This window comes from Lactuca saligna, chromosome 5, assembly GCF_052625555.1.
Source record: "Lactuca saligna cultivar CGN05327 chromosome 5, ASM5262555v1, whole genome shotgun sequence".
Taxonomy (NCBI): Eukaryota; Viridiplantae; Streptophyta; class Magnoliopsida; order Asterales; family Asteraceae; genus Lactuca; species Lactuca saligna.
The window spans coordinates 104942240-105014328 of NC_136421.1; the positions used below are offsets into that span (position 1 = coordinate 104942240).

The 72089-nt window shown below is 37.1% G+C and overlaps 1 protein-coding gene and 1 non-coding gene across 2 annotated transcripts; one reads left to right on the forward strand and one right to left on the reverse strand.

Moving 5' to 3' along the window:
• Nucleotides 1–28046: 28046 nt before the first annotated feature.
• LOC144998972 (small nucleolar RNA R71) lies at nt 28047–28153 on the reverse strand. The gene has a single exon (XR_013660503.1). It is a non-coding gene; the product is annotated as a small nucleolar RNA R71 (small nucleolar RNA).
• A 1077-nt stretch (nt 28154–29230) lies between these two features.
• LOC145045565 (uncharacterized) lies at nt 29231–32967 on the forward strand. Its single transcript, XM_078993885.1, has 6 exons — nt 29231–29959; nt 30111–31160; nt 31480–31673; nt 31777–31843; nt 31958–32055; nt 32499–32967. Exons 1-6 carry the CDS (start codon nt 29231–29233, stop codon nt 32965–32967), a joined length of 2607 nt encoding a protein of 868 aa, XP_078850011.1.
• The last annotated feature ends 39122 nt before the right edge of the window (nt 32968–72089 follow it).

Here is a 72089-nt window from a genome sequence, read left to right on the forward strand (position 1 = left end):
CTATGCTCCTAGCATGCTGGAGATGCTTAACCCTACCCAGTCCCTTTGTGAGGGGATCTGCCAGGTTCTCATCCGATGATACCCTCTTTGCCACAAGAAGTCCTTCTTCTATGCGATGTCTGATAAAATGATATTTTCTGTCGGTGTGTCTGGATCTCCCATGATCCCTTTGTTCCTTTGCTAAGGAAACTTCACTTTCACTATCACAGAAAATCTCTATAGGCTTCGATATAGCTAGTACAACTCCAAGGTCTCCAATGAAGTTCTTTAGCCACATAGCTTCTTTTGCCGCCTCGCTTGCCGCTATATACTCTGATTCGCAAGTTGAATTAGCCACTATCTCCTGCTTGGAACTTTTCCAAGAGATTGCTCCTCCATTTAAGGTAAAGACCTAGCCCGACTGAGAGCGGAAATTATCCCTATCAGTCTGGAAGCCAGCATCACTATACCCTACAACTCTCAAGTCATCACTCCCACCAAGGGTAAGGACCCAATCCTTAGTCCTCCGTAGGTACTTGAGAATGTTCTTTACCTCTGTCCAGTGAGCCTTACCAGGATTCCCCTGATACCTGCTAACCATGCTTAAAGAAAAGGCTACACTAGGACGAGTACAGGTCATAGCATACATGATCGAGCCTACTGCCAAAGCATAAGGTATCCGACTCATTTCTGCTATCTCATCCTCAGTACTCGGGCTCTAAGTCTTACTCACTCTAGTGTTACTCTGGATGGGTAAATCTCCTTTCTTGGAATCTTGCATGCTGAATCTCTTCAACACCTTGTCCAAGTAGGTACTTTGACTAAGTCTAATTAGTCTTTTACTCCGGTTTCTCACAATCCTTATTCCTAGAATATAGGCAGCTTCTCCTAGGTCCTTCATAGCAAAACACTTCCCAAGCCAGGACTTAACTTCCTGCGGAGTTGGGATATCATTTCCTATGAGTAGTATGCCATCCACATACAGTAACAAAAAGCTAACTATACTCCCACTAGCCTTGACATATACACAAGATTCATCTTCACTCCTAGAGAAGCCAAACTCTTTGACCTTCTCATCAAAGCAAAGATTCCATCTGCGAGGTGCTTGCTTTAATCCATAGATGGATTTCTCAAGCTTACACACTCTATTAGGATAATATGTGCTGAAAAAACCCTCTGGCTAATTCATGTAAACATCCTCAACCAACTTTCCATTAAGGAAAGCGGTTTTGACATCCATTTGCCATATTTCATAGTCATGAAATGCAGTTATGGCTAAAAATACCCTAATAGACTTAATCTTGGCTACTGGTGAAAAAGTCTCATCATAATCAACTCCTGGAGTTAGAGAAAAGCCCCTTGCAACCAGTCGTGCCTTATAAGTGTGTACATTACCATCCATGTTGGTCTTCTTCTTGAAGATCCATTTACACCCAACTATCTTACAACCTGGAAAATTGTCAACCAAGTCCCAGACCTGATTGTCATACATGGATTGTATCTCGCTATCCATTGCCTCTTTCCATTAATCAGACTCAGGGCCTGCCATGGCTTCCACGTAGCTATTAGGTTCATCCAGACCTACTAGTGTCTCATCACTAATAAGTGTCTCACCTTCCGCAGTAATTTGGAAACCATAGTAATGCTTAGGTACATTCCTAACCCTTGTGGTACATCTTAGAGGTACAACTGGAGGTATAATTGGATCAACAGTAGGTTCCTCCTCAAGTTGACTGCTAGGGTTTGAGGTTCCTTCACCACTTGACTCTTGAAGTTCTTCATGGTCAATTAGCCTCCCACTGTCTCCTTGGCTTATGAACTCTCTCTCTCTCTCTCTCTCTCTCTCTCAAGATAGCCCTCCTTGCTACAAAGATCACATTCTCACTAGGTCTATAGAAGAGGTAACCAAAGGATTTTTGTGGGTAGCCGATGAAAATACACTTCTCGCTTCGAGGTTCGAGCTTGTCATGAGTCTCGCATCTCACGAAAGCCTCGCAACCCCAAACCTTGATGTGGGCTAGACTAGGAACTTTTCCAGTCCACATCTCGTGAGGTGTTTTGGAAACCTTCTTTGTAGGAACCAGATTAAGGATATGGGTGGCAATCTCTAAGGCATACCCCCAAAATGAGATTGGTAGCGTAGCTCGACTCATCATGGAACAAACCATGTCCAACAAGGTTCGATTATGCCTCTCTACCACACCATTCAACTGCAGTGTCCTGGGAGGTGTCAATTGTGAGACAATCCCACAATCCCTTAGATAGTCGAGGAACTTAGTACTAAGATACTCACCACCACGATCGGATCGAAGCATCTTAATGTTCCTGCCCAATTGATTCTCGACTTCCTATTTAAACTCTTTAAACCTTTCAAAAGTCTCTAACTTCTGCTTGATTAATTAGAAATACCATATCTACTATAATCATCTGTAAAAGTCACATAATAACGATTAGCATCCCTTGTGGCATGTTTGAAGGGTCCACGCACATCCGTGTGTATAAGATCCAACAAACCTTCACCCCTCTCACAAGAACCTATGAAGGGTGACTTTGTCATTTTTCCAAGTAAGCATGATTCACAACTATCATCTGACTTTAGGTCAAATGATTCCAAAACTCCATCCTTTTGGAGTTTGCCTATGCGTTTCTTGCTTATATGTCCAAGACGACAATGTCATAATGATGCTTTATCCAAGTTATTATCATTAGTAGAATCAATACACAAAACATTATTTCCTAAGTTATCTACAACAGACACAACTTCATACACACCATCACAAGGTAATGCTTTAAAATAAAACACATTATTAAAGAAAGCATTTATTCCACCAGTTTCATTATCAAAAGAAAAGGTAAAACCTTGTTTATACAAAGCATGAAAGGAAATAACATTTCTTGCCATTTCTGGCGAATAACCACATTTATTCAAATATAAAGTAAATCCACTACTAAGAAACAAAGTATAAACTCCAATATTGGTGACAAGTGAAACTTTCCTATTTGCCATGATCAAGTTTATCTTTCCATGCTCCACATTCTCACTTCTTCTTAGTCCCTGCAATTCAGAACAAATATGAATACCGCAACCGGTATCAAGGACCCAATAGTTAGAATAGAGTTAATTATAAGACGAGATAGTGTAAATACCTGCATGGTTGGGTTTAACCTTCCCATCCTTCAACTCTTGCTGGTACATTGGGTAGTTATGCTTCCAGTGCTCCTTTTCATGGCAGTAGAAGCATTCAGCCTCTTTGGGATCAGAAGAAGGTGTAACGAAACCTTTCTTGGTTCCGTTAGAAGAGGAGCCATCAACGGTCTTACCCTTGGTACCCTTCGAAGGGATCTTTCTCTTCTTCCCTCTACCTTTCCCGATTGCCAAGACAGGTGCTAAGTTTGGAGTAGTAGCAGGAGTGGTCACAACCGACTTACCTTTAAGACCTGATTCTGTGGTCTTTAGGAGTCCCTGAAGTTTGCTAAGTGTAACTTCCTCCTTGTTCATGTGGTATGTCATGTGGAATTGATCATAGCACAAAGGTAAGGAGTGCAAAATAATATCTATTACTAACTCCTCAGGGAAGTTCACATTCAACTTCATCAATCAATCCACATACCTTTGCATTTTCTGCATGTGGCTTGTGATGGGTTCACCATCTTTCATTCGGGCTGTGATCATAGAGGAGATGATTTCATATCGCTCTTGATGAGCACTCTGATGGTAGCGGTCCATCAAATCCTGGTGCATCTCAAAAGGATAGTAGTCCTCATAGGACTTTTGGAGCTTAGCTGTCATGGTGGCCATCATGATGCATGCCACTTTGGTAGCATCTCTTTCATGTGTCTCATATTCAGCAAACTCCTCAGGAGTAGCAGTTGGCTCAGGACCTTCAGCTCCTTGTCAAGAACATATTCCTTGTTCTCATAACGAGTGACCATCCTGATGTTTTTGATCCAGTCAATAAGTTGGATCCATCAAAGATGACTCTCCCACAAAGGTTCATGAGAGAGAAGGAGCCTGTAGGGTTTGAGCCAGGAGTAGCATTGTTGGAAGACATCTGAAAAGAAGAAAGTAGTTTAGTTTAGATATAGAGATAGTCCTTAATAAAACACCCAAATGTAGTATTAAGGCTAGGATCCAATCACAATATATTATAACCTAGAAGAGGGATGCCGTAATCCAAGTTATAACATATTTGAAAGGTAGGTAAATGACGATTCACCAATTTCCACCATGAAAACGAAATATAAATTATTAGGTTTTATTTGGCTTTTAGAAATTCCTAGATTCTTTGAGATTCATTGAACTTTTCAATGGCATGTTTCAATCTCGAGTGTGCCCTTCATGTTTTGTGACTAGGATATCGAGGATCACAAAACAAGGTGTGAAGTAACCATGCAAATTACTTGGTACCCGTAATGTTTTTCACTTAATCGTTGTGCCGGTAAACCACATGTGCTCCTTCCGACCTCATGAAAAACCTTAAGTCACCCTTTGCCTTCCTTGTTAAGTCCAAGTTAGTGTGCCGGTAAACCACACACGCTCCACCAATGACTTAAACAAGGTGCAAAGTGTAATTTCATGGATTAGCACCTTATTCACATTTTTCCTAAAGTAACTAAGATTGGGAATTTATCAAACATTTAGTTACTTTATAATAATCATTATACTTTTAAAGAGAATTTAAAAGTACTTGTCTTACCCGTTCGGCTAACGACCCTCCACCAGTCAAGCAAGCGGTGGGTGAGAGTCGACACCCATTAAGTTGCCATTTTATAGGCAACAACCTTATACCCACCTTATAGACCGGCTTCGTGAATGAGGCGTACTAGCGGTAAGACGACTTTGTACTTATACATACATACATACATACATACATACATACATACATATATATATATATATATATATATATATATATATATATATATATATATATTATTAACTTATAATATTATAAGTATAAGGGTTGAATTTTAACTTTTAAAATTCTAAGGGTTGGAACTAAAGTTTTAATCAAGACTTTACTTGTTCCAAAACTTGAGGGCAAGTTTTGTAAACTTTCAAAAACTTTTCATTTCTTGTAACTTATGTGTTTATTAGAGTGTTAAAAATGAAGACTCTTCATTTTATAACCCATGTGTTCTTTTAATGGTTCTTTAAAACAAAGTGACTTTTGGTTTTCCATAACTTGAGGACAAGTTATGGACTCCATTAAAACACATAATGATCATGAATTAATCTACCACATAGGTTACAAATAATTCCTATGATCATCTAAACATCATAAGATCAAGAACATGAATATGAACGCTTTCATGAATCAAAACTTATACTTAAAACTTTGTAATTTTGATAACTTGTTGTTGTAAATGGATTAGCAAGGACATTACACCATCTAAAACGAGTTTTCAAGTACCAAAATAGTTTAGGGTAATGTTTCTAGTCCATTTCCAGCAACTAAAGTCGAAAATCTGCATTCTGAGGCTTCTACTCGCTGAGTGCACGAACCTACTCGACGAGTAGGATGAAGATACACATGAACTCGGCGAGTCCCCCCATGGACTCGGTGAGTTCATCAGGTAGATTGCACAAAATCGACTTTTTTCAACTATTTAGCACAAATAACAAACAAACAAGCCTAGGCTCTGATACCACTGATGGGTTTTTGAGCATTCTAACACTTCCTAAGTGTACATGCAACCCTAATAACCTTGGATCTATGTTTGTCTAATTATCATGCAAAGTTGATTTCCAGGGCTATGATCCTGTCTAGCATACATGGGGAACAATTTTAACTTGAATAAAAGATAGAAGTACATACCTTGTTGTTGTTTTGGATCCTTGAAACCTTGTGAGCCTAGCACCCCAAGTGTGATGCCTCAAATGTTTCACACAACACCAAATGCTATGGAGTAAACTTGGAGAGAAAGTGTAACACTCTAAAATCGGTTCTAGCCCTCTTGTTTCCTTGCCTAACCGATTTTGGGAGAGTATAAGACTCTTATATAGTGTTGACACATCTAGGGTTACACCATGTAAACCCTAATGTGTCATGACTCTTCAATTCCATGACCCATGGGTTTGTAACTCCCATGGAGCCTCCATGGACCATCCAATGGGTTTAACCCAACTTGACTATCCATGGAGCCTCTTAGCCCACTATACAAGATATGGATGATTTACATAATCAACCCATATATTTAATTAATTATCTTTTGATCACTTAATTAATTTCTAAATTAATTCTTGATCAAACTAATTAAATAATATTATTAATATATTAGAACTTATAATATATTAATAAACCACAAGTGTTATTTCTCTCATTTAGTCTATCCAATTGCATGGTCCATGCAACCCAAATGGACCATGTCGGGTCGGGTCAACTACATACCATAAATAGTTATGGACTTAGACACCTTATCCAACAACTCGGTCTCTAACCATTATAGAGACTTACTTCTATTCCTGGTAGGACCACGTCATAGGGATGTGGGTCAAACCAATGAGACCCAGATAGCAAAAGCGGAAATATTCATGCATATATATATATATATATATATATATATATATATATATATATATAAACATTTAGAATACGTCTAAAGCAATCGTTGTTGTTCACAAGCACCTTTTCTTGACATGTAGCAGATCATGCCTCCAAAGAAACGTAACCAACCCACTAGTAAAACACAAATCCTTCAGATGCATTCAACTACGTTCCAAGTTGTCGTCACAGCAACCGTAGCAGCCCCCATAGCTATCCTTAACACTAACAATGCAAATATGGGTGGAATAGTTAATGACAATCCTAATCTTGGTGATAACCAATTTCAACAACAAGTGCCTACTAGAAAAGGCACACCTAACCTCAAACCTAATACCCTGAAACGAAAGTTTGAGAACAAGAAAGGTAGTTGTTCAACCCAAAGACATATTGAAAAGAAATGAACTAGGGCATTCAATACCCCCGTCAGCCCTGCTATACATACACCAACCACACCCTACTTGGGAAACTTTTCGTACTACAGCGAATGAAACTACCATCACTGTGGAGTCTATCGAGTGCTGCATTGCACTAAATGCAACAATAAGGGACACACCGACCGCATCTGTAGGACCCCAGTCAAATTCATCACTCTGGCTACCAATGAAGGGGATAATCAAACATATCACCTATTTGGTGGAGTAGGACATTTCAAGAGAGACTGTCCAATAGAGAAGAACGATGGGGAAGCACGAGGAGTTCGACCCTAGAGAAATGGGGAAACATCAAGGAGCGTTGCTATATTTTTGGTACGCTTTCAAAACCTAGATAATTGCCTATATTCCGATTATTCTTTCAAATTAAATTCCAACATTCATATAAACTTATGAGTCGTAATGGATAAACTATGATGGATTAATGTATACGTCAGGATCATCTATACATGACTAGTACACACCAAATGATTATGGAGAGACCTAGTGAGGATTATTTCATAAAAAGTCCACAATTTCAAAGTATTAGAACCCTCGTACTAGTAGTACCCGCCAACGTCGAATAGAAAAATAGGAAACACCAGGAACATACACCCCGAGGCACCAATGTTCTAATAGATTGCTCCATCCGAACTAACTTAACGCACGATTCTACAACGTTATTCCTCTTAGTCTGACGAAGTCTACGTCATATCAAACCCGCACGTCCCTAAGGAGACCCTTTTCCTTAAACCACTCGAACCCCAAAACTCCCGTCACTCATAATGACAAACAAGATGTGAAGTTCGAAAAATTCATCTCCCTTCTAGAACCCGAAAGTATGCACACGGAGAGTATGACATCCACCTGCAACATTCCTTAAGCATCCTCGGTAGACCAATATGGGATTACTATTCAGGCAATAAGGTCAGTTCTGACGCAGAGGCTACGAATAAATACGTTTAACTAATCCATGATTAATGTACAAGGGTGGTATACAGTTCGGGAGATCAGGCGGACACACACATCCCAAATCAGTAAAATCTTAATTGTATACAACTTGGGTACACGGCACAATGAGAGATGAACCAAGCACGAATCCTACTACGAACTTTAAGACAAAGGCTGCACGAGACCTCAAAAAGGGGCACTCCACTAGTTGGATGAGGATGATAGAACAAGCTAAGCCTACCCACCCTTCGCAAATCAGAACAGCAAATACAGGAGTAAAGGTCCACTGAAACACCCAATGAGAATCTGAATTCAATAAAAAATGCGAGGGTTTATGAAACTCAGGTACCCTACCGATCTTAGGGAAGTGTCTATCTGATGAGACACTTTTGATACCCTTCATCTTTTCCAAATCAAGGAATTATATTCCATGTTTGGATTTCAGGACGAAATTCCCTCTAACGGGGGGATGATCTGACAACCCGAAATTCCTTTCGTACGAACCGTTTAAAAATAAATCAATTTGAACTTATTTATGTTCACATTAGTATTATTTTGGGTCTAACTGAATATACGACCAAACACCCCTTCGAAAGGAGTGTACGACCGCAAACTCGAATATACGGTCGTACACCCCCCACCCTACCCCTTGGCCGAAAACAATACCCTATAAATAGGGTACTTAGTCTTCATTTCACCCTTTACCCACTCTAAAGACTTTCTCTCTCTACTCTCTCTCTACCATCGAATTATCTTAAAGATCTTCAAGATGTAAGTTTTTTTCCACCATGATTCTTGCTACAAATCCTTATTCTTGTGATGAATCCATGTCTCATCTCATAAGTTTCAACATTTGCTAGATCTTCTCTCTCACCAAGAACACCAAGAACACACAATAGTTTTTGGTAGCTAAAAATCTCATTCCAAGCTTCCTAATAGTAAGTAAATACCTCCTATACTTGATATCTACTAGAAACCTTTAATTTGCACCTAGAAATTGACCCAAAATACATGAACACGAAGGGTTTACGGCCGTACACCCCTCATTGACTGTAAACCCTAGTAATTGGTCAAAGATTGACCTTAAACACCCCTTTTAGCTATGCATGGGACTTAAAACACTTCCAAGAGGCTAGAAAGGACCTAGAAACGCCACGAACCACACTTTTGCTCGAGTGTTTACGACCATAAACTCATGGGCCAAAAACCCATAGGACGTAAACCCATGGGCCATAAACCCATGCACTGAAAACCCTATTGGGTCGTAAACTCATGACCGTACAACACTTTTTCGCCCGCAAACTCCCCATCATCAAATCACATGTGATTCTAGCACTTAGTTTGAAGTGTTTCCTAGTCCCTAACGTGACCCCCTTCCATAACTAATAGTGTTATACCCTCATCTAATACATGTGTGTGCTACTATGTGTTAAATAGGAATCGGTTGTTCCCGAGGTTTCTTTTGCATTCTGCATTCCTATCGACTTACCTTCAAATACCACGTCAAAACTATGAGTTCATACTCCCTACATTTTTCTGAGTTTTTAAGTGTTTTCAGGGGGAAATAGAAGTAAAAGCACAAGAAATCTTGTGTTCAAATATATTATTTCATTTAATATATTACCTGTTATCAATATACGGCAAATCTAATAATCAGTTTTACACAACGCGTTGAAATATGAACCATTCAAAAGTTGTTTGCAAAACTAAGGAAATGAACCTTCGAATCATAAAAACTGAGGGTACTATTTTATAAAGTTTTATGCATTATCAAAAAGGGTTTTCCTGTATAATTATTCATAAAGTTGTCAATTTAATTGGGAGACACATCCTCGTACACTTTAATAACAAAGGGAAGGACTTCGTTCTTGGGATACTATCAATCATTAGCTAAGTGGAGGAACACTCTTATGAACCAGAATTTCCTGGAGGGAAAGCATGGATTTTGTGTATAGATCTATATGGGACTGACTATCCCGCACCTAGTTGCTACCTACAGTTGGACCGGAAGGTCTACGGGTGACAAATGTCATAAAGGATATTGCCATCCGATTCATGTCATATCAAGTTTAAGTATGGTCATAAAACTCGCCAATTGTACGATTCTTTTATGTAATAATAATAATAATATACATCTCTTAAATAACTACTTTAATAATATAAGTGTAGTACTTATACCTTTCGATTTTAGAACCATTAAGTCTAAAACTTCACATATTCCAAGGAAAATAAGGGATTTTCCCAGCCCCAACCTCTTACTGGTGGTAGCCATGGTTTTCAAAAAGCAACTACGCTTAACCTATATAAATATGGTAGATACTTATACTTTCTGATTTAGAACGGGTAATTCAATAGTTTTCAATTAAGGGAAATGTAGGATTTCCTAGGGTAATCATCAATATTTTATAAACAGTTGGACTATCATTTAACTAACAAATTTTCATTATTGATTCCATGATTCCTTAGTTTATGCATTTGGATTACGTACGAAGAATACCTGATAGACTGTGGAATGTGTGGTTTTAGCCTTGTTCCCAATTCCTTGTTTGGTGGTGGGATTAAGGCAGATCCACACAACTAACTGTCTATCCGATATTGGTTTATACATAACTAGTATGAACCAACAAGTCATAGAAGAATTGGGTATGATCATCCTTTTCATAAGAAAATATGAGATTTTCTTGAGAAATACTTTCAACCGATATCCAAGAGTCATTTTTCGTATGGTATATATATTTATTTCACCGGACAGTATAAGATTTTTCGGGAAAGATATTGCATTTTCCAAAACAACCGAGAACTGTTTTCCTATAACAAAATGCTTATGAACTCAGCAGCTTTATGCTAATACTCTTTCGAAACTTACTTATATTCTCAGGGCTCTAGTAGTCAGGTACACCCCCGAAGTTTTGAGAAGACTACTTAGCACCGGGCTGCGACTCCTATTGTCTTTTGCATTTTTCTTGATGTCCGAGTATGTAATGTCTAAAACACTTATGTAAAACTTATGCTTATTAATGCAATGGTTGGTTGTACTTTGATTACTATAATGCATGTGTCGTGATGCTTACATGATGTCATCCGCCCCCAAACATTTCTGCTTTTCTGGTTTGGGGGTGTGACACTATGAACTGAGAAGTCATAGAAGGAATGGGTTAAAATCTTGCTTTCGATAATAAAATATGGGATTTTCTTGAGGAACACCTTCAACTGATATCAAAGGGTCATTTTTCTTGAGATTTATATATTTATTTAACTAGACGGTATGAGATTTTCCGGGAAAGATATTGCATTTTTTTTAAAAGAACCGAGAACTGTTTTCCTAAAACAAAAATGCTTATGAACTCACCAGCTTTATGCTAATACTCTTTCAAAACTTACTTGTATTCTCAGGGCTTCAGTAAACAGGTACACCCCCGAAGTTTCGAGAAGACTGCTTTAGCACCGGACTGCGACTCCTGTTGTCTATTGTATTTCCCTTGATGTTTTATAATATGTACCGTTTAAAACACTTATGTAAAACTTATACTTATTAATGCAATGGTTGACTGTACTTTGATTACTATAATGCATGTTTTGTGATACTTACATGACGTCATTCGCCCTCGAACGTTTCTGCCGTTCTGGTTTGGGGTGTGACAAAAATGTTAACAAGTTCTAACACTTCCCATTCACCAAGTTTTCAAATTCAAAACAAGCTCTTTGAAAATAACCTAACCTTCTAATTTAAGTTTAAACAAGTTCTTAGATAGAAATCAAAAGGTTGCAATAAGATTTATGTGAATGTTCCCGACAACACCCAATACTCCTCACAAACTCGAGAGTGTAAGAGCATGTGAATAAGATTTACACTAAATTAGTTCAATGTAAAATCGATTTAGTTTTCGGTACTTAGTCCAATTCACAAAACAATTGTGGATTTTGCAATTAAATAACTTGAATGACCTAACCCTAATTCAAATGGACAATAAGAATCACAATTAGAATCAAACATTCAATTGAAACAATATCAAATTCACTAGGTAGGAATTAGAAGCAAACATTAATTCATATGTTTGAAATCACAACTAAAAAGTCAAGACATAAAGTTGGAGAAACTAGGGATCTAGCCACTCATGACTAGAATAAGATCACAAATCTAGAAAATTAAATTAAAGTTCTTACAAAATGAAATCAAATGTTCCCAAGTGCTAATCAACTCTAAAATCCTCAAGAAAATCACCTTCTCTTCTCCAAAAGTCGACCACCTAAAGAAAAAATCGGTTCCCCCCTTTAAGAATGGTGAAAAACTGCTTTAAAACTCGCATCTACGTTTACAAGGCCCGTGTAAATTAACATTGTCGTTTTCGCGCCCGTTTAAACGCAAAAATACACTGAACAGAAATCTATGTTTACACAGGCGTGTAAACGCAAGGCTTCCATTTACACGGCCGTGTAAATCTCTATAAAGCCAAAATCTTCATTTCTTTGATATCTTGCTCCTCGGTGCTTTGCAAGTCCAAAAATTTTATCCGTAACTCTTATTTACCTCCTCCAACAATATCCTACCTCCAAAAGTCCCTGAAATATCATAAAAATGTGTGAATGAAATTGTCTCATGAAAAATCCCGAAAAACATGCAAAGTGCATGAGTTTAAGCCTATATGCAATTCACTTTCATGGAGTAAAACTACAAAATGGATGCATGAAATGCAGCTAAGAATAGTGTATAAAGAGAGTTTCCCGGAAAATCCTATATTTTGTGTATAATGAAAAAAGTGTGGTCTCAACCCTAAGAACTGAGAGGTGAAAGTTTAAATGTGAATAGTAACTGTATAGTTCGTACTTTGTATCATGAGTATAGTATGTGAATTCCGTAAATTTATTTGTTTGTTATTCTCTATGTGAGTCACTATAACCATACTTGATATGACTGATATGTCTGTCATGACATTCTTCAGGTGTCGGTTATGGTAAGACATTTGTCACCCTAGACTGGCATGTCTAGTTGTAGCTAGCAGCTCAGGTGTAGGGTGTCATCCCTATATAGATCTATACACAAATTCTCACTCTCCCTCCAGAAGACCCTGGTTATAACTACATGACTTACTATGTACACTAGGTAGGTACGAGTTAAGGGATGTCTCACAAGAGCCTTAACTAAATTTACTCGAATATAGTATCTAATTATTTAACGTTATAAATAATGTTTCGAGTATGTTTTTTTTTACTACAACCATTGGCGATAAAAATATAATTTTTTTTTTATCGAAAGTATCAAAATATTTGACGTTATCGTGGAAAACTTGTCGTTATCCCAAAATATAATGAAAATTTCGAGTGTTTTAGAATTTTCACTAACAACCCGATTAACATACGGTTTGTCACCAAAGGCCCAATTTAAATGAAATTAGCACATAAAGCCCAATTTAAATAAGGAATATTGTAAATGGTCCGTTTGCATCAAAATAACCGTTTTAGCCGAAAATTTCCAAAAATGACATAAATACCCACTATTATCAAGAATGACTCTTTTGACCCAATAAAAACCGATAATGACAATAAAGGCCAATTATGTTAACTATGACATTTTTGGCCCAATATAACCGAAAATGACAATAATGACCTATTTATGTTAAAAATAACATTTTTGGCCCAATATAGCCGAAATGAAAATAATGGCCTATTTATGTTAAAAATGACATTTTTGGCCAAATATAACTGAAAATGACAATAATAGCCCATTCATGTTAAAAGTTAACATTTTAAGCCCAATAAGCCGTGAGTTGTCAAAAAAGACTCATTTTTATGAAAAATGACACTTTTGGCCCATAAAACTGTGCATATTCAATAGAAGTCCATTTTTATGAAAAACGACACTTTTGACCCATAAAACCATGAATATTCAATAGAAGTCCATTTTTATGAAAAACGACACTTTTTGTAACATCCCAAATTTCGAGATCAAAACTTTCATTTTTGAATTAATAATTTATAAAACATTTTACCAAAATATTGTCAATAAAACAACACTTTACAAAACCATAATGTTGTGTCCCAAACCGTGACATCAAAAGTAATGAAAATAAGAGTATAATCCCAGAAACCCAATGTGGAAACCATGTGTGTGTGATGCGCTGCTACAACGCCGACTCCTTCCCCTTTGACGAAGAGGTACCTGAAACCAGAACCAAAAATGTAAGCACAAAGCTTAGTCAGTTCCCCCATCATACCACCTACAATATCATGTCATCGGTATCTTTCAACCGGTAACTGCCATCGGTATTTTTCAACCGGTATCTGCCATCGATATCTTTCAACCGGTAACCACCATCGGTATCTTTCAACTGATACCTATCATCGGTATCTTTCAACCGGTAACCGGGGACTATTTCACCCCCTACCGCTATCATATAATATCAAGATATAATCATACAATCAAACATATCTGGGGTATAATCTACCCTTCGATCCTAACGACCGATGTCAAGGAAAAACTATTCCCTACTACTACCACTAACATACACATTGCATATCATACAGACATATCTCATGACCATATCACATAAACATACCAAGATAATTATCACAGAGAAAATTATCCACTAAATACCCATAATGGTGAGCCGGCATTGTGGCCTTACACCCACCCTTACTTGAAGGTAACTCACCTCGATGTCGTTTAGTGTCTGAACTATCTTCGGTGTACAATTCGACTACCCTTGACTCCTCGATCCCTACATGACAACGCTTCAAAGTTATTCATTTGAGTATGCAACCCTAACCGGGGTCATACCAATCTAGTCAAAGTCAACATTGCTCAAAGTCAACTTCTAGTTGAACTGACTCGCCAAGTTGGTCTACCAACTCGTCGATTCCATACTCTTCAACTTGATGCAATCCTCGTCTCCACTTCTCGAGTCTGGAAAGAACTCGACGGGTTCTCCTTCGATCTTACCCTTAGGGCCAACTTCATCTGACTCATCGAGTTCACCTTGAACTCGTCAAGCCCACCTCCTTGTTATGAACATGTACAGTCTACGACTCACCAAGTTGTATGAGAAACACATCAAGTCCTTAGGAGATTCCCTTAGACTCGCTGAGCCTGCTCTAAGCACTCGTCGAGTCCCATGACTCCCAGGCCCCTAATAAGCTTGAACAAGTAAGGGAACTTCCTTGCTCTTATATGTTCCTTCGACAGAAGGATTTGATGGTCACTACGCTCCCACTCATCGAGTCCCAAGAACGACTCACCGAGTTCACTCTTGACTACCACCATACAGTCGATCTAAAGGGGTCTTAACACACCAAAACCATAGATCTGGCTTCCTAATGCCCATTTTACATGTAAAGTCCCAAACTTGATGCACATGCAAGGGGGTTTTGGCTTAAAAAACCATAAGAAGTGACCTACAAGAGGCATGGGGCTCTCATGGCCATAAAGTTGGCACATTTATGCCATAAGACCCTTCCTAAGGCCCAGATCCGAATTCAAACTCCATTCATCCCTTCATAATCCGAAAATGGCTTAGAAAGCCACCAAAATCCCAACTCCAAAGATGAATAATCACATAGAAGACCAAGACAAGATATTTTTACCTTGAATCAACTGGAAATGGAAGAAATCTCTTGGATCTCTAAGCCCCAACTTGCACTCCCAAGCTCCTTTCCTCTTCTAAAGTTTCACAATCCACCAAAATACACCTAAATGACCTTAGAGCACACAAACAAGGTTTGGGTTTCAATATACTGTCTTATGGGAGTGACAGTGACGAAGGAGGTTGGGATAAGTTGTTTAAATAGGGTGCAAACCCTCATATTTAGGGTTTCACTCAAACAACACCTACTCCCTGAGTCAGGCTCCCGACTTGTCGAGTAGGCCACTTAAACTCTCCCACGGTCACGACTCTACTCGACGAGTTGGGACATCAACTCGTCGAGTCCTAGAACAAATACAAGAAACCTTGAATTAAATACATATCGGGAATCAGGTGTTACAAATCTCCCCCACTTATTTTAGACTAAGTCCTCGAAGTCTGCTTCCCGATCCTGAAAAAGCTCAGGGTAGTGCTCCCATATTTCGTCCTCCAGCTCCCAAGTCCACTCCGATCCCTTTCGGTGCTGCCACTGAACCTTTACCAACTCCACTCTCTTGTTCCTCAGATCCTTTAGCTTCATGTCAAGGATTACTACTGGCCGCTCGATGTAGTTTAGGCTGTCATCGACTTGAATATCCTTTAATGGCACCACTGCCGAATCGTCCACCAAACACTTCCGCAACTGGGAGAGATGAAAAGTACTATGAATCTGACTGAGTTCGATTGGAAGGTTCAGCCTATATGCCACCTTTCCCACCCGGGCTATAACCCTGAAGGGTCCAATATACCTGGGGCCCAGTTTTCCCCGCTTCCTGAATCAAATGATGCCCTTCCAAGGCGACACCTTCAAGAGCACCATATCCCCAACCTGGAACTCCAGGTACAATCGACGCTTGTTGGTATAAATTTTCTGCCGATTTTGAACTATTTGAAGCTTGCTCTGAACCTGCTGGATCCTCTCCGTAGTCTTGAGTACCATATTTGTACACCCCATGACCCTCTGAACCACCTCACCCCAGCATATCGGGGTCCTGCACTTCCTCCCATACAACATCTCGAAAGGAGGACGGTCGATACTCGCATGATAGCTGTTATTATAAGAGAACTCCGCCAAAGGAAGGTAAGTATCCTAACTACCTCCGAAGTCTAAAACACACACCCGCAGCATATCCTCCAGAGTCTGGATGGTCCGCTCGCTCTGGCCATCCGTCTGCAAGTGGAAGGCGGTACTAAAATGCAGACGAGTAACCAACTCGTCATGGAACTTCTTCCAAAACCTGGAAGTGAACCGTACATCCCTATCGGAAATCACTAAAACTGGCACCCCGTACTGCGCCACTACCTCCCTGATATAATTGTCGGCCAACTTTTCAGCCGAAATTCTCTCCTAAATCGGAATAAAATGGTCACTCTTGGTCAATCGATCAATGATGACCCAAATCGAATCCACTCCTCGTGCGGTCCTGGGGAGCTACATATTGAAATCCATAGCGATATCCTCCCATTTCCACAGCGGAATATCCAACGATTGGACCTTGTCGTGAGATCTCTGGTGCTCAACCTTGACCTTCCTACAGGTCAGGCACCTCTCTATGAACAAAGCTACATCCCTCTTCATACAGGGCCACCAATAATCAAGACGAAGATCCCTATACATCTTCGTCGCCCCTGGATGGATAGAGAACCTAAATTTGTGTGCCTCCTCCATCAATACCTGGAGCACACCTCCATGATATGGGACCCACACCCTACGGTGAAGGGTCAACAATTCTCAGTTATCATAGTCGAAGGAAGAAACCTAACCCACGTTTCTCTCGCTCTTCCAATGTTCCTCCTTCATGGCCTCCTGTTGGGCCTCCGAAATCTGCTCCAACAACGGAGTCACAACTGTCATCCTCATACAGATATCCCTGATTGGCACTTCCTTGCAGCTAAGCGTGTCGGCCGCGACATTGGCCTTCCCCAGATGGTAGAGGATCTCGCAATCGTAATCCTTTACCACATCAAGCCACTGACGCTACCTCATATTCAGATTTGGCTGGTCCATTAGATACCTCAGGATCTTGTGGTCCTTTTATATGGTACAACTAACCCCATAGAGGTAATGGTGCCAAATCTCGAGGGCGAAAACAATATCCCCCAACTCCAAATCATGTGTAGGATAATTCGCCTCATGAGGCTTCAGCTGCCTCGAAGCGTAAGAAATAACATGCCCTCCTTTGCATCAATATCGCGCCCAAGACGGAGATGGACCCTTCACAATATACTACAAAGTCCTCCATGCCCTCTGGCAGGGCTAAGATTGGCACCTCGTATAATCTCTGTCTCAACGTCTCAAATGCAGCCTGCTGCTCAGGTCCCCAGCGAAAGACCACGACTTTCCTTGTCAACCGGGTCAGGGGCACGACTATCTTGGAGAAGTCCTAAATGAATCTCCGATAGTATCTGCCAGTCCCAGAAAGCTCTGAATCTCAGATGGAGACCTCGGAACATCCCATCTCATTACGGCCTCCGCCTTGGCTGGGTCAACTAAAATCCTGTTCTGATTGACAAGGTGCCCCAAAAACTGCACCTAGCGCAACCAGAACTCATACTTGGAGAACTTCGCATACAAGTTCTCCCTCCTAAAGGTATCCAGAACCTCCCGTAAGTGCTCCCCATGCTGCTCTCGAGTCTTGGAATAAACCAAGATGTCATTGATAAAAACTATCACAGACGGATCCAACATCGGTCTGCACACGCGGTTCATGAGATCCATGAACGTGGCAGGAGCATTGGTGAGCCCGAAAGGCATCACTACAAACTCATAGTGACCATAGCGTGTACGAAATGCAATCTTCTTCACATCCTCCTCTATGACCCTCATCTGATGATATCCTAAACGCAGATCAATCTTGGAGAACCAAGATGCTCCCTATAGCTGGTCAAAGAGGTCATCAATCCTCAGGAGTGGGTAACGGTTTTTCATCATTACCTTATTCAGCTCCCTATAGTCTACACACATCCGATGCGACTCATCCTTCTTTTTCACGAACAGAATCGGGGCTCCCCAAGTTCAACTGCTCGGTCTAATCAATCCCTTGTATAATAGCTCATGCAGTTGTGTAGACAACTCCTGCATCTCACGAGGATCCAACCGATACGACGCCTTGGCTATCAGAGTCGCACCAGGGACTAGGTCGATGTTGAACTCTACTTACCTCTCCGAAGGTATCCCAGGCAGCTCCTCGGGGAATACATTCGCGAAATCTCGCAGTACTGGCACATCGCCCACCATCGCCTTACCTACCTCTCAGGTATCCATAACATAGGCGACAAATCATGTGCAACCCTGCTGAAGGTAGCGCCTAGCCCTCACTGCCGAACATAAAATTGGTCCTCGTTGTGGCCTCTCGCCCTGAATCACCATCTCTCTCCCACTTGGGGTCCTGATCCGCACCAACTATTGCACGCAGTCAATCATTGCTCCATTGGGGCATAGCTAATCCTTACCAATAATAACCTTGTTCCCCCACAAAGGTATGGGAACCAAATCTACCAGGTAACGCTCCTTAAACAGCCTCAAAACACAATCTTGGTAGACCTTTGATGCCCGCACTGACCGGTCATCCGCAATCTTAACCTCTAGAGGGAAATCCAACATGCCCGTAGACTCTAGAAACTTCTTGCTAAGCGCAAGAGAGACAAATGATCGGGTAGCACCCAAATCAAACAATACCTGAACTAGGATATCGTTCATATGGAACGACCCTAAACCGAGCATACATATATCAAAATCACAGCGACATAACATCAAGAATAAAGATAAGAAATCATACCCTTCACCACATTGGGTGCGGCACGTGCCTCATCGGCTATCAACTGAAATGCTCGGCTCCACACCACTGGAGCCTCTGCCTTGACCTTCCATTCATCCACAACTCGTGTTGCCGCCAGAGTCGGCACCACCACTAGCGTTGATGTTGTCGTTGCAATGAAAGCAAACTAGGTCTGATATCTGAACCGTGGGAGCAGGGGCAGTACAATCCCTACCAAAATTCCCAGTCTTGCCGCACTTATAGCAGCCGGAACCCGAACCAGTGCGGCAAACTCCTTCATGTGACTGACCATACTTCCCGCAACGGTCCCTCCCCTGCTGGCCCTTCGACATCGCATCAAATCCCTTGGGTTTCTTCCCCGAAACCTCTCCAACCGGCGCAGTCTCTGACTTCCTCTTCCTGAGCTGCTCCAAGTCAATCTCCCTCTCCCGCGCCCTGACAATCATGGACTCCAGGGTCAGGCAGGCTGAATAGATAACATGCTCCCGAATGTTGGCTCTTAACATATCATGATAGCGGGTCTTCCGCATCTCCTCATTCCCCGTATAATGTGGTACCAAGAAATCCCTCTCCCGGAACTTGGTGTGATCCCTGCCACAGTCTCTGTAGTCTGTCTCACATCCAAAAACTCTCTGGCTAGCTGTTGAAGCTCCACAACTGGTGCAAACTCAGCCCTGAATCGGGTCACGAAATCTGACCAAGTCATAGTCTCGATAGCTGGGGCTACCAATGAATCACCAACTAACTCCTACCAATTCTAGGTCGATCCCTCAAACAACCTGCAACAAAACAGACCTTCGACCTTTCTGGGTAGAGGCTCGTCAACTGCGCAGACTCGATGTCTATGATCCATCTCCTAGCAACTATGGGGTCCTTCACCCCATGGAAATCCGGGGCACCACTCCCCCTAAAGTACTTGAAGGACAGTGTGCACGTACCCGCCTGGCTAGATACCAAATCACTCCTGAATGACCGCAGGCGATCCTCCATCAGCTCGATAATCCCCTCCTTGATTGACTCGAAAACGACGGGGGTCAACTCAAGGATACCTCTCATGATCTCAAATGCGATGAATTCGCATAGCCCATCATCAACCTGCTCGGATTCTGCCCCTGAGCCCGATTGTGATCCTGACCCAGATCCTGATCCTTCTGCTCTATGTCGTGTGGTCACCATGCTGAAAATAAACACATAAACGCCAGGATCATACATGCTCCTGAGAGGTCTCACACACCATCCAAGTTTCCTGGTTCCATCTCGGCCCTCCTTGACTCAAGTACAGATCCTCTACTTCCAGTAGTATAGGCCCATACTACCTTCCACATCTATCTGTACTTTCCTCAAGGATTGCTTCAACTTCACCAAGTCCCTTTACCTATACCCTTTTCCACTAACCTCGTCCTAGGATTTCCTAGGGTACCCTCGGACCTACTATCTGCCATCAGCTTCACTAGGAGTCCCTACTTTCTTTCCCTAACTAGCTTACAAATACTGTTACATATCACCTCACAAGTTAATTAAAATTATCCAGAACCCTTATAGCACAAAGCAAGCAACATTCGTGCAATAAGTAACCACATCAAGCATAATTATCCCAATCAAGCTATCCTACTGCTTACTAGACAGTCCTAGCATGCAGCTCATACAACAGGCATTCATGGCATCCTCCTAGATCCTTAGCCCTAATCTAGCATGCAGTTCTCAGAATCATATATTAGGCATAAAAGGCATTCTCCTAGATCCTTAGCCCTAATCTAGCATGTAGTTCCCAGAATCATATATGAGTCATAAAAGGCATCCTCCTAGTTCCTTAGCCCTAATCTAGCATGCAGTTCTCAGAATCTTAAATCATATAACATAGCATAACAACTATAGGTATCTTGGGGAAAACTTACTTGAGGTCGGCCGGTTGCACGCATCATACACCTTGTTCTTTCTCAAATTTCCTTGATTTTAAATTTTAGAAAACCATTCTCTTTGTGGAAAATCTTTTAGTCCCTCAGTTTAAGTCCAAACACCCCCGATGGTGTGTCTGAATCCCTCAAACCAGGGCTATGATACCAACTTGTAACATCGTAAATTTCGAGACCAAAAATTTCATTTTTGAATTAATAATTTATAAAACATTTTACCAAAACATTATCAACAAAACAACACTATACAAAACCATAAGGTTGTGTCCTAAACCATGACATTAAAAAAATAATGAAAATCAGAGTACAACCCCAGAAACCCAATGCAGAAACCATGTGTGTATGTGTGATGCGCTGCTACAACGACAGCTCCTTCCCCTTCGACGAAGAGGTGCCTGAAACCAAAACATAAACTGTAAGCACAAAGCTTAGTCAGTTCCCCCATCATACCACATATAATATCATATCATCTATATCTTTCAACCGGTAACTACCATGGGTATTTTTCAACCGGTATCTGCCATCGGTATCTTTCAACTGGTAACTGCCATCGGTATCTTTCAACCGGTACCTGTCATCGGTATCTTTCAACTGGTAACCGGGAACTATTTCACCCCCTACTGCTATCATATCATATCAAGATATAATCATACAATCAAGCATATTTAGGGTACTGACCTACCCTTCGATCCTAACGACCGATATCAGGGAAAAACTATACTACTACCACTAACATACACATTACATTTCATACACGCATATCTCATGACCATATCACATAAACATACCAAGATAACTATCATAGAGACAATTATCCATCAAATACCCCTGATGGTGGGCCAACATTGTGGCCTCAGACCCACCCTTATTAGAAGGTAACTCACCTCGATGTCGTGCAGTGTCTGAACTATCTTCGGCATACAAGTCGACTACCCTCGACTCCTTGATCCCTACACGACAACACTTCAAAGTTATTCATTTGAGTATGCAACCCTAACCTGGGTGATACCAATCTAGTCAAAGTCAACATTGGTCAAAGTCAACTTCCAGTTGACCTGACTCCAACTCGACGAGTCCATACTCTTCAACTCGATGCAATCCCTATCTCCACTGGTCGAGTCTGGCAAGAACTCGACGGGTTCTCCTTCGATCTTACCCTCAGGGCCAACTTCATCTGACTCACTGAGTTCACCTTGAACTCATCAAGCCCACCTCCCTCTTATTAACACATCCAGTCTATGACTCGCCAAGTTGTATGAACAACTCGTCGAGTCCTTTGGAGATTTCCTTGGACTCGCCGAGCCTGCTCTAAGCACTCGTCGAGTCCCATGACTCCCAGGCCCACTAATAAGATTCAACAACTAAGGAACCTTCCTTTCTCTCATATGGTCCTTCAATAGAAGGATTTGATGGTCATTACGCTCCGACTTGTCGAGCCCTAAGAACGACTCACCGAGTTCACTCTTGACCACCACCATACAGTCGATCTAAAGGGGTCTTAACACAGCAAAACCATAGATATGGCCTCCTAATTCCCATTTTACACATAAAGTGTAACGACCCAAAATTTAAGACCAAAAATTTCTTTTAAATAAACATTACTTTAAGCTAAGTCATCATTCCAAAACATAATCTGAGTATAAGTTTTCAAAACACATGTTCATTATCAGAGTAAACATTACTAGGCTGTCTAATCTATGGTGTGTGCCATGCGATCACCCTGAGCTCTTCTGTCCGCTACCAACAGTACCTGAAACCAAAACTGAAAACCGTAAGCATAAATCTTAGTGAGTTCCCCACCCTACCACATACCATGCATAACCACATACTACACATACTGGGCCACGCCCACTATCTTGGGCCTCGCCTGCTACAACAGCCCCGCCGCTCTAGGCCCCGCCTGGATTCGAGCCCCGCTCAGATACAGATCTGTTTTACTTAGACGTCGCCTGTCACAGGGCCCTGCCCGCCAACAAATAATAACACATACACATATCACAGGGCCTCGCCCACCAACTAATAATATCATCTAACATATCACAACACATAAGTTAATCTCGTACGACTGATCCTGTCCTAAGGCCTCACCTATCCTAGGCCTCACCCTTATCCTGCTACTAATGAGTCATGGAACCCCCTCCACGCTACTACTGGTAGTGAGATACGGGCCCAACCTACTCTCACTCCTTCTTTAGCTTGGGCCTCGCCCCTGTTATGTTACTAATGAGATGTGGAACACCATCCACACTCTGCTATTAGTGAGATACGGGACCTCGCCTACACTCACCTCCCTACCAGGTACATACATATATCACACAGACAGCTAGTATAGACTATCATATAAACATATCCTTGGGCACCCGCCCGCTATTAAGGGACATCGTCCTGAAAATCATACTAGCATATTGTGCCTAGGGCTAACCCCCGGGTCTTCTACTCATGACTACATAGGCCGGCATTGTGGCCTTAGACCTATTCACACAAAGGGAAACTAACCTGCACTGGCTGAACTTGTTGATGATCTCACTAGCTGATGCCTAGCAACTCACTGAACTCCTGCTCCCCTTGCTCCCCGAACTAACAATATCAAAGCAATACTGAGCCTAACTGACCCCCGAAAGACAACCAAGTCAACCCTAAGCTAAGTCAAAGTCCTAGTTAAGGTCAACCTTCTAGGTCAACGCTACTCGCCGAGTCACCCTACTGACTCGCCGAGTTTATATATTCAGAATCCTTCTTTTCGTGTCTCGACTCGCCGAGTCAGTCCATGACTCGCCGAGTCTACCGATTTCTGAGTCTTGACCTGTCCTATTCACCGAGTCTCCACCCGACTCACTGATTCGAGTCTCAACTCGAAGGGTTTGGGGTTTCGCAACCTGACTCACCGAGTCCAAGAACAGACTCGCCGAGTACAAGGCAATCTTCATCTGACTCAACGAGCTGTTCATCCCACTCATCGAGTTGCTCCACAGCTTCATGCTACTCGTCGAGTCCATTCAAATCCCTTTACATGCATAAGGCTTTTGAGTGATGGATGGACTCCAAACTGTAGATCTACCCTTCCAAGCCTATTTCTCACGTAAATTTGCAAACTTTATGTATAAAGAAGGAGATCTAAGCAAAATACACCATAAACTAGGGTTTAAGGCAAAGAGGCTCCATAATTAACTCAAGGGCTGCTACTTTATGCTTCTCAAGACCATAATGAGCTTAGATCTGAAGTAGCAACCTCAGATCTAGCTTCGAACTCAAAAGAGGTAACTAATCATGGCTAGAAAACCCCCAAAACTCATAACCATACTAGATCTAAAGGAGAGAACGACTTAATACCTTCAATAACTCAGAAAATTTCTCCAATCTTCGGATCCAAGGCCAATCCTTGAAGCTCCAATGATTCCCCATCTTCTTCTTCCTTCAAATCACCCCACAAATAGCTTGGAAGCTTGAATAAGCAACAATGGGGCTTAGGGTTCGATGCTTTGGGTGAAAGGGGCAGTAAAGGAACCCTAGGGGAGAGAATGAGACGTTTAAATAGGCTCCAAGACCCGATTTTATGGTTTTACTCCCACAGACCAGACTCGCCGAGTCCCCTTGGCCGACTCGCCGAGTCGGTCACTTACTCCTCGACCCGAATCCCGCTCGGACTCGCCGAGTTAATCCTTGGACTCGTCGAGTCTCCCTTAAAATTAAGGTTTTCTTTCTTTTCTTGGGCTTCCAAACTTTGGGTGTTACAACTCTCCCCCACTTAAACTAAACTTCGTCCTCGAATTTTGCTATGATCCACCACCTGCGATCTGCCTCCAATACCCCACCATTCATTCTAACACCAGCTGCCTACCGTCGCTGGCCTTCTGTTCAGTCATTCAGACTAACGTTAATCCTTATAGATAATAATCTCGGGTGCATCCTGACCCTGAACATCCTGGAAACACAACTTACTCACCCGACAATCTTTCTGGTAATCTCCAAATACTGCACTGACCCCATAGGGGTTCACCCCTTCTTTCCTTGCGTGATTTCCTTGCCTCCCCAAGGCAATGCTACATAACCATCTATCCCCTTTGCCACTGTGAAGACCCTTTCCTCACCCAATCTATTACACCCGCTACTCCCAGTACGGGTCATCGTCGCCAGTATCCACTGGGAATTCTTTCTACTATCATTTGGTATCGAGCACCCCTGCGATCAACTAACTGAATTCCACCATACACTGCATACTCGCACTGCTATTGACTGGAAATTTTGCTATTCCTTATCGGGCTTCCGGATAAACTGAGGCCACCCTGGTCCCTACCAACCAATCAATATCTGGATTACCGGCTCCCACCGATAGTTGACCTAAACTCCTAGATCTTTTGAGATTCATTGAACTTTTCAATGGCATGTTTAAATCTCGATTGTGCCCTCTCAAGTTTGTGACTGGGACGCCAAGGATCACAAACAAGGTGTGAATAACCATGCAAATTGACTTGGTACCCTAAATTTTTATCACCCAATCGATGTGCCGGTTAACCACACGTGCTCGACCAATCTATGATTGATATGTGCATAATTAGTTAATTATTTAGCATATATTTTTATTCATTTTTAACTAATTTTATGTATAATGTGGACAAGAGGTACTTAATAAAGCTTAAATTTTGTTTTCAGTCCTTAAGACATGCTTGGGGGTGAAAAGGAACAAAGGGAAGCAATTAAAGATCAAAGAGTGAAGAATGAAGGACAAATGAAGATGTACTCGGCGAGTTCTCGAGCCTACTCGGCGAGTACGTGAGAATATTCCAGAGGATAAGTCAAGACTCCTGATTTGAGACGGATAACTCACACCTACTCGGCGAGTTGGGTCTGCTACTCGCCGAGTACACCCTGTTTTTTGGATAATTATAAATACTAATTCATTATCCGATTGGAAGGACTTTTTGGCGATTTTAAGAGCTGGACCTGCGAAAAAGAATCCCTGAAGGAGTTGTGGAACCCTAATCTTCAATCCTTGGAAGAATCAAGGCTATTAGGTTAATCATTCCACTTAGCTTTAGGATTTAAGATGTTTAGCTTTATTAAAACTGTTATTGAGTTTGTTTTTATCATGACTATTAGCTAAATTCGTTTACTTTCTGTTTAGGAAGAATAATTTGCTCCTATGGTTATAATATACTTTTTTGATTGATCATGATTTGGTGATTTTATTAAATTAAGTTTGTTAAAGAACCTTATGCATTGATGATAACTATTTTTTGTTAATAGGAAGGTAATTAAGCTGCATGAACATCTCTTGATAATTAACCTCATATGTATTGTGAACACTTGATCATATGCTTAAGAGTAATGAGTATGAAATTAAGATTAATAAGAAAATAGGTAAGTTAATGTGTGAGCTTGTTTGAGGAACCAACAAACAAGAGGTTAATTGAAATATCAACTTGATTAACCAATACAAATCTTATTTAATCCAAATAATTGAACTAGGTAATTAGTTAATTTAAACAATTGGCCACTGCTTGAATTAATTAACTATCTAAGGGTTAAGAGTAATGAATGTGAACCTAACCACTATAGTTGGTAACTAATAATAATTAATTTATCTTGAACATAACCATAGGAGTGAATTAGTTGAACCTAAACAGAAACCCTTTAATAAATTTGGTGAAATTGTCATTTGTTTTAATCGTTAGTTAGTTAAGTGTTTTAGTTGCTTTGCTTAAGTTTCTAGTCTTGTAAAACTAGAGAAAAACCCTTTTACTTTTATTATTTGCTTAGTTAAAATTAGTTATTAGATCAATTTCCGTTCCCTGAGTTCGATACCCTACTTATCCAACTATACCACTAAAAGATAGGTTCACTGCCTTTTTGTGCTTAATTCATTAATAAAAAGTAGGATTAAAACTAGATTGTTTTACACACATCAAGTTTTTGGCGCCGTTGCCGGGGAACGGTTCTAAATAATTTATCTAATTTCTAATTTTTTTGATCCTTTGTGTGAGTTAACTGGCACAAAGTTAATTTATTGCATATTAGTAATTAGTAGTTAGGATTTAGGATCTAAATTTGTTTTTATATTAAGTTTAGTTTTCCTTCAAATTTCCACTACTACTTGCCGAGTACAATCGCACCTACTCGGCGAGTACATGTTTATTTCAGCCTTAATTGTCGTTTTTTTAGTACATTCTTTTTGTTCTTTTTACGTTGTTATCTTTTTATTTAAGGACATTCATGACCAGAGGATCAAACACCTCGCTGGTACCCCCGTTTGAAGATCCCGAATCTGCTTTGAGAAGAAACAAAGGAACTAACCTTTGTCCAACTTGAAGACTGTTTTTGGGAAGAAGAAGAGCAGCAAATCAGGAGCATTCAGCGCATCTTTGGCAAGCGAAGACCCAATCAAGGAAGATACCGAGTACGACACCGAAGAAGAAGAAGAACCCACGTACAGACACGACTCCGATTCCGGTGACGAGTTAGCTCATACCATGGCTAACATTGATGAAATCCCCATAGGAGAATGGAAGAAGAGGATCCGCGATGACATCGGTCCGGGACTTGTGCAGCCCGCAATTCCCGCTACTCCTACTTTTGAGCTAAAGGGCCACATACTTGCCTAGCTCAAAGAAATTCCTTTTATGGAAAAGATCACGAAGATGCCTACAAGCATTTGGATGAAGTTAATAATGTAGCTGATTACTTCAATGTTCCAAATGTTCCTCGTGAGACTCAACTACTTCGCATGCTTCTTGTGACATTCAAAGGTGCTGCAAAAGATTGGTTCAAATCACTTCCCCCCGAATCAGTCACTACATGGGCCAAGATGAAAGAAGAATTCATTGACCACTTTTGCCTACCTTCCAAGATAGCCAAACTGAAGAAAGCAATAGCTAACTTTGAACAGCAAGCTGGAGAGTCCTTATATGAAGCTTGGGAGAGGTACAAGAGCTTACTGAGAAACTACCCACATCATGATCTAAACAGACAGCAAGAAGTTTCCATCTTCTATGATGGAGTCAATGTCACCACTAGGCAGCTACTTGAATCACAAGGACCGCTTACCAAAAAGCCACCCCCGGTAATCAAGGAATTAATTGAAGAATTCTCTAAGCACTCTAGAGAATACCACAACCCAAGAAACAATGTTACTAGGGGAGCCGCATATGCAGCTACTGAAGACTTATCCGCGGTCATGGCTATGATGAAAACCATGGATAGGAGGATGGATAAAATGGATCAAATAATCCATGCTATTCGGGTGGGTTGTGAAAATTGCAATGGACCGCATCTTACTAGAGACTACGACCTGGATGAAAATGGCAACAAAAAGGTGCAAGTATGTTACTGAAGTGGAGACCGATATGATGAAGACAGGAGAAAACCAAAGAAAGAGTGGCTCCCGTATGAAGAGTACAAGAAGTCTAAGGAGGAGAAGTACAATCAAAAAGGAAGAGGTTTTTACCAAAAGGAAGAGCCGGCACAAGAAAGGAAACCAAGTTTGGAAGAAATGCTTACCAAATTTGTAGCTGCTTCAAAAAAAAAGACATAGTGACCATGATGTTGCCATTCAAGAAACAAGGAATATCCTTAGAAACCAGCAAGCATCCATTCACAACATAGAAACGCAGTTGGGGCAACTTGCTCAACAAATAAACCAAAGATCATCAGGCGAACTTCCTAGTAAAACCGAAAATAACCCACGAGGCGCACACATAAATATAGTTACAACAAGAAGTGGGAAAATAATTACCCCTCTAGCCCCTATTCAGAATGAAGCACCTAAAGAATCACAGAGGAAAGAGGCAGAAACTCAAGAAGAAGATCAAAACTGTCAATCTGACAGCCCTACTTGCCGAGTACCAAACCTGGACTCGGCAAGTACAAGGGTAAAACCGACAGATCAAGTTCCTGAAAAGCCATATCAGCCTCCAATGCCATACCCAGTCTGAGCTAAGAAGGAGAAGCAGGAAGAAGAGTACCAGAAGTTCTTAGATCATATCAAGACTTTATGCCAAGTTCCTTAATGTCAAACCCTTCATTGAAGTCGTCGTCCAAATGCCCAAATATGCCAAGTTCCTCAAGGAACTTCTCACTAATAGAAGGAAGATGGAAGAAGTGAAGAAGGTAGTTCTAAATGAAAACTGTTCAGCTGCTATGCTAAATAAGCTACCAAAGAAGAAAGGTGACCCAGGGAGCTTAACACTACCTTGCCAATTTGGAAACTTAGCTATAATTCACGCCTTAGCTTATTCGGGAGCAAGCGTCAACTTAATGCCATATTCATTCTTCAAGAAGCTGGATCTCCCAGAACCAAGGCCAATCCGCATGGCAATCCATTTAGCAAACAAGACTATCACTTTCCCAAGGGGCATATGTGAAGATTTGCTTGTCAAGGTGGACAAATTCGTCTTTCCTGCTGACTTTATCATCTTAGACATGGAGGCAGATCCTCAAGTCCCGATCATCCTCGGAAGACCCTTCCTCAATACTGCAGGTGCTATAGTAGATATGTGGGATTCAAAGCTTACCTTGCGGGTAGGTGATGATTCTGTAACCTTTGGTGTTGATCAAGCTATGAAGTATCCAAGGAACAGTGACAACACAGCTTTCTCAATCGACATGCTAGACGAACTATTAGAGGACTGTGAAGAGGAAGATTCCAGCGAGTCCACAGCTGATGATGAAGAATTTGATGCAGAAAAAGACTTAATGGAGATCGAAAGGTTGTTGGAAGAAGCTGAATATGAAGAAATAATGAAGCAAACTGAGAGCCCTACTCGCCGAGTAGGGCCGATGTACTCGCCGAGTTCCTCCTTTGAAAAGGAGGAATTCATAAATTCAGCCACCAACTCGCCGAGTACCCTACCTGCACTCGGCAAGTCCAGCAGTCAGAACCAAAAAAACTGAGCTGAAAACACTACCTGAACATCTGGAGTATGCTTTCCTTGAAGAGGGCAACCAAAAGCCAGTGATTATAGCCTCTGACCTGTCCAAATCTGAAAAGGAGGAGCTCGTGCAAGTGTTGAAGAAACAGAAACGTGCCATAGCTTGGAACATCACCGACATCAAGGGAATAAGCCCATCTTATTGCTCTCACAAGATTAATATGAAAGAAGGAGTGAAGCCGGTTGTGCAGCACCAAAGAAGACTAAACTCGAACATGCAAGAAGTGGTCAAACTCCTAGATGCGGGAATTATCTATTCCATCTCCGATAGTCCGTGGGTGAGTCCGGTCCAAGTTGTGCCCAAGAAAGGAGGGATGACGGTCATAACCAACGAGAAGAATGAGCTAATTCCGACACGAACGGTAACCGGTTGGAGAGTGTGCATCAATTATCGAAAGTTAAACAATGCCACTCGAAAAGACCATTTTCCCTTACCTTTTATTGATCAAATGTTAGAAAGGTTATCAGGCTATAGCTATTATTGCTTTCTATATGGATTCTCGGGTTACTTTCAAATATCCATAGACCCCATGGACCAAGAAAAGACCACATTTACTTGCCCAAGTGGGACTTTTGCATATAGGTGCATGCCCTTTGGGCTATGCAATGCACCCGCGACTTTTCAAAGGTGCATGACAGCCATATTCCACGACATGGTGGAAAAATTCATGGAAGTCTTTATGGACGACTTTTCCGTTTTTGGATCTTCTTTCCATGATTGTCTCATAAACCTTAACTTAATGCTTGCTCGGTGTGAAAAAACCGATTTGATCCTCAACTGGGAAAAATGTCACTTTATGGTTAAAGAGGGTATAGTGTTGGGCCATAAAGTTTCCAAAAAGGGAATTGAAGTGGACAGGGCAAAGATTGACACCATTGCCAAATTACCCCCACCAACTAATGTGAAGGGCATTAGAAGTTTTCTAGGACACGCGAGTTTTTACCGGCGTTTCATAAAAGATTTTTCCAAAATAACTAGACCTTTGACACAATTATTATTAAAAGATGCACCATTTAATTTTAATAAAGAGTGTTTAGAGGCGTTTGAATTTTTAAAGGATAATCTAACTAATGCCCCGATCATTGTTGCACCAAATTGGAGCTTACCCTTTAAAATTATGTGTGATGCTAGTGATTATGCTTTAGGAGTTGTCCTTGGTCAAAGGGTTGATAAGCACTTTCGACCCATATACTATGCTAGCAAGACTCTAAATCCAGCCCAAGAAAATTACACCACCACGTAAAAAGAACAATTAGCTGTGGTGTATGCTTTTGATAAATTCCGTCCATATTTAGTTTTTATCAAAAACTACCATTTTTACTGACCACTCTACTATCAAGTATTTGTTTGCCAAACAGGATGCTAAGCCAAGATTGATAAGATGGGTGTTAGTTCTTCAAGAGTTTGACATAGAGATACAAGACAAAAAGGGAATGGAGAATATAGCAGCTGATCATTTGTCAAGACTTGAAAACCTGCAATTGCATGAAGATAGAGTTGGCGATGACTTCCCGGACGAGTGTATTATGGTGGCCATGGGAGAAGAACCATGGTTTGCTAATATAGCTAATTACTTAGCTAGCAATTACATCCCAAAAGATCTCACAAGTCAACAAAAGAAGAAATTCTTTTCTGAGATAAAATATTACTTTTAGGATGAACCATATCTTTTCCGAAGCTGCGCGGATGGGATCATACGAAGATGCGTGTTCGGGGGTGAAAGTCAGAAAATATTAGAGCATTGCCATAGCGGGCCCACGGGTGGACATCACGGAGCACATTACATGGCAAAGAAGATCTTTGACATTGAGTTTTATTGGCCAACAATTTTTAAAGATGCAGCCCAATTTGGCAAAGAGTGTGATGCTTGTCAACGAGTGGGAAACATTTCATCTCGAAAAGAAATGCCACAACATAGTATCCAAGTTTGCGAGGTATTCGATGTGTGGGGGATCGACATCATGGGACCATTTCCCATGTTTAGAGGCAACAAATACATCTTGGTGGCGGTGGATTATGTATCCAAATGGGCGTAGGCACAAGCATTACCAACTAACGACGGTCAGGTAGTTATGCGGTTTTTGAAGAAGCTATTCTCACAATTTGGAGTCCCGCAAGCACTTATAAGTGACCGAGGCACACATTTTGCTAATGATCAACTAGAGAAGGTGCTAATGAAATATGGGGTAACCCATAAATTCTCTAAATCCTACCATCCACAAACTAGTGGACAAATCGAAGTGACGAATCGAGCGTTAAAGTGAATTTTGGAGAAATCGGTGGGGAGCAATCGCAAGGAATGGTCGGAGAAGCTAGATGATGCACTTTGGGCTTTCCGTACAGCTTTCAAAACACCTATTGGTACTACACCATATAGATTGGTGTATGGAAAGCAATGTTATTTGCCGGTGGAGATAGAGTATAAGGCGTTTTGGGCCTTGAAGATGTGTAACTTCAACACAGAGCAACTCAAGAGCAACCGGTTGATGCAAATGAATGCTCTTGAAGAACTTAGAAATGATGCATACACGAGTTCGTTGCTTTATAAAGAGAATACTAATATGTGGCACGACCGGAGGATTAAAGAAAATAAAGAATTCCATGAAGGCCAAAAAGTGTTGCTCTTTAATTCAAGGCTAAAGCTTTTCTTGGGGAAACTAAGGTCAATATGGGATGGTCCTTTTTTGGTGAAGAAGGTATTTCCACATGGTGATATAGAGCTATTGTCAAGAGATGGAACGCCTTTCAAATTTAATGGACATCGAGTCAAGAAATATGAAGAAGGAGTCCCCCGGAATGAAGGAATGGAAGAATTGTTGTTGCTGGAAGGAAGGGCAACCACGTAGAAGGAGAGGAGTCCAGCTAATGACTCCTTAAAAAGAAGCACTTCTCGGGAGGCAACCCGAGCTTCAAGTTTGCATTCTCTTTTCCTTTACTTTATTTCTATTTTTATCGTTTTCATTCGTCTTTTATTAAGAATATAGTTGCTTGAGGACAAGCAATGACTAGAGTGTGGGGTGGATGGTTAAAAAAAATAAGAAAATGTATTAATTTTTCACCAACATAAAAAAATTTCAATCTACAAGGGATACTCGCCGAGTAGGCATGCATACTCGGCGAGTACCTGCCTACTTGAACCCAATAAACACAATTTCAGATTTCTACTCGGCGAGTAGGTCTCTCCTACTCGGCGAGTAGCCAAATTACACAGGTGATTTATAATCTGTAAAAAAAAAAAGGGGGTTTTCACCCATTCACTCTCCACACTCGCCGTGCATACAAGTCTCAAGCCCCTTTGCGATTTTTTCTTCAATCTCCACTCAATCTTCATCTCTCCAAGAAAAAGGTAAGATTTTTCTACTGTAAACCCACTAAAGATTCAATCTTTATCAAATGAATGGCCCTATTTTGTCTAGAATCGGATTTTGGGGGTACCCTCAATTTCTAGGGTTCTAATTTTGCTATGAATTATGCAATGTTAGGAGTAATTTCTGTTAGATCCATGGTATATAAACTAAATACAACAAACCCCTGTGAGCAATTGGGAGTTTTGGGCACCCTACATATGAATACAACCGATTCTGTCTCGCAGTTCATCCTACTCGCTGAGTAAGTGTAATGCACTCGGCGAGTAGGCAGTATGCAGTTTATTTTTTTAATTTTAACAGCAGGTTTTTTTTTTGCTTGTTTGTGTCTTCTTTATTGTTGTTTTGCAGAAACCATGTTCAGAAGGGGACAATCTACGAGGGGAGGGAGCCAAGGTGAAAACTTGTGGCTCTCGTTCCGACAAATAACATCCAAGTCTTCACAAGCTCGCGCCAAGAACAAGCTAGAGGCGCTGAAGCAAAAGGAAATTCATTTGTCTAATGTTGTAGATTGGGGGTGGTTCGGTCAAGTGGGTTTGGAAGAAGAGCTCACTCCTTATTTGGTAAAGGAGTGTAATTTGGGGGACAAACACCATCATCTGTGATGGGTGGCTGCAGTTATTCAAGATCCAGGAACCAGTATATGCTGAGCTTTGTTGGGAGTTCTTTGCTACCATCTAATTCTGAGGTGGTAATGAATATTACAACCCCCATGTTATTACTTTTTCTCTTGGTGGGGAGCCGCAACAGTGCAGCATGGCAGAGTTGTCTTTGAGGCTGGGGGTGTATGACCAAAGCGCCATGCTTAATGAAGATTTTGAAGCATTTCTGGAACACTGCCACAAGGATCTTCCTGAAGGGGTGGTGGCTTCTACCTGGTGGAACACAATTGCCAATCGGGTGTACATTCCCTCTACTGCTCAGGAGGGACATATCCGCTCACCAATCCATCGCCTGATTCACCGCCTTGTGGACAACACGATTAACATGTGAAAGGATTAGGACAAAGTCCCAACCCTTGACATTTTCTATCTCTGGAGTATTATTACTCCAGATGCTTTCTGCAACCTTCCTTATTGCATTGCCAGGGTTTTAGCTGAAGGGGCAGTCAAGGAGAAAGTCAACTCCAAAATAAATGGAGGCATGTTTGTGACGAGGCTGGCCAGGTCATTTGGAGTGTTAGATCTACCCGAGGCGAGGGCACTCACAGTTATTTACCCTCCACCGTTCAACACTGCTCTATATAGGAGGGCCCGAATCGTTGAGAAGTTTGGCGACTCTTTTACCATTCCACACGCGGACGAGCCGGCAATCCCCGAGGAGCTGGGAAGACGGGTTCGGCAACGAAGCGAAAGGGTATGGGAAGACCCACCGGTTATTCCGATGGAGGAAGATAATGATGGATGGAACCAAGTAGAGTACCGGCGTTACCTAGATGATATCGGGCGAGGGGTTAACTATAATAGCCAATCGTTCGAGTATCTTTTTAAGCAAATGCATATTGCTCCAAGACCCGACCCGGGATACCCGTACATTATGAATTGGGAAGAGAGGATGATGAGAGGTGATGGTGGAGGAGGAAGAGGAGCAGGAGGGGAGGACATGGAAGATGAAGAAGAAGGAAGACTTTGTTTTTTTTATGTTTTATGGTGTTTTTTTGGATGATTGTAATCTTGGATAATTTTTATTTTCGGTTGGTATGATTGTTACTTTCACTTTTAGTGGTTTGTTTTCAGGAATGGAAGATTAGGAATCATACTAGATTATTGAGGGTCAAGCAAGGGATTAGAGAGGTTCATGAAAAAATTTTACAAAGTCTTGTCCTTAGGATCGAGTCCGTTAGAGTCGAGAGTCGTGAAGATTATTGATACTGAAGGACTTAAAGAAAGGGTCAGTAAAGTGTCAAATTTCAAAACCCAGGGTCAAAGGAAGAAGAACCAAATTAGTTTTGGAATTACAGTGCTTACTCGCTGAGTGCATAAAACCTACTCGGCGAGTACATGGGAATATTACACGACTGGTTCCACGCTGAGAGCTACTCGCCGAGTACACGGCACTACTCGCCAAGTAGATGTATAATTTTCAAGTCCTAGAGCTGTTTTGAGCACTTTCACTGCAGCATTTATCCACTTGTTATGAAGAGTTTTTACTGAAAATCTTCTAAGAAGTTTGTTCCGCGACATTTTGAAGCTGTCAACCACACGAGACGTTTGGCACCCAAGACATGGATGAGCTGTTCCCATGTCTAAAGTCGATTGAAGATGGAGCTAAAAAGAAGAGAATCAACCCTATCGACTACTACCCTAGGGGAGTTTGTTCCGATTATCTCTATATTTGCATTTTTATTATACAATGAGGGCATTGCATTAAAATAAGTGTGGGGTAGGGGGTTGGTCACAAATTAGAAAATTTAGAATCTTAATTTAGGTTAATTTTAAAAATTTTACATTGTTGCATGCCAAAAAGGAAATTACTTAGGAATTAAGTAGAAAATTTTGGTAAAAGCAATTAGGATTCTATGTTAGAATTATGGTGATAATTGCATGAAAACCCAAATGTTTAGTTGAGCCTATATACGCTCTAGTGCATTTGTGGCTTCCTTATTCTAGTGCAATCATGGGACAAAAACACGACCCCGCTCAGCCTGAGGGATGCAATACATTTAGCAGCCTAAACCTGAAATGTATCCAGGAAAATTATTATCGTTAGCCAATAAAGGTTGAGGTTGAGCGCCCCTGATTAAGCATGTAGGGTTTTGAGTGGAAAAAGTGAGTTACATGTTCAAAAAAAAAACAAGAGAGAGAGAGAGAGAGAGAGAGACAGAGAGAATTGCAAGAAAAGTTGTAAGAATTTTAGAGCAAATAAAGTGAAGATCAAAAGATCAAAATTCCAAGAAATTCAAAAAGTTGAAGATACCAAAAATCAAAAAACAAAGGTGGTGAATTCAAAGAGATCAAAGATCAAATTATCAAGGAAGTGAAGAATTCAAAAGAGCTCCATAGTGGTATCATAAATTGTAATTGTCTAGATTATGTATGCTTGGGTTGCTCAACTAAATATACCTTGATGGTAAGAGGTTTTCTGCAGATGGATTCGGAGGGTTGCATAAAATAAGCATAGTTCGGGGTGAGTGGGCGAATGTTTATGAGGATTGTGAGTATTTGGAGTATGGGGGGTTATTAGGAAAATTTTAGACACAAATGCATGCGTTGCGGTCTTGGCATAATGACTGGGTTAGATTGGAGTTGCTATATATGATTCTAATGTTTTAAAATTCAGTTTTGCTTGGGGGCAAGCAAAAGTCCAGTGTGGGGTATTTTGATATGTGCATAATTAGTTAATTATTTAGCATATATGTTTATTCATTTTTAACTAATTTTATGTATAATGTGGACAAGAGGTACTTAATAAAGCTTAAATTTTGTTTTCAGTCCTTAAGACATGCTTGGGGGTGAAAAGGAACAAAGGGAAGCAATTGAAGATCAAAGAGTGAAGAATGAAGGACAAATGAAGATGTACTCGGCGAGTTCTCGAGCCTACTCGGCGAGTACGTTAGAAGATTCCAAAGGATAAGTCAAGACTCCTGATTTGAGACGGATAACTCACACCTACTCGGCGAGTTGGGTCTGCTACTCGCCGAGTACACCCTGTTTTTGGATAATTATAAATACTAATTCATTATCCGATTGGAAGGACTTTTTGGCGATTTTAAGAGCTGGACCTGCGAAAAAGAATCCCTGGAGGAGTTGTGGAACCCTAATCTTCAATCCTTGGAAGAATCAAGGCTATTAGGTTAATCATTCCACTTAACTTTAGGATTTAAGATGTTTAGCTTTATTAAAACTGTTATTGAGTTTGTTTTTATCATGACTATTAGCTAAATTCGTTTACTTTCTGTTTAGGAAGAATAATTTGCTCCTATGGTTATAATATACTTTTTTGATTGATCATGATTTGTAGATTTTATTAAATTAAGTTTGTTAAAGAACCTTATGCATTGATGATAACTATTTTTTGTTAATAGGAAGGTAATTAAGCTGCATGAACATCTCTTGATAATTAACCTCATATGTATTGTGAACACTTGATCATATGCTTAAGAGTAATGAGTATGAAATTAAGATTAATAAGAAAATAGGTAAGTTAATGTGTGAGCTTGTTTGAGGAACCAACAAACAAGAGGTTAATTGAAATATCAACTTGATTAACCAATACAAATCTTATTTAATCCAAATAATTGAACTAGGTAATTAGTTAATTTAAACAATTGCCACTGCTTGAATTAATTAACTATCTAAGGGTTAGGAGTAATGAATGTGAACCTAACCACTATAATTGGTAACCAATAATAATTAATTTGTCTTGAAAATAACCATAGGAGTGAATTAGTTGAACCTAAACAGAAACCCTTTAATAAATTTGGTGAAATTGTCATTTGTTTTAATCGTTAGTTAGTTATGTGTTTTAGTTGCTCTGCTTAAGTTTCTAGTCTTGTAAAACTAGAGAAAAACCCTTTTATTTTTATTATTTGATTAGTTAACATTAGTTATTAGATGAATTTCCGTTCCCTGAGTTCGATACCCTACTTATCCAACTATACCACTAAAAGATAGGTTCACTACCTTTGTGTGCTTAATTCATTAATAAAAAGTAGGATTAAAACTAGTTTGTTTTACACACATCAATGATAAAAACTTAAGTCACCCTTTGCGACTCTTACTAGTCGTTGTTAGTGTGCCGGTTAACCACACACGCTCCATTAACGACTTGGTAAGGTACAAAGTGTAATTTCATGGGTTAGCATCTATTTCCCATTTTCCTAAAGTAACTAAGATTGGGAATTTATAAAGGTTTAGTTACTTTATAATTTCATTATACTTTTAATGAGGATTAAGGTCCTATCCTACCCGTTGGGTTAACGACCCTCCACCAGTCAAGGAAGCGGTGGGTGAGAGTGGACACCCATTAAACTGCCATTTTATAGGCAGTAATCTTATACCCCCCTTATAGACTGGCTTCGTGAATGAGGCCTATTAACGGTAAGATTGTCTTTGTTCTTATACTGTTATAATATTAAAAGTTAATACTTATATATATATATATATATATATATATATATATATATATATATATATATATAAGTATTAACTTTTAATATTATAACAGTATAAGGGTGTATTTTAAACATTTAAAATACTTGGTGGTTTAATCTTTTAATTAAACTGTACTCTTAATTTAATTAAACTATGTCTTTATAAATTATTAAGTCTTTTAATTAAACACTTTAATTAATTTAATGAAGTCCATAATGTTTGAATTTTAACTTTTAAAATTCAAGGGTTTGGAATTAAAGTGTACATGGGGGATGACTTTACAAATTCCAAAACTTGAGGGCAAGTTTTGAAACTTTTCAAAACACTTGGAATTTCATAACTTATGAGTATAATTATGATTTAATGAAAAACTTTTCAAGTTCCATAACTTAAGGACAAGTTATGGAAGACATAAAATCATTTTATGATGACATTAAAAATAGAGACTCTTCCATTTTCATAACCTATGAGACTTAATGTGTTTTTTTTAATGAAAAACTCTTCACTTTCCATAACTTGAGGACAAGTTATGGACTTCATAAAAAACATTAAGATCAAATTACCAATTAACACATTAATCAAGTAAGTTTTCTATGAACAAGATCAAACTCATAAGTAAAGACAATTCATATCAACAATTTTAAAGAACTTAGCTAATCACAAAAATTGACATAACTCTTGAAACTTTGACAATTATCCTTTATTTGGATGAGAATAAACATTACCATAGTACCAAAAACAAATTTTATGAACAAAAACACTTTGTAGTAATGATTCTAATCCACAACATGCCAAAAAAACACGGATATATGCTGTCAGGGAGTCCAACTCGTCGAGTGTATGAACAAACTCGACGAGTTAGATGAATTTGTTTATGGACTCGTTGAGTCTACTGTCCAGACAACAAAAATTCATTTTTTTTGGCTGGTTGCATCAAGTATAATTGAAAACAACCCATGGTCTGATACCATTGTTGGGTTTTAATATAATACAACATCCTATGGTGCACATACAACCCTAAATACCTTGGATCTATGTTTTCACTAATTATACATGTGAATGGTTTCCAATGTATTAAACCTACAACTACCATGCATTTGATATAAACCATATAAGATACTAGTTAGGATAACATACCTTTTGATGGAGATTAAAGTCTTGATGTATTTGGCCTTAAAGAGATTAGCCCCAATAGTATGGAAGCCTTAAGTGGAATCACAACACATCATGAACAAATTAGGAACTTGAGAGAGAATTCCATGCACCCAAAAGCACCATGAACTCCAAGAATACACTAGTGGCGATTTTGGGCAATGGAATATGTATTTATATGTGGGATTTCAAGGGCATGGATATAACCCAAATCCATACCCATCGGTTTTATGATCCATGGTTCATGTGGACCAACTCTTTATGTATCCAAACTCATAAACTTGGTCCAACATGAATCATAAGCACAACACATATAAATTTAACTAATTAACATAATTAGTCCCCATAGATTTAATTAGTCTCTTTTGATCACTAAATTAATTCCAAATTAATTCTTGATCAATACTAATTAACTCATATGATTTCATATTAATATATTATAACTTATAATATATTAATAAATCATATATAACCTCTTCTCTCAAAGGTCTATCCTAACAAATTGTCCTGATGATATGTAACCCAAATGGCCAAGGCTACTCACGGGACGAGTACATACCAATAATAGTTATGGGCTTAGACATCTAATCCAACATTATATAGCCGAAATCTTTACAAATATATGTTTTTTAATATAACAATTATGTTGTAAAATTTGATATAATAATTCGTATACTAAGTTGATATAATATATTGATTATTTTGGACTATATGATAATATATAAATCTATTAAAACAACATAATCTCAATATTTTGAATGACCTCTACCCGCAGCTTACCCATGAATAAAATTAAATATAATATATGGTTTAATGTTATTTATTGTTGTTGTTATTTTTAATTAATTTTTTAAAATTTATTTGCTTAATGTTTTAATTTCTATCATTGTAATTATTTAACATCTAATAATTTTTTATTTTATTTTAAAGGTGACAATATAATCATTTATATAGAGTTTTTTTTTACTATTGTTATTGTAAGTTATTTTAAGCTACTTATTTTAAAACTTTTAACGATTATAAAAATATATTTAGGTAATATTTATTTAAATTAATATTACAATTTAGTTTTTATATTTAGCACTACAGTTTATCACTTTTAACTATTTACAAAATATTCTTTGGGTTTTTTAAGTTGAACTAAAATTTATATTGAAGTTAACACTATAATATTATATTTAAATTAACAATTTAAATATTTTGTCCAAATTGTTCAAAAGTTGTTGCTTTAAACTGATTATGGTTTACATACAACAACATACAAAATTTAATAAATCAAGTATAATATATTAAAAGTTGAAGACATAGCTTTATAAGTAAACGTAAAAATATTATTTTAGTATTGAAATTTAGTTTATTTATAATTACACTTTGGGTTTGATACTTATTTAACCAAATTAACCAACTTATAATCATTATTCGAAAGACACTACAATTTATCACTTTTAACTATTTACAAAATATTCTTTGGGTTGTTTAAGTTGAACTAAAATTTATATTTAAGTTGATATTGTAAGGTTATATTTAAATTAACAATTTAAGTATTTTATACAAAATGTTCAAAAGTTGTAGCTTTAAAATGATAATGGTTTACATCCAAGAACATGTTAGACCTAATAAATTAAATATAATATGTTAAAAGTTAAAAACATAACTTTATAAGTATAAGAAAATATATTCTTTTAATATTGAAGTTTAGTTTATATATGGTTACACTTTAGGTTTGATATTTATTTAACCTTATCAACCAACTTATAATCATTATTAGAAAGCAATTGAAAAGTCATGATAGTTTCAAATGAATATGGTGAAAGGAAAAAAGGAATGGGAGTTTCAAATGAATGTGGTGAAAGAAAAAATGTTTCCTTTATAAGTATATAATGAAATGATATATAGATATAGATTTAGACTAAACGAATTCTCGCGCGTTGTGCAACGTAGGTTAAAAATATATTGTTAAAATGTTGAAAACTATATGTTTAAAATGGTTATGTTATTGACATTAACTTTGACATAATATTTTGAACAATATTATTCATTGACATCAACTCATCATCCCCATTAATAAATTTAATATAAATATCTATTTTAGATTAATTTAAATTTTTACTTATATGATTATTTTCTAATTTCAATAATGATGTTCATTTAAAATACAATTTATTTGTTGTTAACGTGATGTATTTATAAATTGAAGTTATTATCATTTAAAATTATTGTTCTTTAGTTTAAATCACTTACTATTATTAATAAGTTAAAGAAGACTTTTAAGAAACACTTAATATTACTACTAAAATGTGAAACATACACTAAGTAATAACCTGATAATAGACAATTTGTGTTTCAAAAGAGACTTGCATGGATAATATAACATATTCATGATTTTTATAATTTGATTTTATTACTTATAATTATGGTTTATTAGTTTTAAAACCACTTATTATTATTAATAAACAAAAGTAATTTTTTAAAAGACACTTATTATTATAATTAAAATGTTAAACACATGTTAAAATATAAAGTGATAAGATAGACAATTTGCATTTTAAAGAGACTTACACAAATACTATGGATAATATTGCATATCCATGATTTTTTTATAAATTATTACTTTGAAGCACCACAAACATACAAACATATATAAAATATTTAATTAAATATTATCTATGTCATTTTCCATAACATATGATCAACAACATGAATCTAATCTAATTTACATTGAAGTTTTAACCACAACAGACAATGATTATCTTAAAAGAATACTTAAACCAAGAAAAAAAAATAGTATATAACAAACTTCCAAATTAAAAAATTTAACATAATAACGTGGCTCGAAAAATTGTCCAAAGCCCCCAAACCAACACAAAATGTTTAAACTTGTTTTCTTTTTGAATTTTGTATGTGATTTGTATTTGTATGTCTACCCAAAGAGAATGGTATTTTTATAGCAGACTATCCGTTAATTGCTTATTAAACATATTACATAAGTTATAAAACCTTTCATGATGTGTGATTAATTACTTTGAAAGTGAAAATGTGTGGGGGTTTCAAATGCATGAAGTGCTTGAAAATTTGTGTGGGGATTCCAAATGCATGAGGTGACAGGAAAATGCCTCCTTTATAAGTATTGTATGATATAGATATAGATATGGACTAGGCGAATGTCTGCACGTTGTGTAGAAACATCTATATAGTTGAAATCTTCACAAATATATGTTTTCTTAACTATAACAATAACGTTGTTCTTAAATTTGATATAATAATTTGTATACTAAGTTGATATAATATATTAATTATTTTGAATTATATGATAATATATATTTATTAAAACGGCATAATTTCAATCGTTTGAATGATCTCTACCAGCAGATTACTCATGAATGAAAATAAAAAATAATATGTGGTTTAATGTTATTTATAGTTGTTGTTATTGTTAATTAATTTTAAATTTATTTCGTTTAACGTTTTAATTTCTATCATTGTGATTATTTAAAACATCAAATTTTTTTTTTTTTTTGATTTTAAAGGTAATAATATAATCATTTATATAGAGTTATTTTTAACTATTGTTATTGTAAGTTATTTTAAGTTACATATTTTAAAACTTTTAATGATTATAAAAATATCTTTAGAAAATATTTTAGTTAAATTGAGATTATAATTTAGTTTTTGCATTTAGCACCACAATTTATCACTTTTAACTATTCAAAAAATAGTTTTTGGGTTTTTAAATGGAACTAAAAATTATATTTAAGTTAACAATGTAATTTTATATTTAAATGAGAAATCTCCATAAAAGTCCTAAAATTTTAGTCTAACTTATGAAAAAGTCTCAAACTAAATTTTATTTACAGAAAAGCACAGAATACCGGTTAAAACTTCGAAAAAACTCTTTTCAACCGGTTTTACAGATTTTGCCAGTATTTTGTCACTTTTCATTAGTTTGCTCAAAATTTTGGGACTTTTTCAAAAATTATATAATAACCAAAATATTGGGACTTTTTTTGAAAATTACCATGAAATTAATGGATATTATTATTAACAAATCATTTATAAACATAAAAAATATTTTATTACAAAAAAATGAAATAAATTTGTTGCTAATTTCTAGGAATAAATTGGTGGTCTAAGTACTTTATTGCTTCCTGACAACTCAAACTCTCTACGTTCTTCCTATGCATTGTTGTGGGTATGATGGTGAGATAAACTTAGTTAGTATTCCTATAATGTTGGTGTTTCTCTTATGTTGTTTAACCTAACTACAAACCAACATTCATACCTTACATTTTAAAAACCATCGGCTAACACACATCTATAAAATATGAAAAGTTAACCGTAAATGATAATTAATATGGAAACAAATGAAGGGTTATTATCTATTTAAATTGTCATTAAAATTTTACTTTTCACTCTCAATAGATGTGTGTAATTTTATGGTTGTTACCGGGTAATGTTTGGAGGTTAGGTGGTAGTTAGGTTAAAGAACATAATGAAAGATCTATATGTTCACGTAATGTTATTTTCTAATAACACGTGATCATGCCTAATAGCAAGTAAACACTTATTGATTGTGCATTAATAAATATTATCAACTCTTGTATTGATCACACCTAAGAGAGTACTTATCACTATGATACCCACAACGATACATAGGAAGAACATAGAGACTTTGAAGTGGTCAACAAACAATAGAGAAGTACATAGCCGACCATTCTATTCCTACAAATTAGCAGCAAATATATTTTTTTTGTTTATATTAAAAAAAATTATGTTTATAAACGATTTGTTAATAATAATATCCATTAATTAGCAGCAAATATATTTTTTTTGTTCATATGGTGTAGCTTTAAACCGATAATGATTTACATACAACAATATATTAAATTAAATCAAATAAGTATAATATGTTAAAAATTAAATACATAATTGCATAAGTAGAAGTAAATATATTATTTTAACATTGAAATTTAGTTTATTTATGACTACACTTTAGGTTTGATATTTATGTAACGTTATTAACCAACTTATAATCTTTATTAGAAAGACACTACAATTTATCACATTTAACTAATCAGAAAATATTCTTTAAGTTGTTTAAGTTGAACTAAATTTTATATTTAAGTTAACCCTATAGTGTTATATTTAAATTAACAATTTAAGTATTTTATCCAAACTGTTCGAAGTTTTAGCTTTAAAATGATAATGGTTTACATACAACAACATTTTAAAACTAATAAATTAACTATAATATGTTAAAAGTTAAAGACATAACTTTATAAGTAAAAGTAGAAATATTATTTTAATATTGAAATTTAGTTTATATATGATTACATTTTACGTTTGATATTTATTTAATCTTATTAACCAGCTTATAATCATTACTAAAAACAAATTGAAAACTCATTGGAGTTTCAAATAAATATGGTAAAAGAAAAATATTTCCTTTATAAGTATATTATATATATATATATATATATATATATATATATATATATATATATATATATATATATATATAATTTCAAATAAATATTAACATTCACATGCAAATCTGACTATATTGACATGTCTATTTGTTAATTGTTTAGTCTATATAATTTTTAATCACATGGAAATGTCAAAGATAAATTATATATATATATATATATATATATATATATATATATATATATATATATATATATATATATATATATGGTTCCGTTCCTGTTGAGGACTCATTTTAAGGTGAGGGCTTGTGAAAACACCTTAAAAAATAAAAATCATAAAATCGATCATAGATGTATATTCGGGAGAAAAAAATTGAAAAAAAATTGCATAATTAAAATTGACCAATGATTCACTTTTAATTTTTTATTTTGCATCATTATGATCCATTATTCAATTTTAATAATCTAAAAAAAATTCTAATTTTTTTTCTCTGGGACATAGATCTATGCTCGATTTTATGATTTATATTTTTTTTACATTTTTTTTCAATCTTTTTAAAGTGTCTTCACGAGTCCTCATTTTAAAATGAGTCATCATCCGATCCTGTTTCGATATATATATATATATATATATATATATATATATATATATATATATATATATATATATATATATATATATATATATATATATATATACACACACACACACGGAAGGGTTATATGGAAAACAAAAAAACCCTAAAAATCTTAAACATGCATAAAAAAATACTTAGAGATCACAATAAATATATATATATATATATATATATATATATATATATATATATATATATATATATATATATATATATATATATATATATATATATATATATATATATATAAAAGAGAGAGAGAGAGAGAGAGAGAGAGAGAGAGAGAGAGACACACGCTTCTTGGAGACAAAGGAAATAGTCGATTCAATACATTATTTTTTGGAAACCTGAAAGAAAGTTGTTGGTTCTTTAGATTCTTGGGAAAACAAGAAACCCTAAAAACAATAAAAATGCATAAAAAAAATACTTAGGAATTACAAATCTTTTTTTTATATATATATATTATGAATTTTCATAGTTTTTTCTTTATTTTCGCTGAAATTATTTTTAAATAAAACAAAAAAAATCGATTTTTTTCAGCGATTTTGTAAATAAACTTGCGATTTTTAGGTATATATATATATATATATATATATATATATATATATATATATATATATATATATATATATATATATATATATATATATATATATATATATATATATATATATATATATATATATATATATATATATATATGCGCGCATGTGTTGTACAACATATTGTAGTATTCTTGCTCTTATTCTTTAAATAAGATATATTATACATAGGAAAATATAAAAGATGCATCCTTGATATATAGACCAAACGATGCATGTTTACTTGTGAGTAGGTCGATTCGGTAAGCAAGCTGGTTGCTCCCTGTTTATTTTTGTAGTTTTATTTGTGTTTGAAAGTAATCATTTCACTTCCATATTACCTCCTCCAACATTGCATTATATGCCAGCTCCAGGTATGTTATTGCCGCTGGTACTGGTACCTCTTCCTCCTTTTTTAAATGTAACATCAACCTTTTCTAAAACATTAGCTGTATGCCTATTAATAAGATTTCCTCCGAATTTTGTATTCAATACATGAAGTACATCTGTGGAATTATTGAAACCTCTAATAGCATCTTTTAAAAGTATTGTGGATATTTTTGAAAATTTTGACGATATTGCTCTTAGCCCCAACGCATGCAAAATACCTTGAACAGTACCATTCCTATAGCTCGTAACAATTGACTTGGCCAATTTAACATCTCTAAGGGATGTCTTTTCCACTCCAGCAAGATTTTTGCCATGAACAAAGTGAGTTGTGCAAATAAAACATAATAAAGTTAACACAATAATAGGTTTAGCGACCATTGTATAGGTTTTTCTTGATATTCTATTGATGAGTAGAAAAAAATTATAACAATATCACATGTATATATAGGAACTTAAGGGGGACTAGTTTAATACGACATGTAAGATGTAATTTCAATAACTACTTATGTGTTGAAATTTATACGTAAGTAATAATTTATTGTTTCATGTTGTATCCAACTACCCTGTATGTATAAGTTAGGTTTGGTAGAGAACAAAATAACCCAAGTATACAAGGAACATGTTCTGAACGTCGGAATGCAACAAGTCAACGGAAAAAGAAATGACGTATATTTATTAATTGTAAGTGCATAGACCATATTATCGGAAAAAACCCACCTATCTTTTGTTTTTCTTTTTAAAATTTAAGAACATGTTTAATTAAAAATAAAAATAAATATAACTAAATTCATATTTGTATTCCTCTATAAAGTCATCAACTACGATATATATATATATATATATATATATATATATATATATATATATATATATATATATATATATATATATATATATATATATATATATATATATATATATATATATATATAATAGTTCAATTGAGAGAAAAAAAAAGTTAAGAATGGGGGAATCATTTTTAACCACTCATTTATTTTTGCCGCAAAAGCTTCCGTACCAGTGGAAATGAGAAAGGAATAGATATGTGTTTTCCAACCAAACATGTTTTCTTAAACTATGTTAAACATTACCTTAATATACAAAAACATAGTTTTTCGTTTTTTTTTTTTTAATTTTTTAGAAGCTATTTTTATCGAAAAATGATTTTAAATATAGCAAAATTTATGATTTTTTTCTATACAAATAGACATCCATATTAATATAGTTTTTAGATAAAATATATTTTTTTTTAATATTTTCAGCTACCGTTATTTATGTGAATAAAAATGAATCGGGTTTTTACTACAATACATTCGTTATTCACTTATGAATAAAAACTATGATTAATTTTTTTTTTTTACAATTTAAGTATTATTCATATGTGAATATAGCATATACTAAACATTGTATATTCATATTTAAATGTTAGACGATTCATTCACTTGTGAATATTACATAGTATATTCACTTGTGAATATTAGATGATATATTGACCTATGAATAACATACAAACTTGAATATTCGTTTTTTTGTTTTAATAATCATATACTGATTCAGGTGAGAAAACATATTTATATATGAATATAACATGGTAATTTAGTTTATGCATTACATCAAACAGTTGGAGTGCATATAATTTAACTTTTTTAAAAATGTTAAAAACATGATACTTTGACTATTTAAATCTTACAAAATAGCATATAGATAGATAATTATATGAAATTTTTCAAAAAAAAAATGATTTGATCTTTTTCTAACCTTAATTTTGAAGTTTTATTTGAGAATCAATGTTGAATGAATGATATGAAGTGGATTTTTTGTTGATTATCAATGATGTTGATCTAATAACGCTGAGAGCATACTTAATCGTAGACGTTGAAGATCTGATCGTATTCAAGCAGAATTGAAGGTTGGATTAAAAAAAACAAAAACGAATTTTTGTTGTTAACTATTGAATCGTGTTGATAAACATGTTATTGACGAAGATCGACGATTGATTAACACCGGATGATGTTGATGATGGTTTAACTGAAGAAATCTGGATGATGTTGAAGGTTGGAGGAGAAATTTGGATGATGAACGATCGAAATTTCTATACAGTTACGGATTTGAGATTGAATGTTATTATCATATTTACAAGTTTGTCACCGTGTCTTTTTATGCTTAGATTAAATGAGTGGCTGAGAATGATTTATCCATTCTCAACCTTTTTTATTTTCTCAATTGAACCCACCTCTCTCTCTCTCTCTCTCTCTCTCTCTATATATATATATATATATATATATATATATATATATATATATATATATATATATATATATATATATATATATATATATATACATAAAAAAGAATACTTAGATATCACAAAACTTTTTTTTGAATTTTTTTTTTATAAAAAATCATAGTTTTTTTATTAAAATTCACTGAAAAAAAAAAATCATTTTTCTTTTATAAAAAAATTCAAAATTTTTTTGCAGCGAATTTGTATAAAAAGTTGCGATTTTTTATAAAAAAAAGTTCAAAAAAAAAATTTATTGATCTCTAAGTATGTTTTTTTATGCATTTTTATGATTTTTACGGTTTTTTTTTTCCAAATAACATTTTCCAATATATATATATATATATATATATATATATATATATATATATATATATATATATATATATATATATATATATATATATATATATATATAAGGGTGAGATCAGTTGAGAACGTATAGTCTCCCGAGAACCTGAAAATTAAAGGTAGAGCATTAGATCAAAATTAACTAATTGAAAGCATAATCGTAATCCTACCGATCTCTATTAATGTTTATTTTTTGTGTTATTAGACAAATTAACATAATAAAACAAATTTCGGATTTTTTTAATAATTTGTTTTAATGGAGTTTCTTTAATTTTTTATTAGAAAACACGATTTTTTTTTTATATGGAAAAATGTAATTTTTTAAAAAAACTGAAAAAATTAAAAAAAAAACTACATTTTTTTTAAAAAACTATTTTTTTAAAATAAAAAAACTGCATTTTTTTTCCAAAAAATAGCCATTTTTTTTTTTTAAAAAAAAAAAAAAAAAACCCTGCAATTTTTTTATAAAAAAATGCTGCAATTTTCAAAAAAAAAAACCTGCAAAGTTTTTATATAAAAAACTGTAGTTTTTTCAAAAAATAAGAAACTCCAATTTTTTTTAAAAAAACTATTTTTTTTTTGAAAAAGTAAAATTTTAAAAATCAGTAAATTTAAAAAAAAAAAAAAAAAAAAAAAAAAAAAAAAAAAAAAAAAAACCTAGAATATTTAAAAAAAAAAAAACTAATTTTTTTAAAAAAAAAAACTCAACGTTTTTTGTGCATATATTTGTAGTTTTTCAATATTCGTAAGTATCATAAAATATCTTTTTTTTATTAATCAATTTATAAAAATAATGGTACAAGTATTTTGTTCGATACAAAATAATATATAAAATAAAAAAAAATTACAAAGATTCACAATGTTATCATTTCTTCATATCAAGATTTCCATATTTTCTTCAATTTATCACTTTTTGCATCTTCAAAATTTTCCACAAATTCTTTCAAATCTACAAAAAAATAAAAAATAAATAAACTGATTAATGCAAGAACATACAAAATACATGTGTGCATATTGACGTAATTCATATATGATTCACTTGTGATTTACATGTGAATCACATATAATTCATATATTATTCACTTGTGATTTACATGCGAATCTTATGTAATTAATATGTGATTCACTTGTGATTTATATGTGATTCATATGTGAATTACATTAGATTTACATGTAAATCACATGTAATCCATATATGTGATTCATATGTGAATGACATGTGATTTAAATGTGAATCACATTCATATATGATTCACTTGTGATTTACATGTGAATCACATGTAATTCATGTGTGATTCACTTGTGATTTACATGTGATTCATATGTAAATTACATGTGATTTAAATGTGAATCGCATGCAAATTCATATGTGATTCACTTGTGATTTACATGTGAATCACATGTAATTCATATGCGAATCACTTGTCATTTACTTGTGAATTACATATGATTTATATGTAAATTACAATTTTGGTCATTTGAGTAAATTACAATTTTGGTCCTCAAGTCTAGCTGGTTTTTCCATTTTTGGTCCTTATTTGAGGTTCTTGTAACACTTTAGGTCCTTGTTTCAAGTAAAAATACCAATTTTTGGTCCTAAAACATATAGTTATTTTACTTGGAACAATAATCAAACCTGCAAGAGCAAACTTTTTAGACCAAATTAAAACATAAATAAATAAATTAGGGACTTAAAATGTAATATTGCTCCAAAATATAGTGATTTTACCTGAAACGGAAGCAAAAACATTACAAAAACCTCAACAAAGGACCAAAACTGAAGAAACCAACTATAGAGCTATATTCAGGGACCAAAAATGTAATTTACCTAACTTCTTACATGTATTTTGGACTAAAAGATTTGAAATTACTTTTTTGCCCTCACCCCATCTAAAGCAACAAAATATAACCCTCCAGTTTCATGTCACAAATAGTTGCGTATATAAAGTTCTACAGAGAGACCAATAACTGAACACCTAATCTTGGAGTTTTTACATTCCTGAATAGTCTCCATCACATCTCCTTGATCACAAGTAATTAGAGCTGAATAGACATGTTAACATACCATCAATCAGAAGCATGTTACCAGCTTCTACATCATTAACAAAATCATCATAATTAACACTAACATAATCTGTTGTACCAACACCTCTTTTTATTGTGAATGTGAATTCTTGGCCACTTGCTAAGTTAACTGGTTGTGGAAAATCCCTACTCATGACCTCAGGTCTCTGCAAAAAGGCATCAATAGATTAGGGAAAAAGGTTGAGTTGATTGGGTAGGTGGGACAAAAAATTGGAATTGGTGTTATGAGGACACGAGCCTTGGTATCAAGCATGATTGCAATGACATTATCCTTATGTTGAGCATTGTATTCTTTAACCAGATCCATGACTTTCTAATGAGAAGAATGATCCCCATGTGACATGTTTAGTCTTGAAACATCGATCAATGTCTTTTATCTCCTACAAATTGCATCTAAGTCAATGATTTTTTTTCAAATAAATCTCTTTATCTATAAGAATTAGCAAAGTTAATAACACACAAGATATGTAAAAGTTCAATTTAGAAAAGAAAATAAATTTGTGTAAAATTATCTAGTTTACAACACAGATAACCATAATTGATTGTTCTATAGTCTTTTACATTGATGTATTGTAACGACTCAAAATTTAAGACTAAAAATTTCTTTTAATAAAACATTACTTTAAGCGAAGTCATAATTCCAAAACATAATCAGAGTTAATTTTCAAAACACATGTTCGTTATTAGAGTAAACATTCCCAGGCTGTCTAATCTATGGTGTGTGTCATGCGATCACCCCGATCTCTTGCCTTCGCTACCAGAAGTACCTGAAACCAAAACTGAAAACCGTAAGCACGAAGCTTAGTGAGTTCCCCACCCTACCACATACCATGCATAACCACATACTGCACATACTGAGCCACACCCGCTATCCTGGGCCTCGCCCTCTGCCTCGGGCCTCGCCCGCTATAACGACCTCGCCGCTCCAGGCCCCGCTTGGCTTTGAGCCTCGCTCGGATACAGATCTTTTTTACTTAGGCCTTGCCTGTCACAGGGTCCCGCCCGCCAACAAATAATAACACATACACATATCACACGGCCTCGCCTGCCAACTAATAATATCATACAAACATATCACAACACATAAGCTAAACTCATACGACTGATCCTGTCCTAAGGCCTCGCCTATCCTGGGCCTCGCCCTTGTCCTACTACTGATGAGTCATGGAACCCCATCCACGCTCCTACTGGTAGTGAGATACGGGCCCAGCCCACTCTCACTCCTTCCCTAGCTTGGGCCTCGCCCCTGTTCTGCTACTAACGAGAGGTGGAACACCATCCACACTCTGCTATTGGTGAGATACAGGACCTCGCCCACACTCACCTCCCTACCAGGCACATACATGTATCACACAGACAACAAGTATAAACTATCATATAAACAAATCCTTGGGCACCCACCCGCTATTAATGGACCTCGTCCTGAATATCATACCAGCATATTGTGCCTAGGGCTAACCCCCGGGTCTTCTACTCATAACTACATGGGCCGGCATTATGGCCTTAGACCCATTCACACAAAGGGAAACTCACCTGCACTGGCCGAACTTGCTGATGATCTCACTTGCTGCTGCCCGGCAACTCACTGAATTCCTGCTCCCCTTGCTCCCCGAACTAACAATATCAAAGCAACACTGAGCCTAACTGACCCCCGAAAGACAACCAAGTCAACTCTGGTCAAAGTCAACCTTCCAGGTCAACCCTACTCGCCGAGTCACCCTACTGACTCGCCGAGTTCATATGTTCAGAGTCCTCTCATTTGCGTCTTAACTTGCCGAGTCAGTCCATGACTCGCCGAGTCTACCGATTTCTGAGTCTTGACCTGTCCAACTCACCGAGTTTCCACTCGACTCACTGATTCGAGTCTCAACTCAAAGGGTTTGGGGTTTCGCAACCTGACTCGCCGAGTCCAAGAACAAACTCACCGAGTACAAGGCAATCTTCATCTAACTCGACGAGCTCTTCATCCCACCCATCGAGTTGCTCCTGCTCTTCATACTACACACCGAGTCCACTCAAAGGACTCGCCGAGTCCATTCAGATCTCCTTTCATGGAGAGGACTTTTGAGTCATGCATTGTCACACCCCGAAAACCTAAGGCGGAAACATTTCCGGGGCGGAATCCACGTTGAGTATCAAATCCAATGCATATAGTAAGCAAAGTAAACAACCATTACATTACATATCAAAGTTTACATTTGTTCAAAAGTAAAGTTGTACATTTGTGATACATAGTCTATATGAACAAAAGTAGAGACGAGTCTTCTGTACGCTTCGTCTTCTCCAAAAGGATCGCTAAGTACTTGTCTAATGTTGACCTGAGAATACAAGCAGTTTGAAAATCTGCATAAAGCTAGTGAGTTCATAAGATGTTTGTTTTGAGAAAATGTACGAGTTTCCTTTGGTTTTCCGAAAAGACTGATCTCCAAGAAAATCCTATATTTTCTTAATTGTAAAGTTTGATTAACTGATTTATTCCACAATTCTGGTTATGTACAATTGTTATCCCAGGAAAATCCTATATTTTCCTAAGGGTAAGTTTAGTTATTGAATTTTTGATGTAATGTTTGATTACCTTTCGTACTTGTTATATTAACTAGGTATTCTGATATCCTAATAGTGTTACACTTGAATGTACCTAGACGCGTGCCTTCGTATTCATATTTCTATTCTTAATCATATTCATATTTATATTTTATATTTGTATTCGTATTCGTATTCGCATTCGTATTCGCAGTCGTATTCCTACTCCTAATACTATTCGTATTCGTATTCGTATTCGTATTCGTATTCGCAGTCGTATTCCTATCCCTATTCCTACTCCTAATACTATTCGTATTCGTATTCGTATTCGTATTCGTATTCGTATTATTATTTTAGTATTCCTATTCGTTCTATTCCTAGTTATACTTTCGTATTCGTTCTATTCCTAGTTGTACTTTCGTATTTGTTCTATTCCTAGTTGTACTTTCATATTCGTTCTATTCCTAGTTATAGTTTTCGTATTCGCAGTCATATTCCTATCCCTATTCCTACTCCTAATACTATTCGTATTCGTATTCGTATTCGTATTCGTATTCGTATTCGTATTCATATTCGTATTCGCAGTCATATTCCTATCCCTATTCCTACTCCTAATACTATTTGTATTTGTATTCGTATTCATATTTGTATTCTTATTCGCATTATTATTTTAGTATTCCTATTTGTTCTATTCCTAGTTATACTTTCGTATTCGTTCTATTCCTAGTTATACTTTCGTATTCGTTCTATTCCTAGTTGTACTTTCGTATTCGTTCTATTCCTAGTTATAGTTTCGTATTCATTCTGTTTCTAATTGTACTTTCGTATTCGTTCTATTCCTAGTTGTACTTTCGTATTCGTTCTATTCCTAGTTATAGTTTCGTATTCGTTCTGTTTCTAATTGTACCTTCGTATTCGTTCTATTCCTAGTTATATTTTCATATTCGTATTCGTATTCGAATTTGTTCTAATTGATAATTAATAATGAATTATTCATAGATTATAAAATTAATTTAGATTGTAGCATTTTGTCATGAAATCTATGATTAGTCTGAAAGCTAACTTCGTAATTCGAACTATTTGATAAACACAGTTTTTGATATTAAAACATACAGAATGAAAATGTAACAGCCCGGATCCCCAGGTATCTTACTTTCATTCTTTTGATATTCTGTGAGGGGACTCAACGAGTTGGAGGTCAAACTCGCCGAGTCGAGTCGCGGTTTTGGATGGAGGTTCGTGTCCGGACTCGGCGAGTCCAAGGGATGGACTCGGCGAGTCCGCCTTGTTTAATGAAACCCTAATTTTTCGGTCCTAAGCCCTATTTAAAGGACCTTATGGCCTTCATTTGCAGCCACCTTGAGCCCTGAGTGCACCCAAACGGCTGTGAGACTTTGTTAGTGAGATAGAGGCTATTTGTTCATCATTTTGTGTGATTTTTGCAAGAAGGAAGGAGAAGATCAAGCTTGAAGAGTTGGGGAGCTTGGATCTGCTTCTATTTTTCATCAAGGGAACCTTCTTGAGGTAACTTTCAGAGCTAAAACTTCGTATTTTGGTTGATGTGTCAATTCTAGGGTTTCTTCTTGCCTTATTTGGCTTGATTTGGAAGAATGAAAGGTCCCATGGAGGTATGGAACCTAGATCTGGACCTTAGCAAGTCCAGAAGGCCCCAAATGACAAGCTTTATGTCCATTCTTTTGAGTTGGAAGCTAGGGTTGCCATATTAGAGGTTATTTCTCCAAAATGAGCCTTGTATGCGTTGCATGGTGACCAAGACTGAGACTTTACGTGACAAATGAGCTTGGGAAGGCCAGATCTATGTGTGTATGGAACGGATCTGACCGCAAAAGCCAATTTTAGCTGATGCATGGCATGGACTCGCCGAGTCTGAAGAACAGACTCGACGAGTCGCTTGAAGATTGTCCTTGTGACCACCCAGTGTGTAGTCTTGTCCAGTTATAGGCGACTCAGTGAGTCACGGAGAGTTAGAAAGGTTTTGACAGGTGGACCGAGTCGAGTTGGGACTCGCCGAGTTGTCCTTGCGACTCGGCGAGTTGAGTCGCGGTGGCCCCGTGATTCATGCCCAGGTGGAACTCGTCGAGTCAGGGAAGTACTCGGCGAGTCAAAAGGGAAATCCTTGCGAGTTGGAGAAAACACGTAGACTCGCCGAGTCACTATAGTGCACTCGCCGAGTCCGGTCAATTTGACCAAAGTCTGTTGACCAAGTCGACCAGTGTTGACTTGATAAGAATGGTCAACCCTAGTGGTAGAAGTAATAATTATAGATTCATGATGTCATAGGAGGATTACAGCTCGAGGGTTCGAGCACGAGTGATTCCAGGGTTCACAAATTAGTGAGACATACGAGGTGAGTCTTCTCACTATACTGTACCCGGAAGGGTTTGACTGTGTGACCGGAAGGTCGAACGTGATACGAGATATATGCCTTATGTGTAATAAGTTATTCGTTATATGTGCCATGTGTGATATGCTTGATATGGGCTGGAAGGCAATATGTTATGGGCCGGAAGGCGTGGTCATATGGACCGTAAGGTTGACGTGGGTAGGACCGGAAGGTTTACCCAGTCGGGACGGAAGTCCCCTGAGACACATGGACTGGAAGGTCAAGGCCTGGAAAGGCGTACGTGCGTAGGTTGTATTTTGGGGAACTCACTAAGCAATTATGCTTACAGTTGTTGTGTTATGTGTTTCATGTACTAGCGAGGACCGTGGGAAGGCGTCGGCGTGATCGTACACACACTTGGGGAAATCGTTTTGTGATTTTGTTATGTAATTGGTCGTGACTAAATTGTTACATTGGAACCTAAATTTTATTACTCGATGTTTTTAATGATTGTAAAAATGAAAAATTGGTTTTGAAATTCATGACGTTACAGAAAACAATTGAGTTGAAAGTAATAAGTTTGAGTACAAGATTTCCTTGTACTTTTGCTTGTATTCCCCCCTGAAAACAGTGAAAACCTTGGAAAAAGGGTAAGAGTATGAACTCACCGGTTGAGAAACGCGACGTTCCGGATGCTAAGTGTCGATTCAAGGTTTGACAACACGCGAGGTTCCTATGTAATACGAAATGGTATACAAATATATCTAATTATATTTATAAACTCTAATTAGATATGATATTACACTCCAATGAGCGAACACACTTCAAAACAAGTGTTTGGAGTGACCCAGGTGACATCTACGGACGTGTATTGATGCGTGGAACTTGGGAATTGAGTTTACTCTTCAAAAGTAGACTTTTTAGGAAGTTTACTACCCTAAACACCTCATCCATATGAGTTCACGGCCGTGAACTCATGGAGGTTGATTTTGGGTGTAAAATGGCTTCATAACACTCGGGAATAATTGCTAGGCTTGGGTTTTTGGCTTTGGAATGGATTATAACACACATAGGGACCATTTATTGGAGTTTACGGCTGTAAAAATGGATTTTACAGTCGTAAACTCCCCCCTCACTTCAAATTCTTAATGTTTTGGTTCTTAAACAATCACATGTGATTCTAATGATTTTTCCTAAGCCTTGTATCAATTTTTGGGAGACTTTTGCCGTGGTTTTTGGAGTTTACGACCCATGAACCCCCTCATGGCCGTGAACTCCTTAGATGGGGAAAATAATATGTTTTAAGGTCCAATACTTGTTTGTAAACACTTCTAGAATTTATCCCAAGGCTTTAGGTGTGTTAAAGTGGCATTTTAACACATTTAGAGGAGTTTACTCCCCAAGAATATGAGTTTACGGCCCAAGCATGTTCTTGGGCAGTAAACTCAAGTTTACTCTTATAAATTTATGTTCAAGGTGTTCCAAGGCCAATTCCATAATTCTACAAGTCGTATCTAAGCCTTATTGGTGTTTTGGAAGGGTTTAAGGGCTTAAAAACCCCTTTAATATGTGTTTACTCTCCATGATATGGATTTTACGGCCCAAGCTTGTTCTTGGGCAGTAAAATCTTGTTTACTCTTCAAAAATTATGTTTAGGGTGTTCTAAGTCCGAATTGGTAAGCCATATAGTCGAATCTAAGTCCCAAAATTGTTTAGGAGGGGTTTAAAGGCATAAAAACCCTCTTATTATGAGTTTACGGCCCAAGCATTCTCCTTGGCTGTAAACTCATGTTTGAGGTCCAAAATCAAAGTTTAAATTCGGATTTGAAGGCTAATGAGGCTGCACAACAAGTTAGGGAAGGTACCTTGGTGATTAGAAGCCTTAAATTTGAGATTTTGGACCCTTAAACTTGAATTTAGGAGAGAGGTTAGAGAGAGTAGAGAGAGAGGTAAAAAGCTTCAAATGATAGCTTGAACATGTTTATATAGGTCCCAAAACTTGGACACGGTGGAATTCTACCCGATACCGGCACTAAACGGGGCTTTTGGTTGCACCCGATTAAGTTTCCGTAACTCGGCGGGGACATTTCTAAAATTTCTGAAATAAATATTTTGGGCTAATTTCATGAGTTCCTAAGGGGTTTGGACACTCATTAGTATCAAATAAACATATAAGTTTAAATAATTTAGCCCAAAACAAAATCGGAACGAATCGATAAACGACAAATTTTTACGGGTAGAACGGGTTCTTTGGCGATGGAAAAATTCGGGTTGTTACATGCATGGACTCCAAACTGTAGATCTACCCTTCCCACGCTTATTCCTCACGTGAAGTTGCAAACTTTACGTGTAGAGAAGGAGATCTAGGAAAAATACACCATAAACTAGGGTTTATGACAACCATGCTTCACCAATATACCAAGAGCTGATACTTTACGGGATTCTAGACCAAAATAAGCATGGATCTGAGGTAGCAACCTCAGATCTGAACCCCTAGCTCGAAATGGTTACAATCATGCCAAGAATGCCCAAAGCACACACATAGATCTAGGTGCAAAGGAGTCCAAGAACTAGTTATTATCTCTAAATGCTCAGAAATATCTTCCCAATCCTGGATCTATAGCCCCTTCTTGCACCTCCAAGATCCTTCTTCCTTCTCCAAGCTTTAATGCACTCTTCAAGGCACCAATTGGCTCAATCAAAGGATAAGGCGACTAGTGTTCGATGTTATGGGTGAAAGAGGTAGTAAAGGAACCCTAGGGGAGAGAATGAGACATTTAAATAGGCTCCAAGTCCCGATTTTAGGGTTTTCCTCATTCAGACCAGACTCGCCGAGTCTCCTTAGCCAACTCGTCGAGTCGGTCACTTAGTCCTTGACCTGGATCTCGCTCGAACTCACTGAGTTCCTCCTTGGACTCGTCGGTCTCCCTTAAAATTAAGGTTTTCTTTCTTTTCTTGGCCTTCCAAACTTTGGGTGTTACAACTCTCCCCCACTTAAACTAAACTTCATCCTCGAAGTTTGCTATGATCCACCGCCTGTGATCTGCCTCCAATACCCCACCATTTATTCCAACACCAGCTGCCTACCTCCGTTGGTCTTCCGCTCAGTCATTCTGAGTAACATCAATCCTTGCAGATAATAATCTCGGGTCCATCCTGACCCTGAACATCCTGGAAACACAACTTACTCAACCGACAATCCTTCTAGTAATCTCCAATTACTGCACTAACCCCATAGGGGTTCACCCCTCCTTTCCTTGCGCGATTTCCTTTCCTCCTCAAGGCAATGCTCCATAACCAACTATTTTCTCTGCCACTGTGAAGATCCTATCTTCACCAAATCTGTTACTCCTGCTACTTCCAGTACAGGTCATTATCGCCAGTATCCACTGGGCATTCTTTCTACTATCATTTGGTGTCGAGCACCCCACGATCAACTAACTGAATTCCACCATACATTGCATACTCGCACTGCTACTGACTGGAAATTCTGCTATTCCTCATCTGACTTCCGGATGAAACGAGACCACCCCGGTCCCTACCAACTTATCAATATTTGGATTACCGGCTCCCATCGATTGCTGACCCAACATAATTACTAGTCGCTCCCAGCGACTTTCGAAGAGACTTCGACCACCTAAAATTGCTCAATCTATCCTGCCATACAAGCACTACAATTCCCAGGGATCCCCGATCCCCTATCCAGACACTAAGATCCCTACCAGGTCCCACCTGTGCTGCTAAAACTCACGGGCCTTGCCCACGGGTCTCACCTGCCCTTATCCGTCTAGTCTCATTTGCCTAACTACTCTCGCACGGGCCTCGCCCACGGGTCTCACCCAACCATACTACTGAGCAACCCTACTCTCAGGTCTCACCTACACTGCTATTCTCATACGGGCCTCGCCCGCGGGTCTCACCCGACTATATCCTAGAGCGGCCTCTCCTAAGTTCTCACCTCTCAAGGGCTATATAGGCAAACTCCTTACCATTCTCATCCATTACTCATTCTGATCCCTATCTGAATGCTAAGAGATAAGGGCCTCGCCCCAACTCCACTGACGAAGCCACTATAGAATGCTACGGCTTACCCGCAGTCTTACATCACCTTCTATCGTCGTCTGGTAGTGAATGCTACGGTTGCCCCGTAGTCTGACAACACTTCCCACCATTGACTGCTAGTGAATGCTACGGCTGCCCCGTAGTCTTACATCACTTTCCACCGCTAACGGCTAGTGAATGCTACGGCTGCCCCGTAGTCTTACATCACTTTCCACCACTGACTGTTGCTGAAGAAAGCTGAGGCTCTCCAGCCGCTCTTCCATGCTTTACATGTTGTCTTTGCCACTGCCTACTAACACGAAAGCATCCCATGCTATATGTCCTTAAGATCTTCATTCCGACTCACACGAGTCCTACAGATGATTCTCCAACCTGAATTCCGAACCACATACTCACCATCACCATTTCACGCACGAACTGATGGGGATTTTCTCAAACTCCCAACCCTGAACCACTCAATCCATCAAACACTGAACTACCCCTTTCCCTTCTCAAAAATCACGTACTTGTTCTGGATTTGCGTGCTCTTACCCTTGCACATTCGGAGGATTCTCCCCCACTTCGATCCTGCTCACACCTCACTGCTCAATGAATAGAAGTCCCAATCCTTGCTACCATTCCATAATCAATCTGCTGAGGAATCCCATGCTTACCATAGCTAGGGATCTAACCAGTCCATTTCTAAAACTTATACGGCTCCGAACTAGCGAGACATACCGAGTCCCTCCAAGGCATGCTACAGTTACTACACCCTAAGTAACCTTCTTCGATAGAACCCATCCCTTAACTACTAACCAAATATCCAAGGTATGCAGATGGCATATAGCTCGATCACAATCAAACCTCTCCAAAAATGAAATTCTCATACCGATAATGATGCAGAACCATAACAATATAATATCATGCACAAACAACAGAACTGAAAACGGAAATTGCATACCTGCAATATCCGACGCTGCTCGCGTCTCCAAAGTAGCCATCTGAAAAGCCCTGCCTCCTAACGCAGGCGCCTCTGCACGGCCCTGACGGCCATCTGTGATCCTCAAAGTTGCAGGGGCAGGTGCCATCACCCGTCCTGCTGAAAACAAATTGGGGTACTGGGCCTTCTTGTGGTCCCACTGATTGCAGTGAAAACATATCAAGTCTAATCCTTGAGTGGTGGTAACAGTACAATCCTTGCTAAAATGACCAGTCCGACCGCACTTAAAGCAGCCAGACTCACCACTGCTACCACTCCTGCACGCGCCCCCGTGCACCCTGCCACACTTCCCGCATCGACTGCGGTCCTGATAATCCCTCGATCTCGACTCTAATCCCTTGGTCCTTTTGCCCAAACTCACGGCTACCTGAACCTCATCCGGCTTCCTCTTCCGGATCTGCTCCAAATCAATTTCCTTCTCCCTGGCCCGAGAAATCATATCTTCCAGCGTCTTACAGCCGAACCTGCTTACGAACTCTCTGATGTCAATCCTCAACATCTTGTGATATCGGGCCTTCTTCATCTCTTCATCTGCGACATACTGCGGTACGAGAAGAGCCCTCTCCCTAAACTTGGCGGTGATCTCCACCACAGTCTCAATAGTCTGCGTCAAATCCTGAAACTCCCGAGCCAACTGTTGCACCTCAATAATTGGCGAAAACTCTGCCCTGAACCTAGCTGAGAAATCACTCAAAGTCATCGCGTCCAACGCGACATCATTACCCAAAGCATGACCAATCTCTTCCCACCAATCCCTCGCTTTGTCCTTCAGAAGACAGGAAGCGAGTCTGACCTTGTCCTCCTCAGGACACCGGCTCGTACGGAACGCGTTGGCAACATCAGCCAACCATCTGCTGCTAGCGATGGGGTCTCTAGCCCCATGATAATCTGGTGCCCCGCAAGCCCTAAACTCCCGAAATTTCAAGGTACGCGCTCCCATCAATGTCATCATCTCAGTACGGAAGGCTCCCAGCCTCTCATCCAAAATCTCCAATATACCTCCTTGACCGTGCCAAAGATCACAGGAGTCTGGGCTAGAATATTGCGCATAACCTCAGCTGATATCAACTCCCTCATTAGCTCCTCGAGCTGCTTGGCCCCTGAACCCGAGCCTGATCCCTCTCCGGCACCTAATCCACCCACTGGTCTCTCTCGCAATGTCAACATGCTGAAACATATAACATAACCACTATCAGAATACTCCTCACTGCTGCGAGACCAAACATACGCACTACCAGGTTCCCGGTCTTGTCTCGGCCTTTCCCGAATCGAGTACGGATCCTATGCTTTCAGTAGTACGGGCCCATACTACCTTCCACATCTATCTGTACTTTCCTCAAGAACTGCTTTGACTCCACTAGGTCCCTTTTCTACTACTACTGCTCCCAGCACTACCTCATCCTAGGCTTACCCTAGGGAAACCTCTGACTCAACTCAAACCAGTCCTTAGCTGCTGAAGGTCTCCTTGTGATGCCAATTAGCCATCACCTGGATACCATCACATGTGACGAGGCTCAGATAATCCTTCAAGTAAAAGACTCATCCCTACCACGGTTGGACTCAAACAAGAGTTGTGCAATAAGACCAAATCCAGCACTCTGAGATTATCTAACCCTGATCACATGTGACGTATCGTATCCACCTAATGGCTAACTCCTATCACTCATAATCCCACAATGCACAAAGCAAGTAGCATTCATACAATGGAAAATCTAACCATGCATACTCAAACAATCATATCAACATAGCAAGAATGTGAACTAGCATGCAACACAAACTCATAAACTCAGGCATAACCTAAACAGGCTACCCTACTACTATCTAGTCAGCACTATTATGCAACTCAAAGCACATATAATAGGCACATAAGGCATCTTCCCTAGATCCTTAGTCCTAATCTAGCATGCTGTTTTATTAAGTGATAATCAAAAGATAGTCTTGTATGGGTATTTTGGGGTACTTACTTGAGCTCGGTTGATTGCATGCACCACACCTCTTTTCTCTTTTCAAAGTTCTTTCCTTTCTGAATTCTTTTTGTTTTTCTAAAACAGTTTTCTTTCTCAAAACTCTCTTTTTACAAAACTGTCTTTTCATTTTGAAAACTTCTATACCAATTCCTCATTTTGAGTTCAGACATACCCGAGAGCATGTCCGAATCCCTCAAACCAACGCTCTGATACCAACTTGTAACGACCCAAAATTTAAGACTAAAAATTTGTTTTAATAAAACATTACTTTAAGCGAAGTCATCATTCCAAAACATAATCAGAGTATTAATTTTCAAAACACATGTTCGTTATCAGAGTAAACATTCCCAGGCTGTCTAATCTATGGTGTGTGTCATGCGATCACCCCGAGCTCTTCCCTCCGCTACCGGAAGTACCTGAAACCAAAACTGAAAACTGTAAGCACGAAGCTTAGTGAGTTCCCCACCCTACCACATACCATGCATAACCACATACTGCACATACTCGGCCACGCCTGCTATCCGGGGCCTCGGGCCTCGCCCGCTATAACGGCCCCGCCGCTCCAGGCCCAACCTGGCTTCGAGCCCCGCTCGGATACAAATCTGTTTTACTTAGGCCTCGCCTGTCATAAGGCCCCGCCCGCCAACAAATAATAACACATACACATATCACAAGGCCTCGTCCGCCAACTAATAATATCATATAAACATATCACAACACATAAGCTAAACTCATACGACTGATATTGTCCTAAGGCCTCGCCCTTGTCCTACTACTGATGAGTCATGGAACCCCGTCCACGCTCCTACTGGTAGTGAGATACGGGTCCAGCCCACTCTCACTCCTTCCCTAGCTTGGGCCTCGCCCCTATTCTGCTACTAATGAGAGGTGGAACACCATCCACACTATGCTATTGGTGAGATACAGGACCTCACCCACACTCACCTCCCTACCAGGCACATACATGTATCACACAGACAACAAGTATAAACTATCATATAAACAAATCCTTGGGCACCCGCCCGCTATTAATGGACCTCGTCCTGAATATCATACTAGCATACTGTGCCTAGGGCTAACCCCCGGGTCTTCTACTCATAACTACATGGGCCGGCATTGTGGCCTTAGACCCATTCACACAAAGGGAAACTCACCTGCACTGCCCGAACTTGCTGATGATCCACTTGCTGCTGCCCGGCAACTCACTGAATTCCTGCTCCCCTTGCTCCCCGAACTAACAATATCAAAGCAACACTGAGCCTAACTGACCCCCGAAAGACAACCAAGTCAACTCTAGTCAAATTCAATGTCCTGGTCAAAGTCAACCTTCCAGGTCAACCCTACTCGCCGAGTCACCCTACTGACTCACCGAGTTCATATGTTCAGAGTCCTTCCATTCGCGTCTCGACTCGTCGAGTCGGTCCATGACTCGCCGAGTCTACCGATTTCTGAATCCTAACCTGTCCAACTCACCGAGTCTCCACTCGACTCACTGATTCGAGTCTCAACTTGAAGGGTTTGGGGTTTCGCAACCTAACTCGTCGAGTCCAAGAACAAACTCGCCGAGTACAAGACAATCTTCATCTAACTCGATGAGCTATTCATCCCACTCGTCGAGTTGCTCCTGCTCTTCATACTACTCGCCGAGTCCACTCAAAGGACTTGCCGAGTCCATTCAGATCTCCTTTCATGCAGAGGACTTTTGAGTCATGCATGGACTCCAAACTGTAGATCTACCCTTCCCAAGCCTATTCCTCACGTAAAGTTGCAAACTTTACATGTAGAGAAGGAGATCTAGGCAAAATACACCATAAACTAGGGTTTATGACAACCATGCTTCACCAATATACCAAGAGCTGATACTTTACGAGATTCTAGACCAAAATAAGCATGGATCTGAGGTAGCAACCTCAGATTTGAACCCCTAGCTCGAAATGGTTACAATCATGCCAAGAATGCCCAAAACACACACATAGATCTAGGTGCAAAGAAGTCCAGGAACTAGTTATTACCTCCAAATGCTCAGAAATATCTTCCCAATCCTAGATCTATAGCCCCTTCTTGCACCTCCAAGATCCTTCTTCCTTCTCCAAGCTTTAATGCACTCTTCAAGGCACCAATTAGCTCAATCAAAGGATAAGGCGACTAGGGTTCGATGTTATGGGTGAAAGAGGCAGTTAAGGAACCCTAGGGGAGAGCATGAGACATTTAAATAGGCTCCAACTCCCGATTTTAGGGTTTTCCTCGTTCAGACCAGACTCGCCGAGTCTCCTTAGCCGACTCGTCGAGTCGGTCACTTAGTCCTTGACCTGGATCTGGCTCAGACTCGCCGAGTTCCTCCTTCGACTTGTCGAGTCTCCCTTAAAATTAAGGTTTTCTTTCTTTTCTTGGCCTTCCAAACTTTGGGAGTTACATGTATTTTAACAAACACCTTGAATAGATTAACCAATCAACAAATTTAAACCTATATCATAGAATAGTACAATAAATCTGAAACTAGAATAGCATTACATAATATTATCCCTAATTTTGTTACAAGAAACAGATGAAATCAAAAATCAAAAATAAAATTATTAGTTCAGAATTACTATCAGTTTAATAAAATAAAAAAGAATGTAAACCTGACTTTCTTCCTCGACTGAAACAACTAACTAAAATCAATAGAAAAATATAAGTTACATAATCATAGGCATCAGAGGAAACAAGCAACAGAGGTTTGTGTAGTCTTTCGAAATCAATCTTTGTTCTCTTCTGATTAACCGAATAAATCAACGACGATGGAATTTGGATCTGAATATATGGTGACAACTTAGCTAATTAACTAGAAATCGATTCCAACAATCGATTTCGAAATTGGATAGGTGAATAACTGTTGTTTTGATTGATTGATTAAGAGAGATAATGGATTTGATCATTGTATTCTAGTTGAGAGAACGAAAGATTTAGATTCGATTGGCAAAAAAATTATGGAAAACGAAATCGATCGCTGAAAACAATCTCATTTTTTGAACGGAAATAGTTCCATATCTGGATGCCAGGTGAGGTGATGTTGATTTTGGGGGAAATTGGAAGACTCAATGATGTAGTTCATCACCGGAGAAGAACATTGCAGACGGAAGCATCGGGGAACAAGGTCAATGGGAGGAGGACGAATGATTGTGGGTTTTTAGGGAGATGTGTTGCAAGATTACTCTATCAGATAATAGATTAGGATAATTTTTAATTATATTTTTTATTACTATAATACCCTTTACTCGTTTAATCATGACACCCCTAACTTTTTAGTTTTCTACTTATTTACAAAAACGCCATCTTGCATCTTTAGCCTTCTTTTTTTTTTATCTAACGCTCCACCTTTAGTTCTCGGGTTCTTCGGAAACTATAGGTTCTCAAATGATCCTTCCTATATATATATATATATATATATATATATATATATATATATATATATATATATATATATATATATATACTAGTAAAGTTTGAGGCCTGTGCTAAGCACAACCTACGAAGGATAATTTAGGTATTTTATTTACCGTCATCTAAAGTATAATGTGCTAATAACCAAAAAGTAATGATTTTTTGCTTTAAATGCAAGAATTTTCAATGTAAAATTATGAAAAAAGAAATAAATAGAAGTATATTCAAAATAAATGAAGATTGACTTCATAGTCCAATAATATTATGAAATGTTAGCTATTGAGTAAGGGATTTTAAGTACATTGCTATTATTGGTGACAACCAAGTATATTGCCTCATCAACTTAGACGGCTAGTCAAGGTACCTAATGATATACAATTTAAAGTGTCTATTATATCCTTTCCTATCATTCGTTCTCCTAAAGTAGGAATCATGGTGGTAAGAAACGTTATTCAAAACCGCTAGAGATCATTGGAACCATACAAAAATTTAAGAAATGTTGTCATGGTTCTTCCTTGCATATGTATCTTCCGTCAGTTGCTTTGCAGTTATTCATGCATCTTTTTGTTATTCATGCTTCCTTGTATGATATAATTAAAAAGAAAAAACATTTCTCGGAGTTACATTTAGGTAACAATTGACATGGAGTAATTGAACTGCATTTAGGTAACAATTAGCATGCGGAGTTATCAAGGAGTAATTGAGCTACAACTAATAAGTGATGAACAAATGGCATTGATCGTAAAGTAATAAAATTGCATAGATTGTTTAATAATAAAAAATTATAGTGGGAAGAAATAGAAGTATAATAATAAACAAATAAGTGGAAGGATGTCGTTATTTCTTTCATTTAATAGAGACAAACAAATATACTCTCCACTTCGACCCATGAAAACTTCAACGAGTTTTTTATTCTTAAGAATCATTTAAGCCACTCCACAAGATCACATGCCCTAAGTTTATTAAATACAAATATTGTAGTAGTCATTACATGAAAAATGTTTCACTAGTCATACATATAAACTTGATCCTTTCTTGTTAGACCTTTCAAAGCAACATGACAAAACTATTAATACGACTCTTTTCATTTAACATGTCAGTATGCTTTAAAGTAACTAAAAATTACATTTAATACAACACAGACCTCTCTCAATGGCATATATCAGTCCTAAAGTAACTTCTTGATATTCAGCACCATCGTTTATGGAAACCTCTGGACCATTCAACAAATGAAAAATTCACAATATTTTAAAGTTAGTGACCAAAATTATATTGTCAGCCAACCATGAGAAAACAACCTTTTTTCCATTAATTTGTTTGTTTTCTCGACTTGTTTTGGAGTTCACTGAAACGAGACTATTACCAACCTGTAAAGATTGAATGATTTTAAACTCACGCAATAAGCAGAAACTAGTAAAGCCTCCATAAAGCTTTTAATGTTAGGTACCTTGCTTTGAGGAGATTCTCAGAAAGAAGTTAATCCAACTTTTTTCATGTAGAAAGATACGTAACATAATATGTTATAATGTTGAATAAAATACAAAATGTTACAATTTTGACTAAAGCATTCCCTTTATGGAAGCCACTATTTGACCGAATTAACAAATAAAAACTATATTAAAAATTTATTGACAAACATGATATTCTTTTAGGGTAAATTATTGTGTTCAAGACATAATATCTCTCTCACGCGTTTCATCGAACAATAGGCGGCTTTAACTATTTATCTCTGATTTTTTTACCATGGGCTTGGAAAGTAAATAAAAGATAATTATATACCTGCCACAGAGGATGAAAATACAAAATTAACTTCATTTCCCATTTGTTTTGTATATTTAAGAAACATTAATAAGGTTCATCAATTATGAAAACGAGCAACTGAAAACAGACTATACGTACACTTATTTACATTAAAACTAACTAAATCAAATTTTCCTTGGATTTATAGTAATACACACTCAAAGAAAATAAAATAAAATCAAAAATCGAATAGGTAGCCAAGGAAATTCAGTAGTACTTGTCACATATGTATCCCATCCATGCTTAATATATATCACTTATCCAACACCTTGCATACCACGAGGATAATTGTATTTACATGTGGTTCCATATTTGCAAGTGTTCTATTTACATAATATTGAAAAGATGTCAAACTACTTAACAATCCCTTACTATCAAGAATATCAACAGGACAATCCCTTACTATCAACAATATCAACAGGATTTATGAAGTGACTTGTCTGGTTTTCTAAATCTTTTCTTTTTGGGAACTCAACTCCATGTTGATTGGCTAATAAATGGTAAAGTTTAAAATTTACATATAACCCAGAGGAAAAGGAGATGTGATGAAACAAAAATAAAAATCAATTGCGTACATCGCACAATCGATAGGACCCAGAGGAAAATGAGGCGATGCGATTTGAGAACCGAGGTTGATGGATGTTCTTAAGTTGTGTTACGTGCCGCCATCGAAACTGTGTACATGTAGTGTTGGCAGGAGAACAAAAATCAGAAACCCTCACTCTGGAGCATCTCCATAGACCCTGCAAAACAAGATAACATTAACGATGATAATAAAAGATGAGAAGGAGAGGCCAATAGCAAACTAAAGAGCAATCAGAGACAAAATGATAGGAGAAAAAGGTGTGTGTGTGTATATATATATATATATATATATATATATATATATATATATATATATATATATATATATATATATATATATATCCTTTGTCTCCAAGAAACATATGAGAGATTGTGTCGATTCATTACATCATTTTCTGGAAACCTGAAAGAAAATTGTTGGTTCACCTTAATCTCTTTGTCACCGATTTTACTGGCATCGTTCCAATGTTTGGTGATAAATTATGTCTGGTAAGTTGCGTCGATCAGCCGGTGAGTTATGTGGTGGTGTTGGAACTGCGTGAATTTTATATAGGTTCAGGTTCATTTGATATCATGCTAATTTTGTGCATGATCGTAATCATACTAATCTCATTTAATATTTAATTTTTTGTGTTATTGGAAACATTAATAAAAAGTTTTATAAATTAACATAATAACTCAAATTTCGGATTTTTTTTTTTAATTATGTTCGATTTTTTTAAAAAAGAAATGGAGATCTTTTAATTTTCTTTAAGAAAACATGATTTTTTTTTAAAAAAATGAAAAAACATTAAAAAAAACTGTAATTTTTTCAAAAAAACAACTGCATTTTTAAAAAAAAAAAAATGCTGCATTTTTTTCAGAAAAACTGCAATATAAAAAAACTGCAATTTTTTCGAAAATAAAAATAAAAGTTGTATTTCCTTTTAAAAAACAACGTTGTTTTTTTTAAATCTGCAAACTTTTTTAAAAAAAAGCTACAATTTTTTTTAAAAAAATCTGTAATTTTTATTTAGATGCATTTAATTTAAAATTTGCAATTTTTTCAAAAATCAATTTTTTTCAAAAAGACACTATTTAAAAAAAAAAAAAAAAAAAAAAAAAAAAAAAAAACTGCATTTTTTAGGTGCATATTTGCATATTTTTGGTACATTTATGTATATTTTTACAAGTGCATATATGCATATTTCATATATTATAATATTTGTCAAGGAATCATACGAAAACTCATTTTATTTACTAATCTATAAACACAATACAATAAGTATTTTATTCGATACAATATAAAATATCAAAAACAATGGTACAAAATTTCAAAGCGTTTTCATGTCTTCGTGTCAATATTTTCATATTTTATTCAATTTATCATTTTTGATCTCTTCAATATTCAACACAATTTCTTCCAAATCTACAAGAAAAATAAAAGGAAATATTGATGCAAAAACACTCACAAAAATACATATGTGATTTACATGTGAATCACATATAATTCATATGTGAATTAATGTGAATTACATGTGAATCACATGTAATTCATATATGAATTATATGTGATTCATATGTGAATCACATGTAATTCATATGTGAATTACATGTGATTTAAATATGAATCACATGTAATTCATATGTGATTCACTTGTGACATGTAATTCACATATAATTTATATCACTTGTAATTTACATGTGAATTATATGTGATTCATATGTGAATTACATCTGATTTTCATCTGAATCACATGTAATTCATATGTGATTCACTTGTGACATGTAATGGTTTTTTTATTTATAAAAACCATTTTTATAAAGTACACCATAATACATTAACAAAAGCAAAGCAAACCAAACCAAACCTTTGTTTATGAGCGAGGAGCGTCCATTTGTTGCTTCTTTATCATTTTTTACCATGATGTAAATAAATATACATATATATCAAGTAATTAAATAAAATGTTACAACACTATTCTTTTTTCCTTTACTACAGAACTTGTCATAAAATGTTATAAACATCGCTTTTGTAAGTAAATAACGAAAAAGAAACAAACTTGAACTTAGTGGTTTGCCTTATATCATGAGGTGTAATAAATGTCCACTCTGATCCTTGTGCCAAAGTAAAATCCACAACCGTGTCCAAGCTTATTTTTCTACTCACAACATCCTGCAATATAAAGATCATTAAAAGTTAAAACCAACACACAAATTGTGTTTTATTAAAAGAAATTTAATGTGGTTAAAAAGAAGAATATAAACAACTAGTTATTCATGTAAAGTAAATTTACCATAAACACATCAAACTCATCCTTAGCTGAAATGGATCTTCTATCATCTCATAAAGTGCAAGTGCAAAACATAGTGATGAGAATGATTTATCCCCTCTTCTTATGCACCATAAAGATTAATATACAAAAAGGTTAAAAAATGATAGCTAAATTCTGTAGATTATCTCAATGTTTAAAAAAGTGGTGATAGAACTCATGTGGTTAACAAGTATGATTTGTAGGGAAACAGAGTTTTATAGGACTTATAGCACACGGTTCAATTAAAGTGTAACACCCATATTTCTCAGCTAAAGCATTAATAATGTTTTAATAGTCTAGATCAACCTTTGTAACTCATTTTGAAGTAATAAATAGGAATTATGCGAATATTATGTGAATTATATGCTTATTTGCTTAATTATTATGATTTAATTAATTAATAATAAAAATAAGTGTTCAAAATAAATATTAGATAAAGCCGATATCTTTAAGAAAGTTGTAGTGGCCGAAATAAGGATTCCGGAGATATAAAGAACGCTGAAATCCGAGTTATAACTTGTCGAAGTTTCAAAACGGAATCGACATAGCACCGGGAAGCGTAAAAAGTGAATTTACGATAAAGTGTTTTTTATCCTTAGCGATTTAAACGAAAGTCGTAGTGTTCTTTA

What these genes read in the sequence shown, in the direction of transcription:
- LOC145045565 (XM_078993885.1), top strand. Translation starts at nt 29,231, where the DNA reads ATGCCCAAATATGCCAAGTTCCTCAAGGAACTTCTCACTAATAGAAGG. An exon ending in CTGAGAGCCCTACTCGCCGA is followed by an intron (nt 29,960 to 30,110) that starts GTAGGGCCGATG and finishes GAACATCTGGAG; the next exon opens with TATGCTTTCCTTGAAGAGGG. An exon ending in TTAATAAAGAGTGTTTAGAG is followed by an intron (nt 31,161 to 31,479) that starts GCGTTTGAATTT and finishes TTTGCCAAACAG; the next exon opens with GATGCTAAGCCAAGATTGAT.